The following is a 62,731-nucleotide window of genomic DNA, read 5'->3' on the forward strand; positions in this document are numbered from 1 at the left end:
TCATCTGCTGAGTATTTTTCCATCCCTTCCCCCCCCAACCCCACCTCCCTTAACCCGGAGAGGGGCTGAAAAAGATCCTTCACATTGATTTTGATGGAGAAAGAGAAAGAAATGCCAGGCAGATAGAGATCAGCAACATTCCGCTCCCTGTGCTCTTTGGAAAGACATGGCCCTGCCAACATCTGCGGATAAGGCTGACTTCTGGCCTAGTAAGGCCAGGCCAGCCCAAGTCACACAAGGGGTCGAGCAGCAGAAACCTCAGATTTTTCTCCTCTAATTGCAAGGCAGGGCTGGAGATGAGACAATAGATGTGAGGAGCTGGGAAATCAGAGAGACTGTCTGAGAGAATTAGTGTTCAGCAAAGGATGGCAGTGGGACAGGAGAACCTCACTGCCTTTCCGTTTAGGAAGAGCCACAGGAGACAGATGAGGAATGAGGGCGCATTGGCCAGGGAACTAAAAGAAGCCCGGAGGTCTGGCTGCACCCTCTGGTGTCTGGTGGCTTCCACCCAAAAGGGTTAGAGTGAGCTCCTCGCCCAAGGGAGCTGCTCTGGGGCTCTCTGTCAGGGGCGCAGGCAGAGGCGAAGAAGGAGAGAGGGGACTCCTCGTATAGAGTCCATGTGAACGTTTATTGATGTGAAGGGACAAGGGACGAAGAGCCGAAAATATCTGAGGGTCCAGGGATTTTATACTGAGGGTAAGAGAGGTGGGGATGAGGGTCACAGCCAACAGGATGGGGCAAAGGAGGAGGGGTTGAAGCTGAGGGAACCAATGGGAACAATACATCAGAGGGAACAAGGGAAGTGCCCAATGAGATGTTGAGGAGTACAGAACTTTCTAGAACTAATGCATAGTTAACTAAGGGAAATGAATATTTACAACTTCATACATAAAACAGGAAGGAGAAAACATTAACCAATCATCTTGAAATACACAAATCACTAAATGGGGGGATGATGGGGTCTCACCCCAACCGCGCAGTGTGTTGTTAAACCTTGGTGCCTGACCACGACATGGTGGTTTCTGTTGTACCTTCGGGGGTCAGGGTGGCTGCAGCCACACGCACCGCCACAGAGAAAAAAGGACAAAATCCTGCAGTGTCTTTTGCCACTTAGCAAAAACATCAAGGTGATGGATGATGAATCAAAGACTGAGAGAACTATTTAGGTTGGAAAAAACCTCTAAGATCATTGAGTCCAACCACTTCCCCAAGCATTGCCAAGGCCGCCACTGACCCATGTCCCCAAGTACCACATCCATATGGCTTTTAAATCCCTCCAGAGAGGGTGAGACAGTGACTCCACCACTGCCTTGGGCAGCCCGTTCCAGGGCTTGACAACCCTTTCAGTGAAGACATTTTTCCTAATGCTGAATCTAAACTTGCCCTCTTGTGGCTCGAGGCCATTTCATGTTTGTCCTAGTCAGGTCATGAGTTTGGGAGACAAAAGACCCCTTGAAGCAGATGAGGGTGTGGGGTGAGAGCTGCTGAGACAGCAAGGCCATCCCAGGATCCCAGTGGCTGCAAGGACATGGTGTTACACTTTTAAGTCTTGCACAAATGGTCCTTTACCCTACAATTTACCATCTGTGTTTTGAACTTTCCTCCCGCATGCAGTGGACACAGAAGTCTCATGGAAAAAGCACGGGAACATGCAGGGAGGTGGCACTTCCAGGCTCATGCAACACAGGGAGGCTGGATTACGTTAAAATGCAAATCCTGAAGAAAGGAATCCCAGTGTTAACAGAAACCTCTTCCAGCCATATCAGACATTACTCCAAACCAGGTTTTTGTCACTTGGAAGAAATGCACCTGCTTTGGCAGAGCTCTCACTATTTTTTAGTCACAACCCAGTTTGGGGTCCAGCTTCCCGCGGGAGCTCCCTGGGTTATCCATGCGGTGACAGACGCTGATCCTATTCAGTCACAGCAGGGCTGTCTGAGACCTCCTGCTCCTTTCTTTCATTTCCCTTCACAAGGTCCACTTGGAGCTAGCAGCCAGGGGTATCTTTATCCCTCTTTATCCCTCAAGCAGCAGAGGGAAGGGCTGAGCCTGCTGATGCGGAGGCGAACTGAGATGTTCATTACCACCCTCTCCGTGCCAAAGGAGCCCCTCCCACAGCAGGAATTAGTCTATAATTAGCTTACAGAGTAAAGCACTTTTAATTAAGGATTGAAATTCAGCAGGCCATCTGCCTGGTTTTATTTGCAAGGAATAGTCATCTTCTGCTGGCAGCACCATTTTTCCTGGTTCCTCTCTCTAAACCTCTCACTTGGGCTAGACCAGGACTGAGCGTGGGGGTGAAGCCAGGACATCACATCCACACTGTCCAAGACAATGCATTGCAATTTGTTGGTTGTTCCAGTGCAAAGCCTCTCTCAGAGACAGCCATGGAAGCTGGGATGGTATCTTGCTTTCCTTCCAGCATTCCCAGTACTGTCACAGCTGCAAGGATCCCACCCAGGAAATCTCAGCACGTGGTCGCCCTTAGGTCCTTTATGAGCCCTTTGCTTTGCTCTGCAAACACTCAGGGGGCTCAGAAAAGCCAGAAGCACAATTCCTGACACTTTCCTGCCTTGCACAGTTGTGGGAAATAGATGAGATATTGGGAAGGAATTGTTCCCTGGGAGGGTGGGGAGGCCCTGGCACAGGGTGCCCAGAGCAGCTGTGGCTGCCCCTGGATCCCTGGAAGTGTCCAAGACCAGGCTCGAGAGCGCTTGGAATTTAAGGCCCCTTCCCACCCAAACCATTCTGGGACTCTATAATTCTAAAATTAGGAGAGAGCTTATGAACCACAGCCATGGGATTGTTTGGGAAGCCTGGGGAAAACAAACACAATTCTCAGTGTCCAAGAAACTTTCAGAGAACTTTGGTGTTTGAAGTTAAAACTAAATTATATCTTTTTTTACTCTTTTTTTGTTTTCAAGCTGCAAATGGATGAAGCCCCCCAGCCTTTCTGCAGTGCCCTGCTGTGAGACACGGGCTGGTGCTGCGCATATTGCCAAGGAACCTGAGGGTCTCCAGGGCTCCTTTTTACCTGGAGCTTTCCCGATTGCTGTCATCAAACCAGAGACCAGCAGGAGACACATGTGGGGCTGCTCCCTCCATCCTGGAGATGCTCTTAGGAAAGCTTTTTGTGGAGCAGCTGACTGCCACCCTCATGTCTTTTAGTCCCAACCATTTCCCATATACTCATATTAGCTGACAAAACTGCTGCTGCAGTTCTTTCTCCTCTGCCCCGGGATCATTGTTTTCTTTATTGTCATTATTACTAAGTGTGACACTGCAAGTGGCTGCAGCCACCCTGACCCCTGAGGATAAGACCGAGACCAACTTACGGTGGTCAGGCACCGAAGTTTAATAACTCACTCAGCAGTTAGGGTGAGAGCCCATAAGCCCCCAGTTCTGTGATCTACATGTTCTTTCATCATTGGTTAATGTTTTCCCCTCCCTATTTTATGGATAAAGCTGTAAATATTCATTTCCCTTACTTAGTATGTATAAGTTCTAGAACCGTCTATGTTACTCGACACCCCATTGGTCCCTTCCCTAAGTCCCTCCTCTGTGTTAATCCCATTGGCTCCTTCAGTTCCAACCCCGCCTCCTTTGTCCTAGCCCATTGGCTGTACCCCTTATCCCCGCCTTTCCTATCCCCCCTATAAAATCCCTGGACACCCTCACATTTTTGACTGTTCATGCCTATCCCTTCATGTGACTAAAGCTCTGTGTGGACCTATAAGAGGAGTCCCCGCCCTTCTTCTTTGCCTCTGCCTGTGTGCCTTTACATCCGGCTCAGGGACACCTCCCTCGGGTGAGAAGCTCACCCCCTCTGTGTTCCTTTTTGTGTGTGAGCCACCTTGGACCAGAGGGTGCGGCCAGACCTCCGGGCTCCTCTTCAGCTAGTGCACAACCCCTCAACTAAGAGCACAATGTGATTTGTTTTCTGTAAAACAAGCTATGTTATAGTCAAGGCAGATCGAGAGGGCTGGGTTAGGAAGGGACATTAGAATGCATTTTGTATGACAACGAAAGATCATAAGCAGTTTCTTGGCAGACTTAATGTCTTTCAGGGCTGTTCTTTGGGAATAGCAATTCCAGACAGGGACTCTGGAAAAAGTAGAGTGTGTTGATATAATGAGAAGCAGTATCAGAATGGATATGCATGAGCTGGGCAGATTAATATTTAATGAACAGTGAAGCCTGCTATCCCTAATCATGGAGGGCCTGGGATTTGCAAAGTGTCTAATTTTGAAGTATTTTGTATGGAATTATTCATGCATTAAAAAGTACATGACTCCCTGGCAGTGAAACGGAATTAAACTCAATGAAATTTAGTCATCAAAATGTCAGGTGTCGGGTCCAGCTGAGACAGCGGGACGAGGGCACCACTCTTACTGAAGGACATGGTGGAGCTGGAAATGTCAGGATTAGGGCACACAGCTTCCTGCAGGGAGGGATGGCCTCATCCCAGTGGGTTTTCTTGGGAACCCAGAGCAGACAGATCTTTTTTTCAAAGCAAGGAAGAGCCAGGGGTGGAAACAGGACCAGCAAGAGCTCCAGAGCAGGAAAATCACGTGGATGGATGAAAACGCAGCACAAGGATTCAGGTGCTGGGGCAGGAGCAGGGCTGGGGCAGAACCAGTGACATCACTTGAGTGACATCTATGACATCGCTGTTGTAATCTTTATTTTTGTTTGTATTTTGCCTCAAATGATGTCTTCAAACTTCCCTGTTGATCCAGAGTTTAATGAGACTTTACTTTGGCTTGAACAAGTGTTTTTTGGACCTCAGCTCAGACAATTCTCCTGGCACTTCTTCATCTTTTCCTCAATGGTTTCTGATAAAAGGAGACTGTTCCAAAGAAAATGTCATTTTCACTTGGAAAATGGGGGTTTTTGTTGGGGGTGGGGAAGAAAGATTTTTTTCCCCGGCATCTTTTAAAGGTTTCCACTTTTTTCCTGACAGAAAACAGTTTGCTGAAGTTATTGTGTCTTCTTGAAAGCCATTGTTTGACCCAAACATGGGTTTTGTGAAAAAGTAGGAGGCAGAGGAGGCTGAGCCTTCCTTGCCACACAATCTGTGAACATAACAAGTTCATTGGAATACTGAGAGGAGATAAAAGAAACCAAGTAAAAGGCGTTTACAGCTATTTGAGTGCTACTAACTTCACCAAAGAGTGTTCAGGAGGAGAGAGAAAAATGCGGCAATAAAGGTATGGGAAAGGCAGGGAGGGCGGGATGGGTGGGAGATGTGTTTCCTCCTTCTGTGCCTGCTCGGAGCTCGCACAAAGGCCGGTGTCAGCCACAGGCAGTGACGTCCGGCTCGCCGGGAAGGTGCTGTTGGCAAACACGGCCCCCAGGAACGAGAAAATTCACCTGCAGTCGAAGCTGTGGCCCTGGAAGTGAAATGAGTTTTGCTGACCAGGAGGCAGGAAAAGGAGGTGGGAGTGCACAGGATCGGCAGCCTCTCCCTGGGCTTGCATGGAAGCAGTTGGAGCAGTTGTATTTTGTTATTTTTGGAACGGGATATTGACTCAGAAATCAATTTATCCTTTCTCTGCCTAAATTAAAACAAAAGGTGAGCCTGAAAATGAGGAGAAAACGTTTCATATCAGCTTGAGAAAAACTCTTTAATCAACCCAAAGTAAACAGGTTGGGGTTTTTTTTTTTTGGTTTTTATTTTTTCTTAGTTTAGTTTTGTTGTGGACTGTGCAAGGATTTAGCACTGGGCCTGTCCAAAGGTTGTTTGTTCTTCCCTCATCATTTTTTATTAGATCCCTGAAAAAGAAAGATCCATTATTTTCACAGCAGTTATTCTAAGTACAGCTAGAAAAAGCTACGTTAAGTCCTAATTTGAATATTAAACCTAATCAAAAGACTTTTCTACATTGTGAATTGTTCTCTTATCTGCCTGCCCATAAATGTCAGTGTATTAATGGTCACGATTTGTCTCAGAGGTAGGAAATAGCTTTTTCCTCCCACTGCCTTTTTTGAGCAATGGGGAATCAAGCCCAGCAGGTCATGCCCATACAACCAGGCAAAAAAGTTCCTGCTACAGTTTTGCTTCAGCTTCAATTAAAAATCCAATCCCTTCTGGCTAGCTGATTATTTCTGCTCTTGAATACACTCTTTAAACCAAGAAATGTTATCTAGAAGCAGAAACAGGCAGAGATATATTTAAAAAGTCTTTAATTTACTTAACTACAAGCCAGAAGAAAATTGGAGAAATTAATCACACTCCGAGTGTCATTAATATGAAGCGCTTTTTTTTTAATGGCTGAAGAGACAAGGAATTGGAAACTTGATGCTTCCTAATGATGAAGAGAAAAGGTTCATCTGAGTTTGGGCACTGCCAGATTTTCACATTCTCGTGCTTGACCAAGGCTTTTGAAAACACCCACATCCCTGCCCATCAAGGCTCTCCAGCTCGGAGAACTCCTGCTTGCTGTGATAAATTTCCATGGACTCTGTGCATCTTTACCAGGCTAATGCCTTTAGTTATTTATTTCTTTGATTTGATAAAGTCCATTTCTTGGCAACTGCGTCTTTTAGAGATGCACAAAAGGATGGATCCACCACACGCTCCATGAAGTGTTGCACCTTAGGGAATTCCTTGGGAAAGTTGTCTCTAGAAGCTCAACACATGCATTGAGTACTGGAAATAAAGGTATTAAAGACCAAAAAAAAAAAAAAGGTAAAGAGAAATAAAAACAAAAAGAAAGAATATGCAATTTTTCACTCCCTTGGCCAGTCCAAAATCTGGGTTAGGGACAATTGAAAATCATTGTCCTTGTGAAAAAAAATGAGGCAAAATACATAAATGTTAGATGTGAGCATTGCTGTGAAGCAGGCAGGAAGCTGTGAAACCTGGCCATTTTTGTGGTGTGTGACATTTCTGAACTTGCCAGGTACACAGAGGGCAGCTTCCCCCTGCTTTCCAAGGGTGTTTCTTCTAATTTTCACCACTGGCTAGAAGTGCCTCACAGGTTCAGCTTTTCAGCTCCAAATGAGGATTTAAAGAAACAGAATGTGCCCCTGAAGGAACTGATTTTGTCAAGAGGAAGATTGAAGTGGAAATCGAAGCTTTTTCCTTCTGCTTTTATTGAATTCAGGTGGAGAACTGAACAGCTGTAGCTGGAAGGGGCCCTGCAGGCCACACCAGGCTGAAGCATTTCAAGGTTTGTCAGCACTTGTCACACTCTCCCAAGGCTTTATTCAGTGAGTGATTTCAACTTGTCCCCTGTGCCAGAGGACCCCAAGGTGTGTTCTGGGATGTGTGAGCCAGGAGCAGCAGGAAATGCAGCAGTTTGGGTGAGCAGAGCTTTGGCTGCTGCTGGGGGCCACGGGGCCCTCATGCCCACATCTGAATGTCCCTCCCAAGAAGGTGCTGCCAGCTCTTTCCTTGTCCCTGCTTTCTTCTGCATCCATAGTGCTTTCTCTGCTATCCCTTTCTGTATCCAGAAAAGGATGAAAGCCCCATCCATGGATCTGTTGGGAACTTGCTGAGCATAACTCTGTGAAACCATCCCGAGTGTGAATGGGCCCAAGGTCTGTATTGTTGTTTTGAGGCCTTTGCTCCTCTTCCTCCTCCATCCCGTTGATCCTTCTGCTGCTCTGGAGAAAGGTGGGAGGGAGGTGTAACTTGTCCATGGCTGTGGAGGTCCAGCACAGGACACCTGGAACTCCCGGAACAGCCATGGGAGGCTGGAATTGTGAGGGGAAGAGGCCAGGGCAGAAATTCCTCTGCTAGCAGCTCAGTGTGGCTGGCACAGCCCAGACCCCCCCTTTCCTACCTGCCAGGGCTTTTCCCCAGGAAAACTCTTGGTTCTGCAGAGTCATTGTGCTGCAATTGGCCTGGCAGAGAGACAAAAGCACCAGGTTAATTAAAGACCCAAGAACATAATTGTGATTAAACCCAAACAAACTGCTGAATCAGAATAGAAAATTGCCCGGAGATAGAGGAAAGGCTGCTTTGCTTTGGCTTGTTTTTCTCAGAAAGGCTGAGGAGGTACAGACGGCCAAACAAATGCTGCAACAAGGACATGCCACTGGCAAAAGTGTTTAACTGCTGAATGAAAAATAAGGATAAGGATAAGGATAAGGATAAAGCCAGGACTGGGAGCAGCATGGTTGCTCAAGCCAATTTATGTTGGTTTCACTCTAGGAAAATCCCAGGAGACTCTATATGGCACGTGTCTTTTCAACTTGGCTGGAAGCCTTCCCCAACTGGGGCAGCCCCACTGATCCATCCCACTCCTAATTCCCTATCCCAGTGCTGCAGACCCATTCTGGAGTGGTCTGATGGCCAAAGCACCTCCTTGGGCTCCTTGGCCCTTACCAGAATCCATGCCAAGGATGTGTTCCCAAGGGATCTGCAGGAAGGATGTGGGATTTGCTCTGCAGTCTGCCTGATCTTCAAGGAAAATCTCATGGACAAATCAGGGACCACCAGTAAATGAACCTGTGGGGCATCTCTGTCCTGTGCCTGGCCAGCAGTGCCCCAAAGGGTGCACGGAGGCAGTTTTGGCACCTTCCCACCTCCACTACATGAATTCTGCAATCCTTGTCTGCAGCAGACCTGTCTATTCACTCATTCTAGGGCTGCTTTCTGTGGGGCTGCTCCAGTGCATCCCACTGAAGGCACAAAGGTGAGAGAAGCCAGTGAATTATAAGGTCCCTGGCAGCAGGACTCGGCTGCTGTTAATCTTCCCTTTGCTACTCAGTTTTTGTTCTGCCTATAATAAATCCCTGTGCCCTTCGCCGTTCAAACTGCAGCCTCGCTACTGGAAAAGGAGGGGGGGGAATGCTGGAGATTGCTATGTGCAGAAATAAAATAAGGGATTCGTGTCTTGGGCTGGCCAATTCTTCTCCTTATTGAGGTCTGAGCCCTTGTGTGATCAACTGGTGTTAAAGGTAATGCCAGGGGAACTCAGGCTGAACCACAGCAGATTGGAAAAGCTGCTGGATTAATGCAGGAAATGGGGCAGACAGGGCTCTGTGTTTTCTTTGAGCAGGGTGGAATGGGCAGTTGGAGACATGTTGGAGACATGATGTGATGTTGCTTCCAAATCTGGAGTAACAGCGAGCTGGAAATTTGTTAATGAAAGTCTTTTCCCTAAATGCCACCTCTGTGGATTTACAGCTACTTGTGGTAAAGATAATGTTCATAATAAAACTTAGAAAAAAGAAAATCTGAGAATATCTACTATTTGCTTTGATGTGAGCAAAATAATAATTACCATTTTGGTTCACAATTGCTTCCAATCTAGGGATTTGTATAAAGCAGAAGTTAAAACCATTGAAAAGTAATGAGAGAACCTAGCACTCGGCAGCACTTGAATTTCTGCACTTCTATGCAGGTTCTTCATTTTGAAAAATTCTGGACTTTTGACCTGCACCTGAAACGGCGGAAAAAAAGGAAATTCGGAGAAAAATGGCTTGAGGGCTTTGCTGCAGAGAAGAAAAGCAGCAGATCTTCTGATGGTGAGAAAAGCTGTGTCTTGGTGACAATTCGGACTTCCCCATCATCCCTCCCAGTTCCCTGGTTCCTCTGCTCACACAGTGCTGGGATTCATTTCCTGTGGCTCAACAAATCCCTAATCCCAGAGCTGATTTCCTGGCCAGGGGGTTCTTTAATGGGCAGCCCTGATTGCTGTTGACAACAAGCTAACTTTATACTGCTTGCCAGGCTCGGGAGCACTGAAGAGGGGCAGAGCTCCGTGTGCTGCCCCGCAGGAGCTCGGTGAGATTGGCTTGGTATCACTGGGGGTCACATCCCTGTGGAGCTGTCATTGGAGCAGAGCTCGTGCCTGGTGCCACAGAAGATGCAGCTGGGCATGGAGAGACCATAAACGTTGTGGCACAGGTGAAGTGCAGTCAGAGGGATAATGCACCAACAGAGCTGGAAAATGACACAGCCCCCACACCCTTCCCTCCTTCTTCAGGGCTATAAATGTTACTGGCTCTTTACAGCTGCACAAGCAAACAGCTCTGGCTGTGCGGCCATAAAGGATCCTCCCTACAGGAATTAAAGGAGAAAAACGAATGCCAAGCCATCCCATCCACCAGAGCAGGGAATGAGGCTTTGATCGCCTGGGAAGGAACTGCAGTGGACTCCCCACATTTTAAAGACTCAAGACCTCACCAGCACGGCTCCCACCTGGGACACAGCCTTTCACTCCTCCCAGCATGGCGCCAGCAGTGGGACACAAGTATAGAATAGAATGGAATTGTTAAGGTTGGAAAAGACCTTCAGGATCATCAGCTCCAATCTCTGATTGAATAAACCACATCTCAACATGCCCTGTCTGCTTGCTTTTTGAGCACTCCAGGGGTGGGGACTCCACTCCTTTTCCAGGGCTTGAACCCTCCCCATGAAGAAGTTTTCCATAATACCCCATCTGAACCTCCCTGGCACAGCTTGAGGCTTTTTCCTCTTGTTCTGTTGTTCCCTGGGAGCAGAGCCTGACCCACCCCACTGCCCCCTCCTGTCAGGGACTTGTGCAGAGCCACAAGGTCCCCCCTGAGCCTCCTTTGCTCCAGGCTGAGCCCCTTTCCCAGCTCCCTCAGCTGCTCCTGGGGCTCCAGCCCCTTCCCAGCTCCGTTCCCTTCCCTGGACATGCTCCATCTCCCAAGGTCTTTCTTGATGTGAGGAGCCCAAAACTGGACCCAGGATCTGAGGTGCAGCCCCACCAGTACCGAGTTCACGCTGCCTGAGACTGGTGGAATTGAAGGGTTGGACCTGTTGCGAACCCCGTGGAAATGAGACCAAGCAGGATTAATCCTAGACTCTGGAACTCCTGGCCCTTGGTTTCTTCAAGCAGCACATGAATGGTTCCCACCTGGATCTTGAAAATTTCCATCGAAATTGGTGGGAAAGGAGGTTTTTAACACCACACTTCCTTTGACTATGGTGGGAAACACCAAGACCAACAGGCTTCTTCCCCCCATGTTCCCAGGATGGAACACCAAAGCATTTCCTTTGAGGACAGTTCTATTTTTTCCATAGCTCCAGTCTGAAAATGCTGTGGATTGGTTTAGAAATCCTCACGATGGGAAGAAACTTGAGCAGGTTCATTTTGACACAGCAGAACTTTTTTTGGCATGAAAAATAATTCCTTTTTTGAGCAATTCTCTTGTTTAATTTCCAGCAGATGAGGAGTCACAACGACGTAGCCTTGAGTAGGAGTTGAATATGAAAAACAGACTCTTGCAGAGGGAGGAAAGATGGGAACTTAATGAACTTACAGTCTCAATCATATAAAACTGAACAGGAAAGCAATGTCTTTTCTCAAGTGACAGTTGTGTTGCTGTTCCCAAATGTTATTTTTTATTCCAACTATGCTAGCTGGAGTAATAAAAGATATGACTTTGCTCCCTATACTTTTCCCACTTGATTTTTTGCAAATACCAAATCCTGTTTCATGTCCTCAGTAGATGCAAAATTACCCGGAGTTGCCCCCAATTGCAAGTGCAAATCTGTTAGAAATGGTTTATAGTAACACACAGGCTTGGCTACCACAGCACGGGGAAAATGTTTAAAAAAATGGTGTAGACTCACTCCCACAGAATGAAAATCCTTGGTGTCCTTGTTCCATTTACATCTTACACTGTTACATTGATGCTGGTATTTTTGATACAATTTGTAGGATGTACTGAAAGGATTTTTAATATACTCAGATGTTGAAGAGCACTGAACGTATCACTTTTTTTTTTTATTATTTACCCAAATCTTTAGACATTATTAAAGAAACCGGTGTGATATTTCTGAGGCAAATGCCAGGAATTTCAAAATTCCATAAATGTATTTTCAGTTGATGGTGAAAATCTGGAGCAGGGATTTGAGACTTCCACACCATCAGACCCTTCTGCTCTGATGTGACAATGGAAATTGCCCGTGGTTTCCTGTAAGGGCATTCCCGGTAGATCTGTTTGCTGCTCTGCCCAAAAGCAAACATGAGCCCTTTCCTCCATTTCTTCCAAATTGCTGCATCCCAGCAATTGGTTGTGGGTCCTTTGTGTAAAGAGGAGAGAAACCAGCTGGTTAAATCCCAGCATCACAGAATGGTCTGAGTTGGACGGGACATCAAATGGCATCAGTCCCACCCCTTGCCATGGGCAGGGACACCTGCCACTATCCCAGCTTGTCCAGCCTGGCCTCGAGGGTGAGGATGTGCATCCAAATCCTGATGGGGTGTGAACCCCACTCCCATCTCTGCCCTATCCCTATGGGGAAGCACAGCTGGGCAAATGAAAGAGTTAAATGAGCAGCTTGCAAAGAAAATCTCTATGTTTGCCTGTTTTTCCTTAATTTCTGCCCTCACCAGAGGTTCCAGGTCTACAGCTGATGACACAGAGTTAAGAAGTAGAAACTTCTTAACTGGGTTTTGGCCTTTATGAGGAAAAAAGATGGTAACTTTGGGGGGTGGTGGGGTTGGGGTGACATCCCTTTGTAGGGAAACACGTGGCAGAGCTGACATACTGTTTTCCAGGTGAATTATTGATGTTGACATAGGAAGGGGTATTCCTTGGGAATTGGTTATTACTGAAATAACTCCTGTTTCTTCCCCCTCCCCACAGCTCTCAGACAGGGGTTTAGGCCAAGGGCAGCAATCTTTGGGACTCCAGGGCAAACAAGCTCAGAGGTTACAAGAGAATTTGTCCTTTCATTAACTCCCAACTCCAAAAGCTGTGGCTTTGCTGCTGCAGTCCAGCCACGCTGTGCCTTTGTGAGTCATGAGGAGTTCAGAGGGGTCACGCTGGGCTGTGGCAGCACCGACACCCCACGGCTGCAGCAGGGGATGGATGGATGGATGTGCCCAAGCCTCTGTAATTGGCTTTGGAGAAAACCAGCACTGCCCAGAGAGTGCCACCAACTAAAGCCAAATGAGTATTTCTGCCTGCAGCTTTGTCATCGTCTACAACTCATGGGACATGGGAGTTGCTCATTTCATTGCCAGGGAGGCAATTTGGGGAAAAAGTCCCTCTTAACCCCCACTGCATCTTCCTTGTTTACACAATGGAGCTCGGGCTGCTGGGATGTTCCCTGGAGCCCTGAGGATTTTACTTCTGGAAGGTGCACACTTTCACTCAGGGATGATTCTTTTTTGGTTATTCATTGCTTTGGGTGAGGATTATTTTCTTACAAGGTCCCTTTTGCCTTCTCCTTACATACAGAGTTGGTTTCTGAATGCTGCTGATAGATTTGTCTGGAGTGATACAGGACTAGAACGGGGCAAATCCTGTCCCAGTGGGAGAACTTGCCTCTCTTCCAAATCTCCCCCTAGCTTTGGGGTGCCCCGTGCCCAGGATCCTGGAGAGAACCACTCCGGGCTTTTTCCTTTGCAGGCACCACCACCTAGTGCAGTGCACTGGAACTTCATGTTTTCCCCTTAGACTTTATCCCGCAATTGCAATCGATTGGTGAAGCTGGTGGAATAATGGTGCTTAATAAATTAGCCACTGCTCTGAGGTGTTTGTTTTTCTTAACCACTGCAAACAGTTCTCAAAGGGGGCACGATTTCCACAGCCAGGCAATGGGTTCATTGTCTCCAAAAGGGAATTTGCAAAGCGACTGCTCTGGCTGCTCTTAAAGGAGAGACTTTTCTTGGAATTTTGAAGTTGATTCAATCCCTGTCTAGGCAGGCAGGATAAAATCACAGAATCCCCGGCTGGTTTGAGTGTGAAGGGACCTTAAAGCCCACCCAGTGCCACCCCTGCCATGGGCAGGGACACCTTCCACTGTCCCAGGTTGCTCCTCATCCAACCTGGCTTTGGACACTTCCAGGGATCGGACAGGCACAATTTCTCTGAGAAACGTGTTCCAGTGTCTCACCACCCTCACTGGGAAGAATTTCTTCCTTTTATCTACTCTAAACCATGGGTAGCCATAAGCAAGAGCAAGGGAAAGGGAAAACCCTCCCCTCCTGGGAGGTTTGTATGTGAACCTCACACCAAGTGAGTCAAGGCTGGGGACGTTTCCCAGGGGAGCTGGAGAGAGGTGCACTGAGCAGAGCCTTCACACCGACATCCTTTTCCTCTGATGCTTCCCTGCCTATTTACCTTCAAACTCTCCATGCTTCTCAGTCTGGCTCATTTGTCTCTTCATTTTTCACATCCTCCAAAGGGGTGCAGCACTGGCCTGGTGAGCAGGAGCCCTCTGCTCCTGAGCCAGCACTGACTCCTGCTCCCAGAGTGCCAGTGCTGGATCAGTATAGAAAGTGGAAGGTGCAAACAGAGAGGTTCCTTGGCTTTTCCAAAGCTGAGAAGTGTCTCAGAGTTTTTCTGGATCATGCCATGATTTTTACAACCTGTTTTTCCTTCCAAGGTGCTGGCATTTCCCCCAAAATTACAGAAAGAGGGAGCAATGTGACTGTTACCTCCAGGGTAGGCAGCTTTGCATTTTGGTTTGCCTTGAGGTACTCCTCCAGCACTGGTTTCGAACAGGGGCTGATTTTCCCAAATATGAGGACAGAGAGTCCCCCAGTTCCAGACTTTGTGAAGAATCGCCTGGTCAGGCACAATGTAAAGCCATGGCATGTGCCCTGTTTGTCCCCAAGCCAGGGCATCCTGTTTATGGTCACAGCCTGAGCATAGAATCACAGATCCATGCAATCATTTCAGTTGGAAATGGCCTTTAGGATCATCAGGCCCGATGGCCTGCCACGTTTTGTGGGAGTGAGCCATGGGCTGAGAGCTCCGGGTGGTGGTAGTGTGGCTCCTCAGCCACTCTCCATCCCCACCACTCGCTCAGTCAAGCAGAAGTTTGAAGCAGTGGAAATAAAACAACGTTATTCCAGGCAGAGCTGATTTCATGAAAAATACATTGTCTTTCCACAGCTTCAGTGAAAATATATTGGTTTCTGCCAGATTAAATTAGAAGTCATCTATTCTCAGAACCTGCGAGGAGCTGGCATGAGAGGGGAGTGGATAGGAGAGACTTCAAGTCTCTTGCAGGGACTGATCTAGAAGGCTGCAACCCTTTGCCTGCAAAGGAAATGAAGTAATGCTTCCTCCTGCTAAACATGCACTGCAAAATAATCATATGAAAACACTAAAATATTCATTTATTTACAGTCTGAGCTCAGGAATTACCGGTTTGCTTTGCTTTTGTTTGACAGACATAGTTTTGTATTAAAAGGTGAACCAAATGAATATGAGGAAAACTATTACCCACCTTAAAGCCAGGAGTGATTGTAGGTGAAACAGGAAGTTGTATTCACCACCACCAACAAAATATTTCTGTTTAATTTAAAAGGCCTTAAAATTCTGGGTTTGTCTGGTTTTCCCAACATTGCACCGTGGCAGTTTCTGAGCTGAAAGCCTTGCAAAGAGAAATCAAGACACTTCACTTTGCAAGCATCAAGACAAAGAATCTTTACTTTTCCAGTCTTTCTACCCATTTTCTTTTGAGCTGAACTCATCAAATCCTCAGGAATCTTTGGGGCTGTTGAAAAGGACTCGGTCTCTTTTTAAACATTTTCAAACTTTTAAAAGATGAATGAACCCCATTTGCTAAAAGGTGGTTGTTTTGATCAAAGACTCATTCTCTTGGCATTGTTTGCTACCAAACAGCCCCAAATACATCTTTCTGCAAAATAAATGGGCTCAGATTAACTCGGTTTGGATGCTCTTGAACTGCAGCAAAGTCTCCTTGTGGTTTACCCTCTGACGCTTAATTAACCTTCCCCTGAGCAAGGCATTTATATTCTGGAGTAAATGCACTCTCACACAGAGTTTTTCTGCACTTACATGAACTTACATTTGGTCTCAGTATAACAACAGCAAGTGTGGAGAGCACGGGGTGGGCAGAGGCTGAACAGCTCGAGCATCCCCTGCTGCCTGAAGGGCCAGGCTCCCTGTGATCACCTGCACTGCTTTCTGAGCTTGGTATTTGTGCAGTGAAAAGCAATCCTGGAATGCTGGAGTGGAAGCTCCTCTGGACCCAGGCCCAGAGGGAAGCCAAAGCACAGGGGTTGAATTAAAACCTTTGGACAAGCTGGGATACATGAAGTCACACCAAAGTGAAATAGAAATATAGATTTTTAACTTTTAGTAGAAATATATGCTAAGTGCCTTAAACATTGAAAAGCCGCAGCAGAGACCTTAAACACAGTTCTTGCTGCAGCAGTGTTACCTTTTCACAGAATTCTTTACTTTAGACAAAATCTAGATAGAATTACACTGTTCACATTTTTTAGATAGAGCGTTCACATAAACAATAAGAGCTGATAGAAACTGCATCCACAAATCTGTGTAATAGCTGTGTGACACTGGTGTAAGGCTTACGACTGTTAGAATTAGACCAGGATAGGTTAAGGAAAGGAAAACTAGAATCGTGTGTTAATCTTATTGGTCAATTAACAAATCTAATCCACACTTCTGTAAGAAAGAATTAGGAATTAGAATTAGAAGAAGCAGCTGTTTGCTACTTGCTGTTTGCCTGCTGCTGCTGTTGCTGCTTGCCTTTATCATGTAACCCCCTTCAAACTCTGCCTTCAAGACAGCTGTGAGACTGTGAAATAAAGAACTCAGCAGAACAGCAGCCTCTTCTGCTCTCTCACCCTTGTCCAAAAATGAAGGGTATCCCATCAAAAGCTCAACACGGGAATGAACAGCAACAAAAATGAGACCGCCCGAAGGATTTGCACCTCGGGAATCCCAGTGAAATCCTCATCAGGGATTTTACACCTGGTCTCTGCTGGAGGACAGTGCTTTAATGGAGGGGATGTGAGTCATCATCAAAAAGGTTTGCACATTCTCTGACTTTGCTTTCAAGTGGTTTCATGTCCATTCCTCTTAAACTGGTTGGAACCTGGGGAGAGGATGAAACCAGAGGATGTTTTCACAGCCTGAAAACATTCAAGGCTGGATTCAACTGGGCTTGGAACAACCTGGTCCAGTGGAAACTGTCCCTGCCTGTGGCAGGGAGTGGGACTGGATGAGCTTTAAGGTCTCTTCCAACCCAAACTATTTCATGATTCAGTGAAAGAGGATAAACAGAAATGTGCCATCGGACAGCTCATCCTGACAGCAGCTCCCAGTGCTTGAACCAGCCTGGTTTGGTAATACTTGGGCAGAGAATGGAACGTAGAAATGCTTCACCTTCCTAAATGCCTGAATTCCACCACCACGGAGCAGCTTCCTGTGGAAAGTCAACCAAAAAGCCAATGGCATGCTGACAGTGACTCCGCCAGGGCCTGGGGCCATCCCGTATCCCATCACTGAGTGCTGTGAATGAGGAGTAAATGTCAGTGACTGAGCCCTGGCACAGGCTGGGCTGCATTGCCTGCTTTTGATTTACAAGAGTCAGCCCTGCATCCATCCTGCAGCTCTCAGCAATTTCCCCAAGAGGAGGAAACAAAGCAGATTTTGGCAAGGTTTGCTAAAGCAAGCCACAATTTTCTCTTTAAGGGCTTTTACCACTTGCAAATTTGCTTCTCTTGTATTTACAGCTCCTCCCTGGCAGGACTCCGGGGTATGGGGGTGACCCACAGCTGAAATGATAATTGCAAGGGCACGATGCTGAAGGGTTGGAGTGATGCCACCACGGGAAAGACTTTCAGGAAGATGCTTTCAGAAAGATGCTTTTGGGACGTGCCTTCAGAAGGTGCTTTTGGAAGAAGTTTTCAGGAGGTGCTTTCAGGAAAATGCCTTTGGGAGATGGTTTCAGTAAGAGGTTTTTGGTAGATGCATTCAGGAAGATTCTTTCAGAAGATGTTTCAGCTCCACCATCTCTGCTGCTCTCTCCAGCTCAGCTGCAGTGACTGCACTGGGGATCCTTGCCCACTGCTGGGCTTTGCTCTGCTCATAGAATCCAGAATGCTTTGGGTGGGAAGGGACTTCAAAGCCTACCCAGTGCCAGCCCTGCCCTGGCAGGGACACCTCCCGCTGCCCCAGGCTGCTCCCAGCCCCAATGTCCAGCCTGGCCTGGGCACTGCCAGGGATCCAGGGGCAGCCCCAGCTGCTCTGGGCACCCTGTGCCAGGGCCTGCCCACCCTCCCAGGGAACAATTCCTTCCTAATTGTCCTCTCAGCACCGACTCAGTGAAACCTTTCCTGGCCACTTTGTAAAAGTCAGAATCCTTGAAATGCTCTTCCATTCTTAGCAGCAGGAGCAGCAGCTCTGGCAATAATTGCTGTCATATCTGGCTTCCAAGTGCAGCTGAGTGATGGCCAATTTTTTGCTGGTTGAGAATTTGCTTCTGAAGTTCCCCAGCTGCCCTGGAGAGCTGCTCCCTCACTGCCCTGAGCAGCACCTGGGATTTGAGTCCCAGCTCATTTTCGGCTACCAGCAAACCTCCATCACATCCTGCCTGGCCAGAAACATGACCAGACACAGAGCTACAGCAGGGAAACAGGCAGTGCTTGCTTTGTTCTTTCATTAGAACTTGATTTGGTGCTGTATTTAAACATGAATAGATGAGAAGGCAAAGACAGGGCTCTGCTCCTCACTGGCTGTTATTAAAACTCTAAATCAGGCTGCCTGCGGAGCCATCCCTGCTCCCTTTGCAAAATGAAAACAGGGAATTGGCCTCTTCTGTCTCCAAGAGAGGGTGCAGGCACTCTCAGCAATCCTAATACAGCACCTGGATTTTCCTGAACCTGCCAGTTTGCAGTTTGCAGTTTGCAATGTTGTAAATCACCACAACAGGGCTGTAGAGGAAAAAGACTTGAAAATGCTCCTCCTAAAGGGCAGCTCTGCTGAAACTCAGCCCAGCAGCTGCCCAGATCTTGTTCAGCTGTAAATTCAGTGATGGATTTCTTAGGGGTGGAGAGTCATACCCCAAAATCCCACATCTAGCCTAAAACTCCAACCCAGAAACATCCCCCTTGCTGGGGCATGGCTGGAAGGACTGCAGGGAACATGGTGGGAATCGTGGTTTAACCCCAGTGGCAACTCAACCCCACACATCCCGGGCTGAAGTGAGAAAAACTTGTGGTTGAGGTAAACATTTTAATAGGTAAAGCAAAAACTGTGTGCAAGCAAGGCAAATCAAAGAATCCATTCACCACTTCCCATCACAGGCAGCCTTCCCAGGCAAGCGGGGCCTCATCACTGCCAGGGTGACTTGAGAAGACAAAACCCATCACTCGGAATATTCTCTCTCTCCCTTCTTCTTTCCCCAGCTAAGTTTGACTTCATATGGTCTGGGATGTCCCTGGGATCAGCTGGGATCAGCTGGGATTCTGGCTGTGCCTCCCCCAGCTTCTTGGGCACCCCCAGCCTCCTCTCTGATGGGGTGAAGAGAAGCAAAGGCCCTGACTCTGTGTCAGCCCTGCCCAGCAAAAGCAAAACGTCCCTGGATTTCCTCCAGCACAAATCCCAACCACAGCCCCAGACAAGTTACTGTGAAGGAAATGAACTCTCTCCCACCCACACCCAGTACGTGGTGGGATGGGGACACTAACCTATTATGTTTAGGCTGATATTACTGATTCTCTGTTTCAGAACACTCAAAAAAAATTCCAAAGTTTCGGTTTTGTTTGGATTTTTTGCTGTTATTACACAAGGTTTAGGTTCTTTTAAATTCATCTTCCAGGCAGCCTTTTCCTGCCCAGATATCACTGACCAGCTTCACCACAGAAAGCTCTGACTGACCTGAAAATGCACTTCCACTGCTCAGATAATTCATCTTCACTGCTGTCTGCCAAGTGAGAACCCTGAGTCACTCCCATCCCCACCAGCCTGGTCGCAGCCTCCCCCACCCAGGCCAGCAAAGCTCTCACCCACAGAGAAGACTCAGCAGAGGGTTTTTTCCTGTCTGATGGGAAAACAGAACCTTCCTTCATCTTCTGGAATGAACTTTCTGCCCCTCTAGAGAGAGAGACCAGCAAAGACGCTGGGGTAGAGGACTGGAGATGCATTTCATACCATCTAAGAGTCCCAGACTGGGCTGGGTGGGAAGGGACCCTAAAGCCCCTCCAGCCCCACCCCTGCCCTGGCAGGGACACCTCCCACTGTCCCAGGCTGCTCCCAGCCCCAATGTCCAGCCCTGTGCCAGGGCCTGCCCACCCTCCCAGGGAAGGATTTATTCATAGACAGAAATGAACTTGGATAAAAGATCTATTGAGCATAATTTGCAAATTTTTTCTCTCTGAAAGCAGGAAAAATTATTCTCTAACTTTTCTGGGCCTTTTCTCTCACCCACCACCTCAGGTACCCTCTCAGAGAAGATGTGATGAGCCAAGGGCTCAGGGTAGGACCCTCTTCTTACACAAGTTGAAGGGACCTGTTAAGTTGGGGCAGGTCCATGGAGCAAAATGCCTGAGCTGCTCAGCTCTGCCAAGAGCAGCTCTGGGCAGTTATTATTGCACTGACTTCAATCACATCCAAAAGGAGCGCAGGCATTTCATGTGTTCTCCCCGCTCCGAAAGGGCAAGGATTTAAGATGAGTTTTGTTCTCTCAGTGCAGGAACAGCTCCTCTGGAATGGATGGAATCCTGCTGAGAGTAAATACCATAATCTGGTTGAGTTTCTGTCCCTGCTGCTTCTCAGCCCATTGAATAACCGTGGACTAACTCACCCAGCATTCCCGAGGGGGGAAAGGATCCGGCACATCCAGCACACTGGGGAGCACAAATTCAATTACATGTTCCAGCCAAAAGCCTCTTGTGTGGCCTCGAGCAAACTTCACTCCTTATCCAAGACTCTGATCTCCATAAAGTTCTGCTGGTGCCCCAGGATGCATCTCCAGTGTATCAGTCTGTCCCCACAGTGCCCTGTCCTTTCCATCGGCTCCCTTCATGTGTCTGCCTTTGGGAGGTCCCTTGGCACAGCTGCCCCCAGCTCAGGGCCCAGCACAGGAAGGACCTGGAGCTCTTGGAGCAGGTCCAGAGGAGGCCATAGAAATGCTCCAAGGGCTGGAGCCCCTCTGGAGCTGGGCTGGGAGAGCTGGGGGTGCTCACCTGGAGAGGAGAAGCTCCAGGGAGAGCTCAGAGCCCCTTGCAGGGCCTAAAGGGGCTCCAGGAGAGCTGGAGAGGGACTGGGGACAAGGCATGGAGGGACAGGACCCAGGGAATGGATCCCAGTGCCAGAGGGCAGGGATGGATGGGATATTGGGCAGGAATTGTTCCCTGGGCGGGTGGGCAGGCCCTGGCACAGGGTGCCCAGAGCAGCTGGGGCTGCCCCTGGATCCCTGGCAGTGCCCAGGCCAGGTTGGATGTGGGTTGGAGCAGCCTGGGACAGTGGAAGCTGGGATTTGCTCTCAACACAAATGCAAACAAAAGTTTTTTACCCATTGGTCCTGCCCAGACACCCCAACAACCCCACCCTGGGCACCCCTGGCAGCGCTGTCCCAGCGCTCCTGCAGCTCTGGCAGCCTCGGGGCCGGGACCATTCCCTGGGGAGCCTGGGCAGTGCCCAGCACCCTCTGGGGGAAGAGCCTTTCCTGATCTCCATCCCAAACCCCCTGGAACAGCTCCAGGCGCTCCCTTGTCCTGTCCCTGTCCCAGGGAGCAGAGATCGGAGCTGCCCCTGGGGAGGAGCTGCAGCCCCCGCTGAGCTCTGCCCTCAGCCTCCTCTGCTCCAGCTGGACAGGCTGAGTGCCCTCAGCTGCTCCTCGTGTGGCCCCTGCAGACCCCTCCCCATCCTCGTGTCCCTCCTTCGGACACTTCCAACACCTCTGGATCTTTGGCACAGAGAGATCCCCCCTGGGGACCCCCAAGGACTGTCTGTCCTGTGTCACCTCCCAGCTCTGCTCCTTTGGCACCAAGATTGCAATTAGCATTGAGATTGTTTTTTCTTGTTTTCCCAGTTCAGCCACTTGAAGAAGGACAATCAGGGTTGCCATGGCAACGGAAGGATGACTTCTTAATTTGTGGGATTCTTTAATTATTCTGAGAATTGTAATCCCATGAAAACTGCCTCCTTTGGAGAAACTCAGTTAAGAGCTGCACTGGCACTGAAGGAGGAGTTAAAAAGAAAGGAAAGCTAATGAGGATGTTTTTTGGGCAAAAAAATGAAAAAAAAATTGGTGAATTTTCCTGGCTTGTTTCATGTGCCGACAAGAACAAATGTCTGGTTTTATCCTGAAACAAGGGCCTGGAATGGGTCCTAAAACTGAATTATTCATTAGTAATTCAAGGTGTTTTTACAGACTTTCTGGGGAACAAGAGTATCAGGCAGAACTAACACATATAACTGAAAATAAAACCATGTAAAACTTAATGGAGAACAAGTAGGATTTCAAGGGCTATTTAAATGGAGATGCACCAAAGGAAAATAGAATTTTTTAGTACATTTTTTCATCCCCAAATCTTAAAACTCAAGACCCAGGACAGAAGCAGCACTGCTTTCATTTTGTATAGGATGAAGAGACACCGTGGCTTGCTCAGGGTGGGCAGTGAAGGACAGGCACAGGAGGATGGAGCCAGAGTCCCTGGGATGTCCCAGCTGGCTTTGGAGCTGAGCAGGCGGCACACGAGTCACCTCTGACATGAACACCCTGGAACCCGATGAACAGAGCCCTGGAGAGAGGCCTGGTGAACCTGTTACTGAAGAGAAGCTGGGAATGGCAGAGGGAGCAGAGCAGCCTCTGGGTGCTGAGAAACACCTCTGAAAATCCACTGGCTCCTCGCTGGGGCCCAGAACCTCCAGGGGACTATTGGTGTGCATTAATATTTCTGCAGGAAATGGAGGAGGAGGAGGAGGAGGAGGAAGGCACCTGCAGCATCCTCTCTGCTGCTGGGGAAGAAATCTTCCCCCCCAAATCATTCTTCCACTGGAAAACGCTGGTTCAGCTCTCTGCCAATATGATGTTTTCATCATCACCTTTCTTTGGGGGGAAATGGGCATGGAAGTGGAGCATTTAATTGTCTTGCTTTCCAACAGCTTTGTTGCCCAGAGCAGCTGTGGCTGCCCTGGAAATCCTGGCAGTGTCCAAGGCCAGGCTGGATGGGGCTTGGAGCAGCCTGGGACAGTGAAAGGTGTCCCTGCCCATGGCAGGGAGTGTGACTGGATGATTTTAAGGTCCCTTCCATCCCAAACCAGTCTGAGATTCTATGACCTTCCTTTAGAAGGCATTTCCCAAAATGCAGCCATTTGAATATTTTTTGTTTTCTTTCAAGGAGACTTCTTTTTCTTTTCAATTGCTTTCATTGCTTTCATTTTATACTCCATTATAAATCCAAGCACAATATTAAATGCTCTGAAATCTAATAGAAATTTCAATTTTCTCTATATATTAAAAAGCTGTTTAACTGAGCCAAAGCTACTTTGGAAGTTATCAGATTTAATTTCAGAGGAAACATCAACATTCAACGTTATGTTCCTGTTTAGAAAGGTGGACTCCTTTAAGTAGCTAAGGCCTCTCTGCTCAGGGGAGCTCTGTGTCCCCACTTTGAAGGCACTCCCAGTATGCATTTAAGTGACAAGAGAGGCCAAATGATTGGGGAAAGCCGGAGAAATGGAGGGAGAGTTACAGATCACGATTAACTTGACCAAAGTCCTTCCAGGAGTCGTTGTAGTCAGCCCAATGCTCCCTGACTTCCCTTCCAAATGCCTGTTGTCTTTTTTTTCTTCAAAGCCCGTGGCAAAAGCAGCATCCTGTGAAACTGAAATCCCAGTGGGACATTGATGGGACATTGCCCTCGTGCTCAATGCAACCACAGAATGATCTGCAGCTGGGCCAGGGAAGGATCTGGAGCGGCTGAGGGAGCTGGAAAGGGGCTCAGGCTGGAGCAAAGGAGGCTCAGGGGGGACCTTGTGGCTCTGCACAAGTCCCTGACAGGAGGGGGCAGCCGGGGGGGTCGGGCTCTGCTCGCAGGGAACAGGGACAGGAGGAGGGGGAACGGCCTCAGGCTGGGCCAGGGGAGGGGCAGGGTGGGATATTGGGGAAAACTTCTTCATGGAAAAGGTTGTCCAGCCCTGGCACAGCTGCCTGGGGCAAGAGTGGAGCCCCCATCCCTGGAGGGGCTTAAAAGCCACATGGATGTGGCACCTGGGGACATGGTCAGTGGTGGCGCTGACAGTGCTGGGTTAACTCAGTTGGACTCGATGGGCCCAGAGGAGTTTTCCAGTGTAAAGGATTCTGTGATTTCAGACAAACCTCTTCCCTGGACTGCAGCCATCACTGCTTTTTCTTCTTCTTTTTTTTTTTTTAATCCTTTTTCTCTTCAAGCCCAGAGGGAAACATCAAAACAATGAGCTGGCAGAAAACACAGCAATTTACAGGGCTAAGGAGAGGACTCTGGCCCAGGGCAGTGGGGGCCATGTGCTGAGCCACATGGGAGACCAAAGCACCCCCTTTTATCTGTAAAACATTGCACTGCTGAGTCTGTGAGGTCAGTCCTGCCTTTCTCATTGCAAACCCTTTACCTGGCCTGCGCTTCCGGGGGGGCTCAGGCGGGGCAGTGGAAGCAGAGGGGCTCACACAGGTCGAGACCCTTCTCCATGCCTTTTCTCCCTCGACTAGAGCCGTTCCCGGTGTTGTGGGGTGGGATCACAAGCACTGCAGCAAGTGCTGGAGACACGAGAGGGCAGGCACAGGCTGTGCAAAGGAGGGAGGGCTCTGCTCCCGTGTCCCTCAGCCAGCCTGGCTCTTTCCACTTCCCTCCATCTCTGCAAAGGGGGGAAAAGGGGATTTTCCTCAGGGATCTGTCTTCTGGCCCTGCCTGGCTCGTCGGCTGAAGCACATTTGAAGCAGCACGTTCCGCGAGGAACACCCGGGGGCTGAGGCTGGGCTATGAGCTCCCATAGCAGCTCCTCCACCTGCCAGGGATGCTCCGCATTCCCTGGGCATTCCCTAGTGCAGTGTCCTTAGCTGGGCTCTGCCACCTCAGGGGGTTTATGGGGCCAACCAGGCTGCCTTGTTCTCCCTCTGTGTGTCCCCTTAGAGGGGTCGTTCACAGGGGTGGCCAGAGAGGCCATCAGCCCTTACCAGACCTTGTCCTGCACCCTTGCTGGTGTCACCCCACAGCCCATCCCCAGGCACTGCTGTCCTTGGCTCCCAAGACATCGTGGCTGATGGCAGCTCCTGGGCACAGCCTGAGCCAACCAGCCCTCACCAGAGTGAGGTGACAGTGCCCAGAGCAGTTGTGGCTGCCCCTGGATCCCTGGAAGTGCCCAAGGCCAGGCTGGACAGGGCTTGGAGCAGCCTGGGAGAGTGGAAGGTGTCCCTGTCCATGGCAGGGGGTGAGATGAGATGAGATGAGATGATCCCTTCCAACCCAAACCATTCCATGATTCCGTGATTTGTCTCCCTGGTTTGTGCCCATGCCCACAAGCAGCGGAGCACAGCCAGAGCCGGAGCCGGAGCCAGAGCCAGAGCCGGAGCCAGAGCCAGAGCCGGAGCTGGAGCCGGTGCCAGGCAGCTCTGCTGGGCACGGGGCTGTTTCCTCCAGGCTGCAGCCAAAGCTCCCTGCACAGCTCAACAGTAAAAGGCAGCAGATGGTTTATGGTGTGAATTACAGCAAACGGGATTGCAAAGGCAGCACGAACGGGAAGCAAATGAAAGCATTAACACACCGGGCCGGCCAGTGCAGGCGTGGGGAAGGGAGGGGGATTTCCAGATGGGCTGGGAATGGGTAGGAAAGGCAGCCCATTCTGGCCAGGAAATTTTTAGAGGGGAAGGGTCTTGTCCCTGACCATGCAGGGGTGATGAGCACAAGGGGAGACAGGCAGTGAGGTCTGAAAGCAGGGGCAAGGGTGCTGTGGCCATTCTGTCCTCAGCTGCTTTAATTCTGGGCCACAGCTTGTTTGGGTGTGCTCGGCTCTGTCTTTCTTTCCTGCCCTCCTGGAAAGGGCACCACAAGGTGCAGGAGGTTTGTGCATCTCTCCTTGGCTGAATTTCTGTGTAGAGCAGAAGGAACAAATCTCTGTTTAGCCACCAACGGACTGTATTGAGAGCCTGGCTTCACTCACAGGCACAGATGCAGGAGGAGGGACCATATTTTGCATTTCAGGGCTGATGTGGATTTGTACAGGAGGAAACCAGACTCTGGAGGCAGCTCCTGCTCCGTCTGCACCCAGCCATCCATGAGAACACAGTGCTGGAGTCTTCTGGCTATGGAAGGAGGGTTCGGTTCCAGGGCAGCAACCTGCTGTGCTGAAAAGTCCTCCTGGGAAATCCAGCTCAGAGCTCCCTTTGTCTTCTCTTTGCCTCAGATTCCCTGGTGTAAAATGGAGAGAGTAGGGTTGTAGCAGGGTGGGATAAGTAGCTCAGACTGAGAGATATTCCCAAAGGAACATCCATGCTGGGGGGTGCCACAGCTGGGCTTGCCTTTGGCTGCCAAGGCCAAATGTGGAGACAGCAAAACTGAAATGATCTTATCTCTGGGTGAAAATCATCCGGGGTAGGACAGGGCGGCTCATGGCCTGGGGACAAGAGTCTTGGGGTTCATCAGTGAAGTCAAGCACCTGAAAGGTGAAGAGGCCAAATGGTGCAAAGGGTCTGCTGTCATGGTAACAGCACTCAGGGTTATAAATCCAGAAACTGGGCTCATTTTATCCCATATAATCTTCTAAGGTGGCTGAGAGTCATGAGGCACTGCCCTGCAGACCGCGACAGGCTCTGCCTGTGCTTTAACCCTCTGCTCCCACCTCATCCCGGCTGGGAACGTCACCTCCTAGGTGCTTCATGCTCTGGGACCCTCCCCTGCTGTAGGGCTGGGTGCTGTACAGAGACAGAAATCCCAGGGTTTAATTCTGGATCTGAAAATAAGCAAGCAAACCCCTGCTGTTCATGGAGCCGATATGGAGGGGAGTTCCTCTGGCCCTGCTCAGACGCAGCACCTCACACCCCTGGTGCGGATCCGCCTCGTTCCCACTCGTGCAGCGGCGCCACGGATGCTCTCCTGTACCGAGGCATCGCCACAGGATCTGCAGCATCTCTTGGGTAGGAAACCGTGCCCAGTTTTCCTCCCCTCCACCCCCTCCTCCGTCCCAGCCTCCCGGCTGAACGCACATCTGGGAGCGCCTTCCCCAAACACATCCGTCACAGCTGCCTTCCAGCGGCGAACAGAACATCTGGAGATCCGCCTTCGGAGCCTCCCGAGCCCCGGGGGGCTCAGGAGCTGCTGGGCACAGCCCCCCCGGGCCCGCCGAGGCACAGCCACGTCCAGACTCAGCCCAGGCTGGAGCTGGGGCTTTCGGCTCGCAGCCCCCTCTCGCTGCCCTGCCGCGGGGCTCCGGATCCGTGTGTGGCTCACGGCTCCCAGCGCTTCTCCCTGCAAGTCCTGCAGGGAAGGGAAGCTCTGAGACCGACAGAGGAGAGATGAGAGATGCTGCAGCCCCTCCGCTGCCGCTCCCCGGGTCTTGCCCTGCCTGGGTTTTGCTCGGAGCTGCCGTGTGAAAGAGAAGCGGGTTCATGCTGCTGCTTTCTGATCTGCGTGTGTGCGTGCACGGAACTGAGCAGAAATCCCCGCCTTTTCTTGTATTTTTCAGCCTTTCCTTTTATTTTTTAGCATTTCCTTTTCCTTCCCCCCTTTCCTCTCCTATTTCTCCCGCTGAATTAGCTGCCCACCTTTCCCTTGCAAATCGCACCGGCAGCACAGGCTGGGTTTTCGGGGTGGTGTTTTCTGCCCAAAATGGAGAGGTGGGGAGGAGGAGAGATGCCTAAATCCTGCAGTTGCGTCCCCGGAGCTCGGGGAACATCTCCCGGTCGGGCTGAAGACATCCGGGAAGCAGCATCCTCAGCTTTCCGCACTAGTTAACAGCCTGCGAGCTGCCTCCACTCGTTTTAGGCTCGCTCGCTTAATCTCAGCTCCTCTCGGCGCGTGTGTGCCTGTGTGTGTGTGCAGGGGGCGGACTTTATTGCCATTGGCTCAGCTTTCGCTGCCCACCCACATCTCTTCCACATCACCTTGGTGTCTCCCTAAATAAAACCAGCCCTCCTTATCGCACCGAGGAAATCAAGAGCGAGAGTTTGAATGGATTTTATATAAATATTTACCCCGACGAAGCTACTGCTGAGCTCGTGGGATAAATTCGCAGCAGCTGGTCTCACTCTGCTTCCCTCACCCTGCCCTAAAAGGGTTTAATTACTTTAGGGAGGAGAGGGGAGAGATCCAGATCCCAGTTCTGGCTCCACACTGACCCCAAAAACAGGACCAGGATTTAACTGAACCATGGATCTGAAGGACAGCACCAGCGAGGGCAGCATGGGCAGCCTGCAGCCTTCCAGCATCCAGATTTTTGCCAACACCACCACACTCCACGGGATCCGTCATGTCTTCGTCTACGGGCCGGTGACCATCCGGCGCCTGCTCTGGACCTTGGCCTTTGTGGGCTCACTGGGTCTCCTCCTGGTGGAGAGCTCGGACAGGGTGGCTTTTTACTTCTCCTACCAGCACGTGACCAAAGTGGACGAGGTGGTGGCGAACAGCCTGGTGTTTCCCGCTGTCACCATCTGTAACCTCAACGAGTTCCGCTTCTCCCGGCTCACCACCAACGACCTGTACCACGCTGGGGAGCTCCTGGCTCTGCTGGACGTCAACCTGCAGATCCCCAACCCTCACCTGGCTGACCCCACTGTCTTAGCCATCCTCCAAGAAAAGGCCAACTTTAAGCAGTATAAACCCAAAGTTTTCAGCATGCAGGAGTTCCTGGCACGCGTTGGCCACGACCTGAAGGATATGATGCTGTACTGCAAGTTCAGAGGCCAGGAATGCAACCACAAGGACTTCAAAACTGTGAGTATGAGCAGATGCTCTGCTTTTCTCTTCTCTGGGCATGTGGACTGTGGTGCTGCTGGACCAGGACAGCCCTGGTGGTCACTGGCCAAGCTGTGTGGGCCCGGTGTGAAAAGGCAGTGGCTGCCGGGCTCTGGCATGGCAGAGGAGGAGCAGGAGGAAGCCTGTTGAGCTGAAGTTTGTTTGTTGGAGTCCTAACGGGTTTTGTGCGGCCAGACCGGCAAGGGGCTTGTAGCAGGTCCAGCCTCCATCCTGCATAAGGCCCACGGCTCCCAGGTGGCTGCTCAGGGTCAGATGGGTCCTGCTGAGCATCACAGGGGGCCTGGGGGTCTCGTGCCATGGCCAGTGGATGTCAGCCAGCTGAGGGACGCAGAGAGGGCTGGACAGAGCCAGCAGGAAGGGCAGGTGCTCGGGGCTGGTCTGAGCAGGGTCCAGCTGTATTTCTCCAGGTATTTGCAGCTTTGCTGGAATTGCGGAAGGGAAATTTTTTCTGCTTGTTCCTGGCGTTCGTGGCTCATAAATCCTGGTTTGCTGTGGAGTGTGGGCAGCAGCTGGGTACCTGCCTGGTGCTGTGTTGGAGGAAAGGGGGGAAAAGAAAAGGAGAGGAAAAGCAACGAGGCTGAGCTCTGATCACGGTCTGCTCTGAGATGGAGTGAGCTGGGTACTTGAGCATCCTGAGGGAAGCAGCTGCTGCTCAGTTTCCAGCTTCTGGCTGGCACCCTGATGGCAGTGCAGGCTGGCCTGGATGCTGTGGTGCTAAATGTGTCAGCATAAAATAAAAATAATGAGGACGTTGTCTGGATGAAGTGATGCTCCTGTGTGCTGCTGGGGCAGGGGAGGGGGCTGGGCAAGGGGCTGCAGAGGTGGCTGAGCCCCATCCTGGCCGAGCTGGGGGGTGCTGGGGTCTGGGCTAAGTCCCACTGTGCTCTCAGGCCATGCTGGGCAGTGCCTTGGCTCTGTGATCCTGGAGTCAGGAATGGTACAGGTTTCAGGCGGTTGTTTCTTGGGAGTGCTGCTGCTTGTTCTGCTCAGGTGTGTCCTGTGGAGAGCAGGTCCTGGGCAGGGTTTGCGATCACCTGGTTCATCAGCAGGATCGTTGTCTGCCTTTGGGAGAAGGGAATATTTTCTGTCTCTGCTGCTTTAGATCTCCCAGCAAATGCGTCCAACTGTCTCCAGCTCCAAAGTCATTGCCATCCCCTGGACTGTGCTCTCTTTAAACCTCGGAGCAGGAACATAGAATTTTATGCCTCATTTATTGCCTGTGCATAACTCTGATGCTGAGCCTATTTCAAACTGGATATCCAGGCAAACCATTCCCTTGTTTCCACTCCCTGGGCAGGTCTGAGTAGGGGTTGGGTCATCCAAGTTGTAGGAAGGCATCAACCAAGTCCCACGGAGAGGAGCTTGCTAAAGAAAAGCTGTGTGTGAGCAAGTCTGGAGAATGGGGTAAAAAAGGAGAAACAGATGGAAAAGTCCAGGGGACAGAAGAGTTGGGGAGTGAGGTCAGATCCCAGGAGGATGGACAGACCTCCCTTGACTGTAGCAAAGTGTGGGGAGCAGGAGGTATTCTGCCTGTGGACTTGCCAAGAATGAATTAAGAACCAGCCAAAAGCAAAAACCTCAAAGCCAGGGAGCAACCAGCACTTTCAAAGCACCTGCAGGGCTTAAAAAAGGACTTTAAAAAGTAGGTGTTCTTAGGGAAGACAGGAGCTCTTGGCATCCCCCCTGGGACCCAGCAGGGTGTCACCCTGGCTATTGAGTTTTTGAGGTAATTGCTTCTGAAACAATGATTTTAATTTTTTTTTTCCCATGGGGGATACTGTAGTTTCCAGAAAGACAAACATTCCCTGTCTGCCAAATAAATGCTCTGCTAAAACAGATCAGGGCCAGCTAGAAAGAGACAGGATATTATGGACTGACAGCGCTTGTCCTTGTCCAAGTGAGAGATGGAGTGCAATACTTCAGCCCATTCTGCAAAGGAGCTCCTACCTGAGCCAGAAGACAACATTGTCTCTCTCAGAGGCAGGGCTTCAGTCTCACTGACTCCAGGTAATCCCCCAGGTTATGGAAATCCAGGAAGCAGCACTCAACAGGGACACAACAACCCTGTTTTCCTTCCAGATTTTACCTCTTGGAGATAAAAGGCAGCAAAAAGTGTCTTTTTGAAGGATGAGTAGGTGTTTCCACAGGGAGAATGCTGTAAAGGTCTGTGAGCTGCCTCCAGGCTGAATCAGAACCTCATGTCCTGGATGAATTTTGCATTTAATCACCACCAACCTGTTGCAGCTGCACACGGGCTCAGTGACAGCACATCCATCCTGCTGCAGCGCCCGCTGGAGAAGAGCCATCACTGAAGCCTGATTTGCTTCTGAAGGGAAACAGGGTGTAAATCCCAGGGCAGTTCTGAAATACGTCAGCAGGGTGAAGAACTACGAGGTTTTTATATACGCTCCCCAAATCCTGGCAGCTGGGAGCAGAGGCAGCGGGAGCTTTGCAGCAGGGGGCTGCGCCAAGCAGAGCTCGGCACTAAGGTGCTGCTGGAGGAGTCAGGGCTGTGCTGCCTCCGGTCAGCTCTGCCTCCTGCTGCAGGGGGGTGTTGTGTGCAGCGTGTCCCTCAGTAAAGCCCACAGTGCTGCTGCTGCTGCACGGAGAGCAGGAGCTGCAATGGCAGCGTCTTGGCACTTTGAAAATGTGACTTTACCGTCTTCCTTCTGCACTGCCCTGTTTAAATCCTCTGCCACTCCTTTATTAACAGGATTTGAGCTGTGCTTTCCCTACACTTCCTGTTCCTTCTCCCCCCACTGCCTCTCAGGTAACATCTCCCGTATGAAGGGCTGCCACAGGAGTGAGTCCCCACAGCTTTTCTGCAGAGATACCCCAGAGGGAACAGCCAGGTCTCAGCAGGATGTGCTGATCCTGCGCTGGATTGCCACGCGCAGAACAGCAGAGAAGATAATGCAGAGCTCTGCTGTAGGCAAAGCAGTGAAGAAGAGAAAATTGGCAGAACATCCTTTAGCAAAGCCATTCCCTTGGAGAACTTGGAGGAGGAAAGCCTGATAAGAGCAGCAGCCAAGGAAATCCCCTCCTTGTTTTCTGCATTGCTCCCCCCAGGCGGTCCTGGTTGAAAATGACCTCACAGATGGCATTTTCCTGGAGGAGCTGTGCTCCTGCTGCTCGATGTGACATCAAGGTCCTCCCATCCCACTGCTGCTGAGCCTGGCAAAGCTTGGGCTCATCAGCCCTCGCCACACCACTGTGATGTTCTGGGAGTCCCTGTGTGTGTGGAGCCTCTTTCCTGGGGCTGCTGGTGTGGCTCGTGGTCCTTCAGTGTTCCAGCCTGGGATGAGCTGGGCAGTGGCAGGGGAGCCTTGCAGGAGGATTTCATGTGTGGCCCAGAAAATGGGGGGGCAACAGGGAGAAAACCTCTGAAAACCCTTTCAGCCCATGGGGCAAACACAGAGTGAGGGATGGGATGGGATGGCCTGGGAGTGGATACTGGGAATGCGAACAGCAGGGGAATGGGATCCCGCAGTCCCCCCTTGCTGAGAAATGCTCTCCAGCAGCACAGCCCGGCCCGGCACAGCCCGGCCACGGCTCTGGGGGTCGGTCCGGGTGTCTGTTCTGCGGGGCTGGGCTGGGAACGCGCTCCTCAGTCGGGTCGTTTGTCAAGTGCAGTGTTGGGCTGTGCTTCCTCACACATCCAATCATTCCAGCTAACACAAACTTTTCCCTTGTGCCTGCTGTGCCTCATCAGGTGTCTATTTATTGCCAGTGGCCGTGACAATTGAAGGATAGAACTCATTTATTTTCAATACACATTCTTCTGACAGACAGGGTCCACATAATAGAGCATATCTCATGTGAATATTGCTATTTTAAGACAGGAGTTTCTGTCAATCTATCTGGCTTTCTCTATGCATATTTTCCCTGCCATTCTTTCTAGTGTATCTATCAGGCCAATGTCTAGTGAATAGTTTTGGCTTTTTAGACTAACTAATCCATTCTCATCTCCTGTTATACAACTTCCACTTTCTTCAAGAAAAAAAGTCAGGATACTGCATACTTGATTGAGAAAAAACATTACTTTTCTATTTAACAATTTTTTTTGAGAATCATGATTTTTTCCAAAGTTTGCTCCAGAATCTGAGATGCCATAATGAGATGTGCAATAATGAGGTGTGCAATTCAGTGATAACTTTTACACAAGCAGGCTGTTCTTCCAGTAGGAAATCAGGTCTCTGTGCAGCCTTCCCAGTCTGCACTGAAAAATCTCAATTTTTCAGGTGCTGTTGAGGGTCTGGGTGTGGGCACAGGCACAGAGGGAGTGCAGGGTTATCATTTTGCTGCTGGTGGCATCTTGTTGGGTGCCTAAAAGGAGGTGGATTGCTCCCGGCTCAGGTATCTGGCAAATCCTGCCCTTGGGAAATGCAGACCCTCATTCCACCCAGTGCTCTTCTGGATTAAATTTCTCTGTTCCGTAAGGATTTATGGGTGTGGCAGTTCCCTGTGACACTGATGGGGTTTGTTTTTCCTTTATTTATTAAAAACTTGTAGGATAATGCTTTAAATTTTGCGGGAAGTTCCATGGGTGGATTCCAGTTGGGATCAATGCTCATGAAAAACCATTCCTGGGTTGGAATGGTTAATAGAGTTAAAATCTAATGAAGGCTGTTGAACTTCAATGAGGCCTTTCCATGGCAAACCCGGTTTTAAATGCTTTAATACTGATAATACTGTATGAACACTGGGTGAAACAACTCCAAAGGAGAGAAACTGCAGAAATGGGTTGTAGGTTGTTAACTTGGGACATTGGCGCTCCGCATTTGGGACACTGACCTGATTGCAGACCTGACCAGAACAGTGACAAAGTCCCCCTTAATGATCTTTGAAAAGGGTTGTGTTTGGATGTGATTTGAGCTGTTTCTTAGCCAGGCATGCTGCCCTCCTTCACTCGGGCTTTGGGATGGGGAGTAACTTAAACGAGTGGGAAATGTCAGGAACAGGCACAGCCAAAGTGTCAGAGCCAGCTGGAGAGCAGAGGGGATGAGTGAGGAGGGACACGAGGCACAGGGAGGGCCCTGGGAGAGGAGGAAGAACAAAGAATTTGTGTGGGTAAGAGCCAGCTGTGGGCTCAGCCTTCCCTCGCTGGAGCAGCTGGCACTTGGTTTGGAGGAGAGCAAGAACCACTCCTCACTCCTGACTGATTCCCATTCATCAGAGTTATTCATCAGGAGGCCAAGTGAGAGCTCCTCTGTCCTCCACAGCCCACCTGGCCAGGGATTTGCACTCCAAACAGCAGCTGGAGCTGGAGCAAATCTGCCCTTGGGATGGGGAAGAACTGCTGAGCAAGGGTGGTGTCATTGGAGTTCCAAGGATAGAGGAGATGTTTGAGGGCTGCCAGGCTTTATCAGAATTGTCTTGGGAATTGCGTGAGGCTTTTCATAGTGTTGGAAATACCTCTGAGTGCAGCTTCTTGTGCCTCAGCTCCTCTTTCCCAGACAGGCACTGAGAACTGAAGTGCCCAAAGCTGTGGAGAGCCAAGATTGTCACCAACAGAGAACAAATGTGATCAATGTCTGCCAGCCGCCATGTACGGTGCCTCCTTCACCCCTGGCTCTCCGTGACTAACACGGTTCCTGTCACAGGGGCTCCCTCACAACTGGCCCTGGATGAGTTCTCCTGGGGCAGTTTTCTGTCTGCAGTGGGTGGAGGGTGAAACCACAGGGATCTTTCAGATGTACTTGTGCCCTCTCTACAGCAATCAGACTTCATCTAGTCATGCCCAAAGCTAGAAGTAAAGGCCAGGAAAGACAAGGAATATATAAAAAACCCAGCCTGGTTTCCAGCTGGAGAGGTAAAGTAGAACAACACAGCTTGTCCTGACCTTCTTCCATACCCCCCGTGCAAGTGTCCCTTGGAATCTTCTTGGCAGGTAATAAACAACCTCCCAGATGTCCCCTCTTGAGGAATCTTTGTGCTTGTCTGACCGAGTGCAGTGATGCCCTGTGAAAAATCATGGTGTGGCTGTTGTGGGTTTAATCTAAACCCTCCCTGAGAGGTTCTGACTACCATGTCCATGATCCCCGCAGACAGAAATGAGTAAAAATCTAAACCAGTGGTCATGAAGTGAAACAGGAGAAATTTCCACCTGATTAAAGAAGAAAACAGGTCTGATTTCAGTGAGGGTCTCTGGCCTCTTGTGGTCCCTTCCAAGATGAATTACGATTCTATAACAAAAAGCAGGTGCAGACCTGCTGAGTCTTAAATCCTTTTGCTATTTTTGGAGCACCTAATTTTTTATAGAAACATAGAACCCTGGAATGGTTTGGGTGGGAAGGGACCCGAAAGCCCATCCAGTCCCACCCCCTGCCCTGGCAGGGACACCTCCCACTGTCCCAGGCTGCTCAAGCCCCATCCAGCCTGGCCTGGGCACTGCCAGGGATGCAGGGGCAGCCCCAGCTGCTCTGGGCACCCTGTGCCAGGGCCTGCCCACCCTCTGAGGGAAGCATGTTCTCCTAATACCTCATCCAAACCTATTCTCTTTCAGTTTAAAGCCATTCTCCCTCATCCTGTCCCTACAGGTCCTTGTCCAAAGTCTCTCTCCATCTCTCTTGGACCCCTCTGGGCACTGGAAGGGGCTCTAAAGGAGCTCAGTCTCCCTGGAGCTTCTCTTCTCCAGGCTGAACAGCCTTGCAGGACCTTGCACTTGGCCTTGATGGACTTCGTAAGGGTCACGCATTCCCACCTCTCCAGCCTGTCCAGGTCCCTCTGGATCCCATCCCTTCCCTCCAGAGTGTCACACAGTTTGGTGTCATCAAGCTTGCTGAGGGTGCCCTCGATCCCATTGTTCATGTCACCAGCAGAGGTGGAAGCCACCGCTCTACCCTGAGGAGCTCTGCCTGTCTCTGAGCCGCTCTCGTGCTCAGCTCACCCTCAGCCTTCCAGAGAAATGAAAGCCACTTTGGGAAGATGATCCCCTTCCTCTCTGTGAACTCTGTGCATGAGTTCAAGTTTGCATTATTGACCTAAGGACAACAATTGCCCTAAAATGCAGAGTTGCTGACAGCTCCGTCTGCACTGAGCATCGAGCCATTCACAGCTCTGATTCCATAATGAGTCCGCCACAGTTTCTCTGAGCAAACCCCTGTCTTTTCCCATTTCCCATTTCCCTGTTTGCTTTAGAAGCAGACAGTGGAGATTCCCTGAAAAAACCCCCTCAAATCCATCACTCAGCTCCTGCTGACAGAAAACGTGCCTGGCAGCTCCCGAGGAGCGGCAGGACGGGGAGGTCATACGAGGCATCTCCATCTCCTCTGGCAGGGTCTGGAATCCCTCCTGTGCCTTCCCAAAGGCATTTGTCACAGGGATTTCTGCCCGGAGTGCCAGCCAGGCTCAGGTCGGCCATGCAGCAGAGTTCTGCATCCATTGGCGTGGTCAGGGTGAGGGCAATCAAGGTGATAAGGTATTGTGATAAGGTGGGCATGAGCAGGGTGTCACGTGATTGTGCTGCTGCCACAGCTACACCAGCTCTATATGGGACTCAAAAATACAAAAAGCCTTCTTCCTGCTGGGCTGATGAGACCCTGCAGTGTTCCACAGGAACAGCTCTTTGGGAAAACAGACCCATGGAAAACTTCCCTGCTTACAAAGTGATCACAGCTGTCAGAGCTGGGAGTTGGGAGGACTCAGATCTTCCTGAGGCAGGAAATCATGGTCTGTGGCTAAATTAGAAGGTTGTGAAACTCTATTTTGTCACCAGCATCTGCTGAGAGGTCGTGACGAAAAGCCTTAGATAGATAGACTTTATTGAGGGATGAGTGCAATTGAATGGTCCTCTAGAAGCTTGTTGGGACTTCCCAACCTGTGGAAATCCACGAGGAAACCTCTCAGGCACCAGAAGCTCAACAAGCTAAGAGGGAAAATGAGGTAGATGAGGTGGTCATGTCTGACTCCGTCTGCCATGGATTAATGTACTCAACCTGCACCAGGAAAACAAAATTGCCCGTGGAGGTAAAAGAGACTGCGAGTCATTCCAGCCGATTGACACCAGGGTGCTCTGGGCCACCAAGAACCAATTTCCACCCAGCCATGAATATTTACAACCAAGCACATGCCATTACTTGAAGAAAAGTGGAATTGTTTTGATCATTTGTTGCTGTTGTGCCATGGAAGGAAGGATTTAGCCTGTGTGTTAGGGCAAGGAGCGTGAAGTGAAGGAGCGAAGAGTAATGGAAAATGCCCATGTATTTGCTCAGGGAGAGACGGATGGAAGGAGGTTTAATCTGCGCTTGGATTCCACAGAGGAACCCATCCAAGGCAACGGGGCCATCAGGGATTTTCATGTGCAAGAGGAGCTGCTCAGTTGTCTGCTCCTGTCAGAAGAGCCAGTTCTGTTCTGTGATTTCCTCAGGGATTGAAATATGAAAAGAAAATCAGAAGTGAAAAAGTCTGAGTCAAATTCCATCTCCTCCTCAGGTGCTCCCCACATCGCTCTGACCTTGCGCAAGAAGGGGATTCCAGGTTGTTGGCTCATGCCAGGTCTGTAGGCTTCCCTTTCAGTCAGTCCAAAGGTTGTCCAGATCTCACTTCCAGTGTGAGTTTCTTGGGAATTGGAGTTTTTCCTGAGGGAAACCAATAGTTCTGAGTCTGTCCTCCCTGCCTATATGGAAAAAACTCCCAAACCAAAACCCTAAACCCCCAAACCAAACCACTGGAGGTCCAAAAATTTTAGAAATTTTAGTGGGACCAAGTTTTAGCTTCTCTATAAAATGGAGTTTTCATGATGCTGTTTCAATGGTGATGAAGACTGACATATAAAAGTAATATGAAGATGGGCATGAAATTAAAATAAATTAAAATTAAAAGTTATTAAAAGTTATTTTGCTTTTTTAAAGGTTTTGTCATTATTGGAAGAAAATCAAAGCAACCCATTTAAACATTTTTTGGTTTCTTGTTCCATCCGTATTTTCCAGGCTCTCTGAAATCCCATGCTCGTGCAGCAGAGGAGTTGAGCAAGGACTTCCCTTTATGAAAGGGGCTGAATCCTGTAACAGTGGTTCAAACTGTTGGTTCACCTGAAGGTTTGAGGGACATTAATCTTAGGTCATCTTTTATTTATTCTTAGAAGAGAATAAATAAAGCCCAGCAAATGCTCTCTGGGGATTCAGCTGTGTTACTGTGAGAGGGGCAATTGAAGGGCTCCGTGACAGATTTCTCCCAGGTCAGGAACAAATGATGAGCTGGAGCTCTGGAACAGCAGCAGGAGAGGACAGGCCAGGATAGGACAGGCCAGGATTCACGGGGGCTTCCTCAATGACAGCCCAGCAAACATCGCTGCAGTTGCCATAGGCAGGACTAAATTAATTGCAGAGGAGAGTTAGTGAGCAGGGGGAGGAATTAACAGAAGCTTAACCCCTCATTATCTAAGCTTGCACCACCACACTCCACTGCTCCCTGGCACTGAAATGGACGGTGAATGCTGAGACATCCAGGAAAGTCTCTCCATCCCTTCCAGTGCCTCCTGCAAGCCTTTGGAAGAGCAGCTCGTGGCTCTGTCACGTGCGAAGTGGTGTCAGCAGAGCTGTGAACTCCTCAGCAGTTCTCCAGTGCTGGAGGAACCTGTAAAAGCTGAACCAGGATGTCAGAGAGGCACCAGTTTGACCTTGAATGGGGGATGGAATTACAGTTTGGGAGATGGGAGGGACTCAGCCATCTGGAATGGGATGGTTTAGCTGAAGGGGACCTTGGATGGGAGCTGACACTCACCACCAAATTTCTTGGTGTTTCTGTGAACATGTGAACCAGAATTCTGCTCAGAACTGCAGTTTCTGTTCATCATACTGGTATTTTTCTCTGGATATACTGGTAGGATTAGGGTTAGGGTTGGGGATCAGGATCTCACTAAACATAACATGTTGTGTCCTCTTCTGCTCAGGAGCTGCTGGTAGGGTACAGCAGTCACACAATCCTGATATATCCATTTTTATTTTGAAGCATTTACTGTTTGGGCATTCTTCCTTTTTTTTTTTGCTTTTTTTGTTTTAATGAAAAGAGGCAAGTTTTCCTAAAAGGCTTTGTGAAAACTGCTGCTGTGGTCATTTCTCAAACAACGTTCCCATCTAAACCAATCTTTATGTAAAAGATGGGAACAGTTTCCATGGATAGCATGATGAAGGTTGTGGAGATCATGCTGGGGAGAAGGAGCTGCTGTGCTGGATGTTAAGATTGATCTTTGTTGATTGAGCTGCATTTTTCATCCTCCACCCCGGCCTTGGATCCTGCAGCCACCACCCCTCCTACAGATGCTGCAGGATTACTCTAAATGGCCATTAACTAATGCCAAATGATGATGGAGCATCTCCTGAAACACGTGTGACACCCACGAGTAAGGAATGGATTTGTTTCTGTCAGGGATGACAGGGGTTTGCAGCTGAACTAACGCTGCTGCTCCACCTGGAATTCCAAGGACAGGCACGGAGAGAGGAGGTGCCGGGGTGTACGTGGCAGTCAGGATGAGCTGTGGGAGGAGACAAGTTCCAGGCTGCCAAAGCAGTCCCGTGTCTATGGAACCCCAGTGGAGTTTGCCTCCTAAAGACATTAATGAGGGTGAGATCCCTCTGTCAGCCCCTACAGCTGCATCCATCCCTGCAACAATCATTCTCTCCTCATTATCTCTTGGTAGAACAAAAACACCCTCAGAGGTCAGTCTTATGATGTCTCTGTACCTCTGCATCTGTCCAGGGAAAAGAGGGAAAGGATTTTTCTATGGTATTTGTGCACGATACCAGAAAAATGTGCAAGTGTCTCCTGGGATGAGATTTCCCATGTGAAAAATGAAAGCTTTTTGTCTTAAAACATTTCTCTTTTCCATGAAATTAATTAAAATAAAAATCTCACTGCAAAATAAAACATTGAAACCCTGGGATGCCTCATTAAATGGATGATCTGGTTCAGAATTAAGTGATGCAGAGCTGTGGAACTTTCCACCAGGTGCAGCCTCTACACCTTGCACTTGTAGGTCAGGTGCACCCAGACTCTATTTTATAGGGGTTTTGAGGCAAACCCTGGTGTCATCTGAGGTCAGTGAGGGGGAACCCTGAGTTGTATATTCATGTCTGGCTTTCCATGAATAGGGGAATTTAATTTACTGCTATCAAACGAGTCCCCTCTTTCAATGGGCAGTCAGGGCAAGATGCTTCTGACAGCCCAACCTCTGAGCTTTCTGGAGATGGTTTTGGGCTTATTTCCTGATAAGAGAAGGTTTCAGCAATTTTCCTCCATTTGAAAGAACAGGAGAAGTCTCAAAGCCACTTGATTTCTACAAGTTTCACAAAAGCTGGCAGCTGGGAAAGACCCAAACTGGAGCCCAGGGACGAAAAGCAGGGTCAGCACTTGTGTTTGCCATTGTGTCTGACAGGGAGCAGCTGGCCAACAAACACGTGCCCCGCTTTCTCCAGGAGCAGCCTGGCAGTAATGAGACAGCTCACACTGCCCTGGCAGCACAGACAGCACAAGTGAGACCAAACCAGGGTGCAGAGAGCTGTGCTCCCCGTGGGACACGGGGAACCATCCCAGGGGAGGTGGGTGTGTGAAGGCGGCTCCTGGGTGTGCAGGTCAGCTCCTCCTGGTTTGTTCTGATGGTGCTCTGGAGGTCCTAAGGAACCTGGGACAGAGCAGGGAGAGGTTAGAAGACAAACCCCTCAGGAACACAAGCTTCATTCGTTCTTCTGTTTCAAATTCTGAGTAATTCCCAGCACTGGGAGCAGGCCCACGGTGCTGCAGGACTCGGAATGCATGGAGTGACCTCAACTTTGCCTCCTACTCCTCAGGTCCCGGGTGGCAAATCCTGCCCAGCTCAGAGCCTCCACAACCCACAATCCAAGGCTCTCACTCCATGCTTTGGATTGGCAGTAAAACTGTCGGCTCCTCGGGGCAAGGGCTGTTTTCTTGGTTTATGTTTGCTATTAAACATTTATTATTAAAATTGATTAAACTTTAACTAAGGAAGGGGAATTGCTTTAACCTGCTGCAGAGAATGACATGGGCTGTGATTTTGTGCAGACATGAGAAAATCCATCATTGCTGTTTGGAAGGATTTGAAACCAAACAGATTTTTCTACAAATGTCTTCACTCAAAAAGCATTTTGAAAGCCTTTCTTCCTGCATTTGCAAATCAGGTACAGAGAGTACCTGAGCACCCCCAGCTGCTCCCAGCTCTGCAAACCCCAGATAGCTTCTGCAAGTGCCTGCAGGCTGAACAGCATCCTGAGCGAAAGCGTCCACCTCCCTTCCACTTTGGAATGTTGTGAAATGTTGACGCGTATTTCTGAGCCTTAATCACTCCTCCACTGGGTGTGCCCGTGGCTGTTTGTTGGAACAATTAACTGCAGCATATTTTCCTCCCGTGTTTCAAACCCCTCCAACACCGGGAGTTAAAGCACAGCTAGCACAGGTAAATTCATGTGACAAACTGTTTCTGGAGATCAAGCAAGGACAGCTCAGTCACCAGGGGCAGGGAAATATGTGCATTTATTTTGTTGTAAATCAGACAGTCCCCATTTGCAAAGTAACATTGAAACCTGGGGAGAGCTGTCAGTTGTTAACACAGTTATTGTGAGCCCTTTGTGTATTCTGGTCTTCCCATGGTTTTTTTTTTTTTTTTTTTTGTCAGGAGGAGAAATAAGAGTCTGAGTCAAGTATGTTCTTGTAATCACACTTGTCTTTCAAAAAAGACACACTTTCATAAACCCAACAGAACCAGAAACCAGCATTGTGGTTTAAGTGCTGAGAAACCCTTTGGTTCACCTCTGCTCTGAGCTGAGCCCAAGCAGCTCCATCTCCCTGCAGTGCTTCTCACTTGGAATAATTCCTCTTCTCTTTCAGTCCGGGCACATCCAGGTGTGAGATATTCCAGCTTTCTGGTGTGCACCAGGGTTCTCCCATGGTCTCATCCCTGTGGTGTTTGTCAGTCAAGGTGTGGACACCTGACTGTTAAAGGTGGTGATGATTCAAAGGTGCAAATGAGTTTGTGTCACTTACTGCACAGTGGTGCAGTAAAACCCAGTTTTAGGCATATGATCCTTGCTACTCACAGGGAATCTCACATTCCTGAAATACTGAGGGGAAGACATAAAACAGGATCAAGTAGCTCCAGGGGAGGTTTAGATTGGATATTAAGGAAAATTGGGGAAAATTTCTTCACAGAAAATGTTGTCAAGCATTGGATCTGAGGCAGGGCAGGGCACTCACCAACCATCCCTGAAGTGTTCAAAAAGTTATGGATGTGGCACTTGAGGACAGGGTTAACAGTGACCATGACGGTGGTGCTTTGGGTTGGACTTGGTGATCTCAGAGGTGTTTTCTAACCTTAACAGTTCCCTGGTTCTGAGATCCAGCTGGGCATCCCCAGAGCAGAGGTTTGGTGTCCTGCTCCTGAGCTGAGTGTCCAGAAACTGGGGGTTGGTTTCCGCTCTCCCAGTGTGGGCTTGGAGAGGGAGGAAGGGCCGGGGGAAGGGGAATGGTTGGGAGCAGTGCCTGGGCTGGTGGGACTGGGGAGGAGATGCAGGGAGGCAAAGGGGAGCAGCAGAGGATATTCCTAAGGGGCTACACTGGCACGTCCAGCCCATTCCTTGCAGGCACCAGGAGCGGCTGAGGGAGCTGGGAAAGGGGCTCAGCCGGGAGCAAAGGAGGCTCAGGGGGGACCTTGTGGCTCTGCACAAGTCCCTGACAGGAGGGGGCAGCCGGGGGGGTCGGGCTCTGCTGGCAGGGAACAGGGACAGGAGGAGAGGGAATGGCCTCAGGCTGGGCCAGGGGAGGCTCAGGGTGGACAGCAGCAGGAATTTCCCCATGGAAAGGGTGCTCAGGCCTTGGCAGGGGCTGCCCAGGGAGGTTTGGAGTCCCTGGAGGTGTCCAGGGAAGGGCTGGAGGTGGCACTGAGTGCTCTGGGCTGGGGAAAAGGTGGGCATCGGGCACAGGGTGGGCTCGATGATCCTGGAGGGATTTTCCAACCTCAGTGATTCTGGGACTCTATGATTGCAGGAAATAATGCTTCTCTCTATTCTTTCTCCACATTTTTCATGCCAAGCTGACATAAAAAAATACTTTAATGCTGAATTTCATACCTTTCCTCTCTCCCTTACTAGTAACATGGAATTATTTCCCCATTCCTTTAAAATTCTGAGGTTTAGCAAGCACATAAACGACACTTAAATCCCAGCCCCAACTGTAAAGCAAATATTCCTTTTCCTCTCAGGGAATCATTCCTTTGACTTGTTATTTTGAGCTCTATCGTGGTTGTTGCTGTGCAAAGGCAACTTTGTGGAAAAGAAGGTTAAGTGCTAAGGTTAAAACAGGTTCAAGTATAATCCAGAGTGCCCTTGGCAAAGACAGAAAGGTTTTAGTGGGTCTCATTTATCATTGCCTGACTGCTTAAAGTGCTTGAGTGACTCATTATTGGTTTTAGATGCCTTTAGAAGAGCTGCAAAAGAGCCAGTGAGAAAAGTATCACTGTTTTCCTCTTTTAACCCCCACTCAACAGGGAACAATAATATTTAAGACTTCAGAGTGTAAAAGATTTCCTCTTCAGAAACCAAATTCCCCAGCATGAGCCACGTGGAGCAGCTTGGGCTCAGCTCCAGAGGGGAGGTTTCTGTTGGTGTGGAGTTACATCCGTGGCAGAAGTTTAGAGCTGAGAGCTGGGAGCTGCTCCTGCCAGCTGGGCTTCCCAGGCCTTCCTGAAACCACTGCCTGACCTTCAGCCTTTTCTCCTCATCCATTCTGCCAAAGCTTTGTCCCCCTCCCGCAGGGGCCGTGGGCTCTGCAATGGAGGGAACGGTTGCACCATCCCTGGAAAGCAGGGAGGTACTGGAACAGTTTTCCCAGAGCAGCTGTGGCTGCCCCTGGATCCCTGGAAGTGCCCAAGGCCGGATTGGATGGGACTTGGAGCAACCTGGGATAGTGGAAGGTGTCCCTGCCCGTGGCAGGGGGGGGATGGGATGAGCTTTAAAGTCCCTTCCAGCTCAAACCATGCCGTGATTCTGCGATCATGGAACACTAGAAAGAATATTTTGAAGAGCAGAGATCTGAAACATCAGTGAGCGAAGACCTGCTCCGTGCTGCATCCCTGCCTGTTTGTTCTGCACACGGATCCCGGGGGATCCAGGCAGTGCTCCCAGTGCTCCGCACCCGGGCATTTGTGTGCAGCTGTGTCAATCACCAGCATGACGTGGCAGAGGTCCTGACTAGTGGGGCTTTTAATGAAGTGGCTGCTTTAACTCGCAGTGCCTTGCCAAGGCTCTTTACAAAGCTCTTCTGGGGCTCAGGAGGTGTTAGTGCCACTGGAAAAGGCATCGGTTTCATCCCAAAGCAGCTAAATCCAGCCTGGAACAGGTATAGAGCGAGACTGGAAGGAGGATTAAGGAAAAGAGGCACCTGTTCTAGGAGGGGAGATCAGGAGAATTGAGCTTGTTTAAGTGAGCCAGGCAAAGGCTGTGTGAAGGACTGGGATAACTCTGGAGCAATCCATCAAGGGGATGAGGACTGAGGGGGAAATGGAGCTATTTCAGCCAAACCATGGTGCTGGCTTTGGAGCAAATGGTACAAATTGGCCATGGAAAACTCGATGCTGGAAGTTAGAAAGGTTTTTTTATTGTTATTATTTCTTGAAGAGATGAAATCCTGAAGTAATAGGGATAAAGACCCCAGCAGGGTTTTAAGCAGGATCATCCCTCGGAGGTGGGATTGTGTGAGGTGGCTGCCAGGAACAGGAGGCTGCATTCAAGGACCTCTCCACGTCCATGGACTGAACCTTGTCCTGGACTGAAGGAATGGGTTGGCTGTACACCTGTGTCGTGGGAGTCAGGCACCTCTCACCCGCGTTCAGCAGCGTGGTGGGGTGCCTGGGAAACCTGGAAAATCACAGCCATGTCCTGGAAAGCTCTTTCCCCTCAGTTCCTGGGGTCATACAGTGTCAATTCTGTGTTTCTTGATCCTGGGAAGACTTTAATACCCAGCTTGTCAGTTCTGGGAATTTGATTAACTCAGCCCCTATGTCTGCATGGAGACAGGAATATTGAGTCCAGCGGGGTATAAATCCTGTGGGTGCTTAACCCTGTCCAGGGCTGCATGAAGATCCCACATGGAGGCTGCAGCAGCTTCCCTTGAGGGTGTTCACATTGTCTGCAGTGAGAATCTGCCCGAAACATGCGTGCAAGACACCCCAGCTGCAGACACTCCCTGCTCTGAACCCCCCAAAATTACAGGTTAACGTTATTGTTGAGAACACCCATGAGTGTTACTGAATTTCTCCCCTGCAAGGGAGGGTAAGAACACCCTGGGATCCTGTTAATGGCCAATTTGACTGAAGCCAAGGCGTTAGGAGTGGTTGGATTTTTGTTTGTCTATATTCATATCCCATCTGGGAGCCCCTGGGATGCTGTTGTATTAGACATCACACAAAAATGGAGCAGAAATGTGATATCTCCTCTCTGCTGTTTAAAAATAATATAATTTTCTCTCTGATTTATGGCATCTCTGAGCAGCAAGGGAGAAAGAGGAGGGACAGCATTGGCTCGGTTGATTCTGACCAGTACTCACAACACAGAGAGAAAGGGAAACCTTTCTTTAAAATATATTCATAAATTCCCTCTGCAGAAATGAGTTAGTTGGGCTCGATTTTACCCACCCAGGAACTCTGATTATTGTCTCATGAAACAGAGTACCTGCTCTGCTATCCCATAAATAAGGGAGAGAAATGCATTGTGCATTCATTCCAAAGCCTGGATCCCCCGCAGGGCTGGGATGTACTGCAGCAGAGGGAAGAGATTGGGAGGTTTGCCCTCTGGTTTCCTGGAGAGACTCGGCTGTGGGAGCAGCTAGAGGAACGTTCACTCTGCCCGCCGGGATTCCCCCCCATGGCTCAAAAGGGCTTGTTGCTGCTGGTAGTTAGAGCTGTGTGGAAACATCCCCGGCAAAGCTGGAGCTGCAGCAAATGTGCCTGGCAGGGTTGTGGTCCAGGCTTCAACTGCAAATCAGCTCTCCTGGAAGATTTGGGATCTCTGAAGGGGGGGAGCGGGAGAGCCGGAGCTCTGGCACCAGTGCTGTGGGAATGCACAAACCAAGGTCCAGATGTGGACTAATTAAGACCCACTTTGTGTTGCCTTAGGAGGTATGCAGGTAACAAAGATGGGACTGGCAGCCCAGCTTTGTGCTGAATGTGTAGTTCAACCTCCTGTCTCTTGGATTTAGTGGCAGCACTGGGAGCTTGCTCTGAGTCCATCCTGTCCCTTTTGAATCCTAAATTGTGAGCTCAAAATCTCCACGGAACACAGGGCAGTGATGACCCTGCTAAGACTCATTTGTGCTGCAGGCAGAGCTGGTACTGCTGGCACCCCTGGGTGCTTTGCAAGGTTCACCTGTGCCCCATCCAGAGGGTTTATCCTGAAGTAAAGGATGGATCAGGCTGCTAGAGCTGGGCTGCTCCTGCTGCAGAAGGAGGAATGCTCTGCTTAGCCAATGCAGAGAGGCCAGGAGTAAATCCACGCTGGTTGTTTGGGATGAGGGGCAATAAAGCTGTTAGAGAGGGTGGGGGTGGCTTTGCTGGAGCTCCCTCAGACACTGAAATCCCTTCTGGTCAGCAGTACCAGGTTCATCCTGTGAACACAGCCATGAGTGTGCAGGATGTGCATCACCCTGAGATCCGCATCAGACTGGGAAGTGAGAGCTTTCCATCTCCTGCTGCTGCGTTCTGGATCGTTTGCTGTGACTCTGGGCATATGTTGTCAATTCACCAGCACCTTTATGCAGTCAGTTATAATTCACATTTGCTGGTTTTTAATGAATGTTTGTTCACTGGAGCATTTGCCAGGGAGTGTGCGTGGTGCTCAGAGCCAGCCCACATCCCAGCAGCCTCCAACACGAGCTGAGGAATCAAGCTCAGGAACAAATCAGGGATATATTTTGTGACACGCACCGCCTGTGGTGTGAGACGGAGGGGACTCTGTGAATGGGAGTCTTGCAAGAGAGTCCCAGCAGCCACATGGATGGAATGCTTCCTGCCAATGCAATGGAAAATCCCAGAGATAATCAGGGCCCTGCTGAAATTCCCTTAAAATCCAAATATAGGCTCAGTCACAACCACCCTGTAGCACCTCACTGTCTGCTGCTCCCACTGCAAGGTTTGTTGTCCCAGTTGGTATTCCCATCATCCAGATGGGGAACGGAAACAAACCAGGATATATGGAATGCGTGGTGATGAGGGGCCTTTGAGAAACATCCCAGGAGCCCCAGATCCTCAGGAAGGCATTGAGAGACAGAAGGAGCACAGAGCTAAGGCTGAATGTGATTGTTCTAAAGATGCAGGACTCACCCAAAAAGGGAATGCAGGGACTGTGGAAACACTTGAGAGGGTGTTGGGAGCCCAGTGCACTTTGCTGGTAGAGAGAGCAATGCCAATTAATAATTACTGTAGCTGAACATGTGGAGTTAATTACTTCTGCCATTTGGTGGCTGTGTAAAAGATGTGGTGACAAACAGGGACTGCTTCCCTGTCCTTTGCTGGGAGAGCCAAGGCTGCAGCCTGTGCCGGGGAAAGATGTGTCAGGAAAACCAAGGAGCTGACAAAAGAGTAGCCTACAAAGTCGAGCAGCTCTGAGTCTTGCTGGGCAAAAACCTCTGACCGGGAAACGGGATTTCAGCAGCTTTTCCTTCCATCTCTTTGCCTTCAAATGCAGCTGCTGCTTGGACAAAATCAGCCTGGCTTCAAAGTAGGTCAGAGCTGAAGTCATCTCAGGATGCTCCTAGAAGAAGAAATACATGTCAGTGTGACACCAGTGTGGCTTTTAATAGAGTTGTTCTCTGCTGGCTGCTCTGTGGGACTGAGGCCCAGAAGAGAAGCTGCAGCCAGGTGGGACAAGCCATGGACCACAAATCCTACCCGAAGGGATGCTCTCCAGCAGAGACGAGGACAGCGCAAGGGGAATGTGGGAGTGGAGGTCTCAATTCTCAAGCTGCTTCCAAAAAAATGGACTTGGAGAAGCATCAGGGTCCTGAGCACCTTCTTAGCAGCTTTGGGGTCCCAAAACCCTAATTATCCACTCAGACTCTGGTGTCTTACTGAGTAATCCAAGGGGTTTTTTTGGACAGTCTGACAGCAATTCAGTCTGGGCTATTTTAATAGCATGAAGACATCCTGAGCACTCCTTTTAGGTCTCAGACACATAATTAGCAGTTCCAGGTCTGAGCAGCTCATTAGTGTTTGGGCAATCAGGAAGGGGACACCAATGAATTATGATTTCAAGCACCTGCTCAGCAGCTGTGAGTTTTGGATCCCTCCTCTTAGCAATTCCAGTGAGTTCCAAAACTGCTTTCAGGGAAGCATTTTCATCAGGCTGGAGAGAAATTCGCGCTTTTTTCCCTGCTGCTGTCCAGCAGCCAAATTATTGTGCCTCGTTTTCCTGGGAGGAGCGGTCCCAGGCTGAGCTGCAGTTTGCCCTGTTTGCCTGGGCTCTAAAACCTGCGTTTAGCTGAACACATTAAGCCCATTTGCTTCCCAAATCCAGCTGCAATTCCAGCCCTCCGGGGAAGTTTGCAAGTGCTGTTGGTCTGACACAGCTCGGGCAGGAGACTTTTTGGGAGGGAGGAGGAGGAGCAAGATGTAAAAGCAGATCAGCACAGCACCTCGGAGCAGCTTTCCCTTCTCCCCGAGCCGCCCACCACTCCACAGACACACAAAAGAGAAGAGAAAAATAATATCTGCTGACTCTCTGAGGGATGCGAGGCTGGAGCGAGCTCCATGTGAGGGATACATGCATTATTTATGGCTCTGGGCTGTGCTATCTCCCCTGCTGGATGAGCCCAGTGTTCTCGTTCGGAGAGCGGCTCCTACCAGGCAGTTTAACCCCCATCCCTCTCGTCTCCGCTGAGCTGAGGCTGGAGGACACAAAGGCAAAGCTCAGCTCCTTGGTGTGCCCAGGTGAGCGCAGCCAGGAGGGTCTGAGCCGTGCCCGGGATGGGATCTGCGGAATGGGAATGCTGCCAGTGCCCCCAGCTCCAGCTGAGCCAGCAGCGATCAGCCCCTGCTCGCCATGGCCAGACCGGCCTGGAACGGCCGCAGCTCCTGAGCTGGCATCCTCCAGCTGCCGGGTTTGTTGCTCCCTGGGAAATGCTGCTGCGCTGGGGTGGCTTCCTGTCCTGCTGGAGCAGCGCCCAGGAAAAGCAGCTTTTTGGGACCAACCCACGTTTTCTTGCTCCGTGGTGCATGTAAAATCCATCAGAATAAAAATCGGAGCAACACGAAGGTGACGCTGGCGTGGGCTTGTTTGCATTTTACTCCTTTATTACCATAAAATATGGAACTGCGTTATAACATGATTGGGTTTTATACTGTGTTACATTGGGCTTCATAGATTATAAAGAATTTGTAATAAATATGATGTTAAGTAGGTTTGCAAGCATATATATTAAGGGGATATTTAGTATATAATAGGTGGTTTTGTTATTATAAAATGCCATCAATATTTCAGTACAGCAACCTGTTAAAAATAAAATGGATTAAAGAGACAAGTTGGAACTGTCTGTTTGCCCCAAGTAAAATACTTCAGCATTTTTGAAACTAAACAAGAAAACCCAAGTGATTCATTTGGACTTTTGATCTGAAGTGGATTTCACTAAATCAAATTGACATCTTGCTGTGAAATGTTAGAAACGAGATGAGACCACATTTTCCTCTCGAGGGTTTTCTGATCTTCATGGAAAGGGTGGTCAGGGATTGGAAAGGGCTGCCCAGGGCAGGAGTGGAGTCCCCATCCCTGGAGGGGTTTAAAAGCCCCGTGGATGTGGCACCTGGGGACATGGTCAGTGGTGGCCTCGGCAGTGCTGGGGGATGGTTGGAATCAGTGATCTCAGAGGGCTTTTCCAACCTGAGCAAAGCCGTGATTCTGTGGTCATTTCCCACCACAGCCCCTGCCCATCCCAGCCTCGGGAATGAGCAGCCTCCAAGCCAGGGCTGGGGGGCTTTGCCAGGCTGGTGGCACAGCGGGAGCCACCAGAGCAAAGAGTCTGAGTATGTGCAGAGGAAAGTGTTCAGTACCTTGGGAGAAATGGCCACATGTGGGATCATTCCTCTGTATCCCCTGCATCCTTGTCTCCTGGGCTTTCCATACTGTTGGCATTCCCCAGGCAGCAGCGGGAGAGCAGCAGGGCTGTGGGAGCTCTCATGGTGCACTGTGCATCCACAGGGAGTAGGGGAGGGTTCTCCAGGAGAGCAGAAATCCCAAAAGACCCTCCATGAGCTGGGAGCCGGCTGAACCCCCTCATACACAACATCCCGTGGACACACAGAGGGAAAACGTGCCAGAAACGCACAGACATTGATCCAAGCTCTGGGGTTTTGGTGACTAATGCCTTCCTTACTGGTATAAACCCATCTGAGTGACAGCCTGGGATGGGAGGATTTGTTTTGCTTTATTTTGTCTCTGGATGTTGGATTTCAGAAGAGCCTCAGGAAGTGGAGCAGAGAGAAACTCAGTGAGGCAAGAAGCTGGTTTGCCTCCCTGGAAAAGCCTCCAGAAGGCTCATCCAGCCCCATTCAGCCATAGGAAAACCCTCTGAGGCAGCTTTGGGCTGAGTTGGGGCTGCAGACACCAACTGGTGAGAGGTATCTGTGCCAGGGGAAGGCTGGAGCTGTAAGGAAAGCCCTGGCTCTGGGATCTGCAGGGATCTGCTGATGTCTCTGTTTATTGGGCAACACAATTCCCAGCTTTGAGAGCACTGAACTTCAGCAGGGTAACTTTCCTTAGGGGAAGCTTAACAAAAAGTTAACAAGGAACAAGGAATGTGAGTGATGGGAGGCAGCAGGGACATCTCTGTGCCACAGCAGCTTCCAGCAGGAGGAAGAGAAGGGAAGTTTGAGGGGCCACGAGGAATTTCCGAGGCAGATCCTGACAGGTTTGGGCTCAGACAGCTCAGCAGATCTTCTAAATACGTCCTTCAAGGGAGGCAGTGAAAAGGCCTTACAACTGGGCCAGCAGGTCTGAGTGCTTCAACGAAATGCTCAATTTTGAAGCTCCTCACCCTAAACTGGACCTTCCCCAAACAGAAGGGGAAGCTCTGAATCTTTATTGTCATTATTAAAACAGAAATAATATGAATGTGATTTCTTAATCAGTGGACCATAAACAGCCCTTCTTCCCAAGGGATGATTTCTCTTCTTTTTTTATCCTTGGGGGAAGTAGGAGAGAAGAGATTTCTTTTGGCTCTGCGACCCATCTGTGATAGAAAAAACTGTCCCCTGAGTCCCACCCTGATGGTTCAACCCCTGCAAAAGGCCCTGGTTATGGGCTGCCATGGGGGTGTGCAACCAAGGAGACCACCTTGGCTTCCAGCATGGGATGAACTCCTGGCAGAAGAGGAAATACAGGATATGAGGGGGTAGGGAGGTGTCAGAGCTTGGTCCAAGCACCCAGAAGGTTCCTCTCCTGACTGCTGGAGGATTTTCCCACCAGCCCTGTGGCTTTGGAGCCAGGAGGAATTGGTTTTCCCAGATGCATTTGTCAAGGGCTCCATGGCACCGTAATAAGAAGTGCTGCAGATCTGCCAGCATGGCCCCGGGAAGACATCTCTGAGGAAAACACTGTTGTTCCTCTCTCTTCAAGGGTCTTTTACTTTCATTCCTCCCGTACCCACACAAGGCAAAGGTCAGACTTGTGCTGAAGAAGAAACTCCTCATCCCTTCCAGAAGGCTCTCAGCCAAAGGGATGGGCTGTAAATCACCCTTGTTCCCACACGCAACTGTGGGTTTTATGTTCTGGGCTGAGGAGATAAACTCACTCCCTACTCACAACAGAGAGCATTTGTAGCATTTATTTCCAATCCTGTCCCCCCACACACCCACCCTGGCATGACAAATGAGAGGCTGTAATTCTCTGGGAGGCAAGTTTTATGGGAAGCAATGCATTTTTCTGTCCCAGCTGCTAAACTGTCTGTGCCTCTGCAGCTGATACCAGGTTTGGGCAGTTTATTCTCTGGCAGACTTGCCTTGATTTTCCAAGTCACTGATCTAACATGGGATGATTAAGAGAAGTCTTCCCTCCTTGCTACTGTAATTCTTCTCCTCCACCATGTAGTTGTTTCCCAATTTACTTTTGAACAAAGGGGGCTCTTCTGTCTCTATACAGGTCTGAGTTTTATGCTTTCATTCTGTCTTATGTGACCGTGTCCCACGGAGAAAGTTCATGGAGCAGCTTTGTGTGGGTGTCCCAGTCCTGTGGAAGTTCAGTGTTCTCAAAGCTGGGAATTGGGTGATATTTAAGGTCCCTTCCAACCCAGGCCATTTTAGGGTTTTATGAAACCTGGAGAGCTTCTGCTGTGACCTGTAACTCTTTAAAGCCATTAAAAGCACAAGCTCCCCAGGAGAGGGGGATATGCAGCAGATGACCCCCTCTCTGAGGCACAACTCTTGGCTGTGTTGAAGATGTTTGGCCTTGGATTGAGGTAAATCAGCTCCTGAGAGTGACCTGTGCTGTCACAAAGCGCTGTTTTATTTAAAACAGCCCCAGGTCCCACCGGCCCCAGGGCTCTGTCATTGTCAGCACTGTTTCAGTGGGATTTCTCGAAGTGTTTGGCTCTTTCTGGATCCTCATGCAATCTCTGCTGCTGATCCTGGCATTTAACTGGCCATCATCATTGTCTTGACACAACTGGAATGCAGTTCTGTGGTTAACAGGTGCAGCTCTTTGCAGGGCAAATACAGCCCTGTCCTTCCCCCTGGGAAGGTACAAAGGATCCATTAAAAAGCATCTGCTGTAGTGAGGTGGAGTTGGGCTCTTCTCCCAGCTAACAAGTGACAGCGTGAGAGGAAATGGCCTAGAGCTTCACCAGGGTGAGTTTAGGTTGGATATTAGGAAAAAGTTCTCCATGGAAAGAGTTATCAAGCACCGGTACAGGTTGTCCAGGGCAGTGGTGGAGTCACCATCCCTGGAGGTGTTCCAAAAACGTGTGGATGTGGCACCTGGGGACACGGTCAATGGTGAACGTGGTGCTGGTGCTGGGCTGATGGCTGCACTTGAGGTTGTCCAACCTCAATGATTCTGTGATTCTATGAAAAGGGTTTGGGTTTTCTTCCTGATGGTAGAGAAAGAATTACAAATAAAGACATTTCACTTGTTAAAGGCAACTTTCTGCTTTTGTTTTGAAGCACAGCATAGATGCATCATTTAGGGGAATCTGGTACCTTGACTCTCCTGCATTGGCTGGAGGATGCAGAGTGCAGGGATCTGGAGGGCAGGCTGTGTACACACTGTGAATTGATGTGGTAGCACAGAGCCAGGGATAAACTCCCTCCTGTACTCCAGGAGGAGTGTGATAATCTTCAACACCAGAGGTAACAGCAGCTGCACAACAGCTGAGATACACCAGCACGTTCCCAGCCCAGCCTTGGTGGCTCCTGCTGCATCAGAAATAGCATCATCCTCTTTCGTATTTGCTGCCTGTGTTCGTGTTCATGTTGTTTCTGCTGTGGGATGAGAACACAGCAGGAAAAGAGAACAGGGAGGGGCAGGGGTTATCACTGGCCTGGGGAAAAGTGGAGGACACCAGTTGGGACTGAGAGGGAAAAGGCAAAGGCAGATCAAGGCAAAGCATCTCAAATAGGGACACGAGAATATTAATGCCCTTGTACATGGAGAAATTCCAGTCACACAGACAAGGAACGGATTTCCCTCGACCTTCCGCAGGCTGCCCGTCCCTCTGGCAACACCCAGTCCTGGCAGCAGCCATAAATCTTCAGCAGTGACAACTCCAGAGCAGTGACCACAATGACCATGCCCTGGCAGGGGCTGTTTGTCCATGGATGGATCATGACTGACCCAGCAGCTCCTTCACACACAGCTGGGGGCTGTTGGGACAAACTGGCTGAAGCCAAAGGCTGTGGGAGGGAAATATTATCTTAAATGGGAAAGTGAGGAGAGCCCTTCAGCCTGTGGACCACCTGCAACCAGGTAGCTGTGTCCCTACAAAGTGGGTGGGATGAAAGCTGGACCTTGAGCAGGGCCTGGCAGTTGTCCATGCAGTGAATATCCATGACATCCTATTATCCAGTGATTTCTCTTCAAGGCTTAGCTAATACCAGAACAATTTATCTGTGCTACATTCTGTCCTTGCAAATGTAGGGTCATCTGCCCCTGTTAAAAGCATGAGAGTGGAGATGAAGTCTCTTAAGGCCTTAAATCTAGAGAGAAGCCAAAGTGTACCCCAGGTTCTCCCTCGAGAGCCCGGCCTTCCAGCAGTCATTAATTCAGTTTGGGCTCTTCCATGTGCTTGGCTCCAGGGATGCCAGTTGTACCTGTTTGCTGGATTTGGAGCTCTCCCTCCCTGCTGGCCCAGGCAGGATAATCACTTCCCATTATTTATTAGTGCACAGCATCCTTCTTCTCTCCAAAGGCATTTCCCCAGACTGCGGCTCCCTAATCAACGGGGTTTGTGATGGGAGATGATGGTTGGGCTGGAGTGCAGCACCACGGAGAAAGGCTCAATGTGTTTGTGCCACATTTACAGGCAGTTTTCCCACAGCTCAACCCCATGGGTCTTTGATTCCCAAATACAATCAAGTGTTTGGGTTTGCATCCCACAAAAGGGGTGGGGAGGTGCTTCTGCCCCATTCTGGGGTCATAACTTGAAAGATGACATATGTGGCACGAAGTGAACCAGTGTAGAGGAATCTGTTAGACTGGAAAGAAGGGATGGGTGTTTCTGATATCAGAGAATGTCCAACTTCCTCTGGAACAGGGATTGCTGCATTTTCCCCAATACCCTGACTGCAGAGCTGAGCAGCTCATTTCTGTGAACCAGAACCATGACAAAACAGAGCGCAGAGGACAAAAAGAAACAACAAACCACTAGTGTATGGTAAAGAAAAAAAAAGACTGGGAAAAGCGTCTTCTGCCCTTGGTGTGCCACGATGGCTGCACCATCCAACAGGATCCAGGAAGGGATGAGATAAAGACAGCACAAGAGATGAATGCCAGGCAAGACAGGCTCTGATTATTACGGGAATTTTAACCCAGCCTGAAGCTATGCACTGCAAAAATCTGAAAGCATAACCTCTCCCTGACCTTGGAAAAGATTTTCCCCTGTTTGAAAATAATATTCAGAAGTGAAGAAAGGAGGAAATTGGTAGAATAAGCACTGCAGCCTTTAAACAGAGACATTATTGAACACAGCCTGGGTAAAGCTTTCTCAATCCCTCAAGCACGTCCTTGTGAAAACCCTTCCCTGTTCCTCCGTCTCACCTGTATTTGGGAGTGGCTGACAGGGCAGCAGGGCACGAGACTGAGCACCAAGGTCTGCAGTCCTTGGAACAGGCAGAATGGAACAAAGGCCCGGGATGAGGGGCTGCGCTATTACCTGCCTGATTGGAATGCAGATCCATCCTCTGCATTTCTTGCCAACACCTCCAAGCTAAAAATAGAAACATTTCCTTCACAGTTGGCACGCAGGAAGAATCCGAGTCTGGGGAGTGGGGCAATTACAAAGTTTTATGGGAAAATCTCTCCTTTGCTGGGTTGGAGCAGCAATGGCAGAGCAGCAGCAGCGATGTCAGAGCATCACCAAGAAGAGTTGGCCCAGAGCCTACAGATCCTGCAAGATCTGAGAGCACAAACTGAACATCAGAGATGCTCCTGTGGGAGCAGAATATCAGGCAGGAAGCCCTTGGTCTCTGCATCCCACGGGAATGAAGCGGTTTAGCTCCCACCTCCATCCCTCCCTGAGTGACACGAGGTGCCCAGAGGAGCTGTGCCCCAGGGGTTTCTTTGCAGTTCAAACCTGGGGCAGGTCCCTGCAGCCTCCCAGCCTGGGGAGCTTCATGGTGGCTGTGGATGGTGCAGCTGGAGTGGCCAGAGCCCTCCTGTGTCAGTTCTGGGGACCAATCCCAGACACTGCTGAGTGCAGAATGAGCTTGAGAAGGTGTAAAAGTCCCACCCCTGGCATCGGTCATAACCAGATTTTGGGTCAGGGTGAGCTCCCGACAGGCTTGTCCAGAGAGAGCTTGGCTGGGGAGGGCAAAGGGATTCCTACCATGGTTACTAAAGGGAAGGGAAGGTGCAAACACACCACACTTAAACCAACTTCTGTACTTTATTCCATCACTGGTCCATTCTCTGGGAACAATTTGCCCACATCCAACTCATTAGCCCAGGATCCATCTGACTTGCCACCAATGCCATCCTTCCAGGTGAGCTGACGGATGGGCCATGATGTTCCTGAGACCACACTCAGCAAAGACAGCTCCTGATACTCTGCCAGCATTCCCTCCTCCTCCAGCCCACTGCCCATGGCCTTTTCAACACCTGGATTGCCGATTCCCAGCAGAGAAGGATGCCTGGGGGCTCTGGGCCTATTTGGGAATCTTTTACCCTCCTTGGGACCTCTGCCACAGAAGGACCAGCTGGATGATGTCGGCAGCCTGCCAGGAAGAACAGGGAGGCAGTTTCCATCCTCTGGAGCTGATGAGCTATAGGAAAACCTCAACACCTTTTCAGCCCTGCTTCAATTGCCCTCAAACCCTGATGATCCAAGAGGGTTCTCCCTGCTCTCCCACTCCCTGGCACTGCAGTGGCCACAGTGCAGGCCCTGGGAACCCTGCAAGGGCTGTCACACTTGGGCTTTCCCAGCCTTTTGACAGGAACTGCACCTGTTGTGGTTGTTCAGAGAGGACAAGGGGACTCTGAGCTGGCAGGACCTTCTCATTTGAAGGAACCCAGTTTGGATTGTCCTCATTGTAGTACACACTGTTAGAGTGTCGCTACCTTGTCGTGTTCGTTTGGGGCAAAGAATTGATTGGGAGTAAGTTTTATCCCTTTGGGGTTTACGGCAGGTTTTTCCCTTCTTTCTGCGTGTGTTGGTGAGGAGTCCCCTCTGCTCAGTTCCATTCGTGAGCAGGGTGACCGTGCTGTGAAATGCCCATTTACAGCCACACTTGCTTTTTTTTTAACAGGTCCTTTTGCTCCTGGCAGGAACACCCAAACACCCCCTCAGCAAATGTTAGAGGCAGGAGGCAGCCAAGCTCTGCTCTCCCTTCGGGAGGCTCAGCCCTCCCGTCAGTGTGGTCCTGCCGCCCACTGAGGAGCTGAGGGGTGTGTGTGGTAACGTGTGTCCCAGGAGGAGTAAGGTCCTGCTGTGTTTGCCACTCTCCCAGTGACATCTTGGGGATGTGGCACAGTCTGTCCCCCGTTTGTTAGACCAGAACCCTGGCATGGTGTCAAAGCACCAACAGGATCAACCTGAACCTTTCGAATGTGGTTTGCTGTGGAGGGAAAGGGGAGGTGAGGTAGAGGAGATGGAAGGGAAGAGTGCAAAGCTCTTTATGCCAAAGGGAGAGGAGATCATGACCCTTTAACTTGCATACCCCTCCCCCAAACCAGGCAGATCGGGATGTTGGCATGGGAGGAGCAAGGATTCTGTCAGTGTCATGTGTTTCCTTTCTCCACAGCTGCCACTGGATGGGAGTAACATGAAGCCCCAAACACCACAGGTGTATGGTGTGGCCATGCAGGGAGGAGGAGAAGCCTTGAACCTGATACTTGGCACCACCCCAAGCTCGGACCAGCCATCCCAGAGAGGGATGTCACTGTGGGTGTCTCCAGCATAGGCATTGCCCAGGAGGTGCCACCTGCTCAGGCACTGCTGTGAGAAGAGGACAGTGGTTCAGGAGTGACTGCAGGAGGAGCAGAGCACCCACTGCACTGAATCCCTCAGGCTCTTGTGAAGAACCAGTTCACAGTCTGTGCTTTGAGGAGAGATCATTAGACCCAAGTTTGGATTTCAGACAGCCTTTGGATGTCATCTTTCCCTGTTCCCTGAAAGGGCTGTCATCTCTAGGTTAAGAAATAACCAAAAAAATACAATGTCAAGAGCAAGGCCTCCTCCACCAGCTCCCAGAAGATCCAGCTGCTGCAGGACAGACTCACATCATCACTTGAAAACTTTTCCCCAACACAGCTCCTCTGCATCATTTTTTTCTGGCCCAGGTGGGCACCAAAGTGCAGACACTGAAATGCTCCTAATGCATCCCTTGGTTCCTTATTCCCGTGCTTGTGGTGGGATCTCTGATTTTATGTCAGGCTGATGGGAAGGCGCAGTGTGAGGTGCACTCAGGTGCAGCGTGAGGAGGAGGAACTGGTCTCCCGTGAGACATCTCCCTTGTGGCTCTAGGTGGAGATGTCTGGCTGATGGCTGCAAGATTTGAGTGATGGTTGCAGGCGGTTCTTGTTCAGGACAGCTCAGGCTGTCCCCCCCCCTCTGTAGCACCACATTCCTGTCTGGGCTGAGCAGGATTAGGGAACTGACGGACAGGTGAAGGTGGCTGAGCCTCCTCTGGAGGGGGTCAGAGTGGCATCTGCTCCCAGTCCTGCTCTGACACTGGTGGAATGCGCTGAAAGGGAGAGATTTTCGTTCCCCCACTTCGGTACACAATGGGCTGGAAACAGAGTATTTATCCAGGTGTTTCACTAATGATACTGGCAGTGAATGAACACTGATGACAACTGCAAGGACTTCACTAAGAACTCTCCTGGGAGCACGGTGCCTCTGCAGGTCCAGGAGTCTGCCCTTCCTGAGTCTTTGGGAGTGTCTCTCCAACTGCCAGATGCAGAACACGAGGAGGACAGGCACCAGAATGGGGGGGGGGGGGGGGGGGGGGGAATGAGGATATTTATTATTACCAGGTAATATTTTAGGAAGCTGTGGAAATCAGGAGTATGGTTCAGTTGCCCCATGATCATGGAATGGCCTGGGTTGGAAGGGATGTTAAAAACCACCCAGTGCCACCCCTGCCATGGGCAGGGACACCTCCCACTGTCCCAGGCTGCTCCCAGCCCCAATGTCCAGCCTGGCCTGGGACACTGCCAGGGATGCAGGGGCAGCCCCAGCTGCTCTGGGCACCCTGTGCCAGGGCCTGCCCACCCTCCCAGCCAGGAATTCCCAATTCCCAATATTTAATAATTCTGCTGCAGAAAACAGACATTTCCCAGCCCGCATCAGTGCAGGATTGGAGGAGTTGATGCAGCCCTTGAAGCCCATCGCAACCACCCCAGAAGATGCCGATCTCGGGGGACTGTTCTCCCTCTGGAGTTACTTCTTATGGATCCAGCCAGCCAGGCCAACCATCACATGGACCCAGGCTGAGGACTACACTTGCTGGAAGGTGCTGCAGAGATTTCATATTCCCAGAGAAAGGGAGGCGTCATCCAAGTGTTCTGTGCCTGGGTTTAGAAGAGAAAGATTGAAATGAATCTGCACAGAAAATGAATCTGCTTTACATCCTGATTATTTTAGAACTACATCAAGATCCTGACAGAAAAGATGTCCTGCCATGGCTAATCCTGTCTTTGGATAAGCTGGACCAGAGCTGGGAATTGAGCCAAAAAGAGCCAGCAACTCCTGCTGCCACGTGCTGGCTCACAGTTTGGGAACACCACACACAGCTGTGCTTGGTGGGATGCTGGGCTGTCACTCAGCCCTTGGAATGCATTGCCCTGATCCCGGTTCCTTGGCAGACTTCCCAGGGAACGAGGTCAGTGGGATAACAGGGCCCATTAAGTGGGTTTGGAGGCTGCCCTGCTAAACCACGTTTGGCTGGGGCTTGAGGCAGTAAAGCTCCCAGGAGGGAGCAGATGGGAACATCCCACAGCACCACCAAACCCTGCCCATGCCCTCCTGCCAGGGACAGCATGGGACGGGCAAAGCTCGGGAATTAATTCCATAGGGAAAACCAGCAGGCCTGGGACCTGGAGCTTCTTGTGTGCCAGCAGAGAAATCCACGAGCTGGCTGGGAGCTGGCTGGGCTCGGGGGCTGCCATCCTGCACAGCTCTCCTTGGCAAAGGCCCTCGGCTCCACCAGCACAGCTGGCTCAGGGGTTTCCAGCTCAGTTCGCTTTTGTCTGGTTCATTGGCATTTGGGGCTAAAGTGCAGAGTCTTGTTACTTTAGAAAGTAAATTTAGGGTTTATTGAGAAGAATATTCTGTTTCCCATTGGTACAGCAAAACCTGCATGGTTTTGGTTTGCTCTGATGTCAAATAAGCTTTTTTCTTTTTTTTTATAACCTCCTTTTTTATTTTATGCAAATCCCTACTCAGAATAAGTCATCTCAAACCAAAATATTCCATCTCAGAGAATTCCCTCTCCCTCTCCACATCCCCATTTTTGTTTCTCCCCACATCCCCATTTTTTTGCTGTTTTTGTCTTATTTTAATTTCCTTTTGGTTTTACTTTGTTCTACAAAGAGCGACTGGCAGAAAGCTGGGGTTTTCGGAGAGGGTTGTAAGGATTTTTTTAAGCCCATGCCTGGCAGTTCTCTGCAGGCTCAGGGAACTCAACCCCAGTTCATCTATTCCTCCTTTCCCAGGGGCTGAAATTCCCTCTCACTCCACACTTGCACTAAGCTGAGCAAAGGAGCAATTGGATGGTTGGCTGGTGACTTAAGGAAATGAGGAAAAAACATGATCCTCATATCATTAATGAATTGCAAAAATAATTTAAAAAACCCCTTAGAGATGAACTGGATAAATCTCTTACAATTCTGGCATTTCTTGAGCAATTTTCAGCTAATAAGTCCAATTGAAGGAGGTTTTGAAACGAAACATCACTTCAAATGAAAAATAATCAGAGCTTGTTTGTTCTCAAAGTGCCAGATTGACACAAACACTAAAAACCCCTAAAATGTTTATGTTCTTATTTTTTCCAATTAACAGCTTGAATTTGCAGCATGTATTAGTACCAAAGTCATTTAGTTTTTTTACACTGGAAAAATTGATTCCATCTCCCTTTCTCCAGACTGACAGAGCTTTACCTTCTCCCTGTTACAGTCTTGTTCTGCTGCCAGATTTCAAACAAATCACAGACTTAGTGCTAAAAAGTAATCAAAAGGAAGGAGCACCCAATAAAGCTGTTTGCTCTGATGAAGTGAGGCAGTTGCTTTGCACATGAAAGTCAGCATTTTGAGTAAACTTGAAAATAGCCTTTTTTCCTGGGTCTTGCCTCTAAATCAATATTTCAGCTGAGGATGTGTCTCAGATGCTGAGCAGCACATGGGGCACTGACTGCCCCAAGCTCTCTAATGGCCCCTTCTCCACCCTCCCTTGGGTGCATGGGGCCTACAGAAATTCAGAGGTGTTTGGAAAGCAGCGCCCTGCACTTCCCTAATCCTGTCCTTCATTGAAAATTCCTGTGGTGGGGAAGTTCAAGATGACAGCACTGAAGGGATGGGATTGAGGGGTACCACAGGGAGGCCCTTTCAGGCCATTCCCAGCTGGGAAACTCTGTGCCAGATACCACAGAGAGCGTCACGGGACCAGTTTAGACTCTGAACTTCTGGATATCTAAAACTAAGCAAGAAACCCCACCCTCAGCTCCTCTGCTCCCATCCTTTTTCTGGAGATAATGGCAATGCTCTGTTTTCCAGAGAGGTTGTAAAGATTAATGCAGTCTTCAAGTGCGGGAGAGAGAACAGAAAGGCAGAATGAGTTTTCCTGGTGCACGGGGGACAAGAGGAGGAATAACAGGCTTAAGCTGTAAGAAGAAAGATTTAGGTTTGATGTGGAAAACCACCTAGCAAAGTTTGACAGACAATTTGATCCAGAGGAAGCAACACACAGACCATGGGATCCTCCTCTGGCACAGGCCTCTGCTCGCTCCACACACATTACATGGGGCACATGTGTAGGATACCACAGCTCCCTGGGAGCAGAACTGGCACCTCCCTGGGAGCAGCACAACACACCTTCCCAGGAGGAGGAGAACACACAGCTCCCTGGCAGTGAGGGTTTCTGGAGCACTCAGAGCTGTGCCAGACTCCAGCGTCTGGCTGAATGTTCTCCTCTGGCAAATGACAGAGATGTTTCCAGCTCTCGAGGCGAACAGGAGCTGCTGTGCCTGAAAGGGACCTGTGTGGTCACCCAGGTGACACTTGTGACCAGGAGGTGCTGAGTGTAAGCAAGTGATGGCTCTGACAGGTGTGGAGCAATCCAGCCCTGAACGAGTTAAATGTTTCCTGCTGAAATCCTGGGCTGCTATGTTTTATTTCTGTTTCCCTCCAGTGGAAAACCTGCTTCTGAAATAATTTATTGGACATGAACAGAACGTTTCTTTTCCTCCTTAACATGAAAAAATTTGGGAGGTAAGAATTAATCTCACGTGTAAGTCACAAGTTTGGCATGGAAGCCATCCAGCTAAGTTTGGGCTCAAAGTGCCTTTCTCAGCTTTAGTCCTTGAGCTGGAAAGCAGATTGCGGGCAGCAGTGCCAGTCTGGAGCACACACACAGGAAATCTCTCCAGGTCTGATCCCTCTTCCTCACTGCAGCAGGAACAGGCAGAGACAGCCTGGGCTGGTGCCTTTGGAAAGCTTGAAAGAGGAAGGACTGTTCAAGGAACTGACAAACGTGCTACCTCAGAGCTCTGCGCTTGTGGCCTTTGATGAACTTGCTTAGTCATCTCGCTGTGAAGGCGCTCAGAGAACACAGGCTTTGAAAAACCACCAAGCCCCAGCACAGGCAGGAGCTCCAGGGGTGCCTCTGCCCCATCCCACAGAGTCACCTCCTCAGCCGTGGGAGCCCCAGCCCACAGCAGGGCTGGAGCCTTTTGCAGCCTTTAATGGATTGAAGCTCATTAAAGCAGCCGCTCCCCAGGGCAGCAGAGCACGGACACCCCTTCAGGGCTGGGGCCACCAGGCCAGGAGAGGCCGTTCCCGAGCCGTGCTCACCTCAGTCAATGTCCCAGCAGCAGCCAGGCCCCTCGGCTGTGCTGAGCTACCGGCACAGCATCTCCCATCCCCAGGGAGCTGTGCCTCGCTGGGGCCCGAGGGCAGCTGGCGACTTCTTAACCCTGCGGTTTCTGAGCTGGGGATGTACCCTGAGGGCTCAGGGGCTTCTGGGCTCGGTGCGGCACCAGCGTGTCTGGGTGCAGGTGGACGTGTTTGGCTCTGCAGGGAAGGAGGACCCTCCCTCCCTGTGTTCCGCCAGCCCTCCCTGCATTGTCTGGGGTTTAGAGGGCACAGGGAATGCTCCCACACCGGGAATGCTCCCACACCCTGAGGACACACTGGGAATGCTCCCACACG

At 50.0% G+C, this 62,731-nt stretch overlaps 1 protein-coding gene across 1 annotated transcript; it reads left to right on the forward strand.

The window, feature by feature from the left end:
* The first annotated feature begins 26,465 nt into the window (after window positions 1-26,465).
* LOC121661201 (acid-sensing ion channel 2-like) lies at window positions 26,466-60,640 on the forward strand. The gene is made up of 2 exons (XM_042021116.1): window positions 26,466-28,625; window positions 57,109-60,640. The coding sequence occupies exons 1-2, from the start codon at window positions 28,062-28,064 to the stop codon at window positions 57,265-57,267; spliced, it is 723 nt and encodes a 240-aa protein (XP_041877050.1). The 5' UTR covers window positions 26,466-28,061; the 3' UTR covers window positions 57,268-60,640.
* Window positions 60,641-62,731: the final 2,091 nt, after the last annotated feature.

Source organism: Corvus kubaryi, unplaced genomic scaffold, assembly GCF_017639235.1.
Source record: "Corvus kubaryi isolate FWS band 111438036 unplaced genomic scaffold, C.kubaryi_AGA036_p1.0 37120, whole genome shotgun sequence".
In the NCBI taxonomy this organism is placed as follows: domain Eukaryota; kingdom Metazoa; phylum Chordata; class Aves; order Passeriformes; family Corvidae; genus Corvus; species Corvus kubaryi.

Coding starts and splice junctions, on each gene's coding strand:
- LOC121661201 (XM_042021116.1), top strand. CDS start 28,062: ATGGATCTGAAGGACAGCACCAGCGAGGGCAGCATGGGCAGCCTGCAG. Junction 28,626..57,108: donor ACCACAAGGACTTCAAAACT/GTGAGTATGAGC, acceptor CTTTCTCCACAG/CTGCCACTGGATGGGAGTAA.